General features: G+C 45.7%; 6 protein-coding genes across 6 annotated transcripts; 5 read left to right on the top strand and 1 right to left on the bottom strand.

Moving 5' to 3' along the window:
* Positions 1 to 443: 443 nt before the first annotated feature.
* Positions 444 to 9,756, top strand: cfi (complement factor I). Its single transcript, XM_004079546.4, has 17 exons — positions 444 to 820; positions 2,309 to 2,496; positions 2,685 to 2,838; positions 2,913 to 2,976; positions 3,055 to 3,226; positions 4,130 to 4,323; positions 4,639 to 4,740; positions 4,814 to 4,936; positions 5,026 to 5,058; positions 5,143 to 5,163; positions 6,242 to 6,384; positions 6,590 to 6,693; positions 7,084 to 7,188; positions 7,264 to 7,439; positions 8,165 to 8,266; positions 8,344 to 8,492; positions 9,356 to 9,756. The coding sequence occupies exons 1-17, from the start codon at positions 755 to 757 to the stop codon at positions 9,422 to 9,424; spliced, it is 1,965 nt and encodes a 654-aa protein (XP_004079594.1). The 5' UTR covers positions 444 to 754; the 3' UTR covers positions 9,425 to 9,756.
* Positions 9,757 to 9,839: 83 nt separating this feature from the next.
* LOC101160267 (calcium uniporter protein, mitochondrial-like) lies at positions 9,840 to 21,371 on the bottom strand. The gene is made up of 9 exons (XM_023966233.1): positions 20,934 to 21,371; positions 20,210 to 20,264; positions 18,615 to 18,782; positions 12,603 to 12,707; positions 12,312 to 12,469; positions 12,132 to 12,238; positions 11,961 to 12,057; positions 10,471 to 10,587; positions 9,840 to 10,131 (listed from the first exon to the last, which is right to left on the bottom strand). Exons 1-9 carry the CDS (start codon positions 20,997 to 20,999, stop codon positions 10,051 to 10,053), a joined length of 954 nt encoding a protein of 317 aa, XP_023822001.1. The 5' UTR covers positions 21,000 to 21,371; the 3' UTR covers positions 9,840 to 10,050.
* Positions 21,372 to 33,446: 12,075 nt separating this feature from the next.
* On the top strand, positions 33,447 to 35,129 carry LOC105356307 (high affinity immunoglobulin gamma Fc receptor I-like). Its single transcript, XM_023966234.1, has 6 exons — positions 33,447 to 33,896; positions 34,008 to 34,043; positions 34,143 to 34,403; positions 34,478 to 34,723; positions 34,799 to 34,951; positions 35,017 to 35,129. The coding sequence occupies exons 1-6, from the start codon at positions 33,848 to 33,850 to the stop codon at positions 35,127 to 35,129; spliced, it is 858 nt and encodes a 285-aa protein (XP_023822002.1). The 5' UTR covers positions 33,447 to 33,847.
* Positions 35,130 to 39,898: 4,769 nt separating this feature from the next.
* On the top strand, positions 39,899 to 41,537 carry LOC105356306. Its single transcript, XM_023966236.1, has 6 exons — positions 39,899 to 40,174; positions 40,286 to 40,321; positions 40,421 to 40,684; positions 40,759 to 41,004; positions 41,080 to 41,214; positions 41,280 to 41,537. The coding sequence occupies exons 1-6, from the start codon at positions 40,126 to 40,128 to the stop codon at positions 41,390 to 41,392; spliced, it is 843 nt and encodes a 280-aa protein (XP_023822004.1). The 5' UTR covers positions 39,899 to 40,125; the 3' UTR covers positions 41,393 to 41,537.
* Positions 41,538 to 45,352: 3,815 nt separating this feature from the next.
* Positions 45,353 to 47,697, top strand: LOC111949302 (Fc receptor-like protein 1). The gene is made up of 7 exons (XM_023966237.1): positions 45,353 to 45,428; positions 46,340 to 46,467; positions 46,579 to 46,614; positions 46,714 to 46,977; positions 47,052 to 47,297; positions 47,373 to 47,498; positions 47,564 to 47,697. Exons 2-7 carry the CDS (start codon positions 46,419 to 46,421, stop codon positions 47,674 to 47,676), a joined length of 834 nt encoding a protein of 277 aa, XP_023822005.1. The 5' UTR covers positions 45,353 to 45,428; positions 46,340 to 46,418; the 3' UTR covers positions 47,677 to 47,697.
* An 865-nt stretch (positions 47,698 to 48,562) lies between these two features.
* Positions 48,563 to 51,732, top strand: LOC101159297 (dickkopf-related protein 2-like). Its single transcript, XM_023966238.1, has 4 exons — positions 48,563 to 49,020; positions 50,316 to 50,472; positions 50,556 to 50,684; positions 50,755 to 51,732. Exons 1-4 carry the CDS (start codon positions 48,862 to 48,864, stop codon positions 51,090 to 51,092), a joined length of 783 nt encoding a protein of 260 aa, XP_023822006.1. The 5' UTR covers positions 48,563 to 48,861; the 3' UTR covers positions 51,093 to 51,732.
* The last annotated feature ends 877 nt before the right edge of the window (positions 51,733 to 52,609 follow it).

Genomic DNA, 52,609 nt, shown 5'->3' with positions numbered 1-52,609 from the left:
TCTATCGTTAAGACTTCAATAAACATCAGAACAGAACAGATCAGAAAAAGAACTTAAAACACCAAAACAGTATTTTTCATTCCTTTGGTGTTGGTCCGGATGTTGGTTCTGTGTCTTTAAATCAGCTTTTGCTTGGAGTGAAGTCATGTCGTTCTTGGGTTGACTTTTTCAGCGTTCAGCCGTGTTTGCAGGTGGTGAGCAGAGAGAGTCATGAAGTCTTCGTCTGCTTCACGACAAACCGGAAGGAAACATAGAATATCAACCTCAGAGACGTTAATGTTGATAGTGTTGATTGACGGTCTGACATAAACAAACAGAAAGATGAAGGTCCAAACGGGTCAATGTTCAGGACTCAGTCAATACAGCATTGGAACATCACTGTGCTGCACTTTGACCATCAGTCAAGAAAACATCTCTGGACATGGTCTATATACAACCATAGTCACAACCACCTGGACGGGGGAAGACAGGGGGCTGAAGATCAGAAAAACCCAGATTTCTGCAATTTTCTGCTCCCAGACCAAAAAACAACCAATCCTCCCCCTTTTCCTGCTTACTGTTGTGGGAGGATGTGGTCACTGCGACGGATCAATGGCGGTCAGAAACTCTGTTCCCGTTGTTACATAAGCTATTGATTGAGGATGGAGGTGCAGGTTTGACAGTGGAGCAGACCCTCAGAGTGAAGCAGCCGTTCTGATCTGTGAGGAGCTTTAGGTCTTAGTGTGTCCAGACTCCAGGTCTCTGAGCAGGAGACATGTCGACCAGGAGGATATCATCCTCTCTTCTTCTCCTCTTTCTTCTCATTCTTTGCTCCGGAGCGGTGAGTTAGGATGACTTGTCCTTTTTTAACGTTCCAACCAGGATTTTAGGTTTATGCTTCTACATTTAGTCCTGCAGGAGGAGATCTGTCACAGAAATTCAGACGAGTTCTAGGATTATTATAACAAGGAGACCCTCCTGTAAAGGTTTGGCCTGATGGTCTCCACACCTGTCACCTGCTACTGAAATCACAGCAGAACATCAGAGTTCCTGATGACATCATCACAGGTCTTAATCACAAAAAGCACCTGAGGAACTCCTTTAGTAGCCCACAGATAACTTTTGAATGGGCCGATTGACAGATTTAATGGTAAAAGTGGGAAAACCTGTGAAACACACAGTTCTGTAAATAATTCCTTCATTCATTTATTAATGTCATAAATACAAAGACAGTAACTTTGATAGATCCCAGTTGAGGTTTAACCCATTGAAGATCATTAGTTATCCAGATTGTTGGTAGTTTGATCAAAATGAATCATCTGTTCCTTCAAACTCAAATCTTTCCATGACCTCCATCACTTACTGGTAGAACTGCAGGATTGTTGACTTTAGATCTGCAAACACAGAAGGTCGTGTTTATCCAGGTTAACCCAGACTTTGATTTATCCTCAGTCTAGTTTAGCTCTGCTGATAGGTGATAACTCTCTTCTTATTCGTCCACTTCTAGTGGGTTTTCCTCCACAGTCGCTCAGCTTCCTGCTCCACACAGTCAACAGACAAACAACCAAATCATGACTTTGTGGATTGTTTATTTACACTAAGAAGCAACACAAAATCCTTTTGACTTTTTGAAAAAAATGTGATGATTTGCTTCATTTGTAGAGGATTTTCATTCAGTTTGTCTGTGAAGATCCGGGTTGGTTCCATCAAGTAAAAATAAGTGAACTGGACTTGGTTTAGTTTAATTACTGAAGACATTTCATCCATTGACTGTATCTGAGACCTGGACTGAGAGAGTGTCATGTCATTCAAAGAAAACTTCTGGCTCCAACACACTGAAGTCCATTCAGACGCCTTTTTTTGTGATACGGATGCCGCCATGTTAGAGCCAGACGAAGTAAAAACACAGTGATTGGTCCAGGCCGGTCTAAGTCATCGTTTCCATGGCAACCGTTCTCACCAATCGGGAGTGAGGTTATTGGAAGGCCACACCCCTACCACTTGATAGCGGGTTACACCAAATCTGTCAAAAGGTATCAGAGCCAGAATGGCTCTTCTGACCAACAGCTGATTATGTCTCTATAGAAGTCTGTGAGTCACTTCCTGTTTGGAATGACAGGGGGGAGGAGTCATGCAGTCCTGTTGTCAGATACAGTCAACAGTTTCACCTCTTCTCCAGAATTGAGAAAAGGTGAAACTGATAAACCAAGTTCACTTAACTGATTTTTACTTGTTTTTTTTTTATTCTTTTAAAACTTTTCTTTTATTTATGAAAACTGAATTTTGTGATGATTCCATCCACCTTCATTCTTGCATTTTGTGTAATTAGTCTAATCCTGCTGACAAAGAGGAGCCGTCATCCATTGGACAGCAGATGAACCAGGAACACCTGAAACCGCGCCTTCCAAAACCAAGACCCTCCCCGGTGACCACTTCCCCCGCCCCCGCAGCCCCTGCAACCCCTGCCCCGCCTCAGACGGATGAATTCCTGGGCCCGCTGGAGTGTCTGGACAAAAAGTCTGAACTCTTTGATTTTAAATGTTACTTTCAAATGCACTAGTTCTCATGGAAACCAGTAGAATTATGGGGGTTTGGGGTTTTCAGGCTTTTGATGACCTCTGACCTCTGCAGCCGGAGGTCTGGGTTCCTCTTGAGCGTTGAGCCTCTCAGATTCAGTGGTTTTCTCTGTCGCTTGTGTTCCTCAGGTTGACCCGTGCTTCCTGTGGGCGGGTCTTTTGCTCCCCGTGGCAGCGTTGCATCGACGGTGTGTGTTCCTGTAAACCCCCCTACATGTGTCCCAGAGACGGCGTGAAGGCAGTTTGTACGAGGAACCACAAGAGATACTTGTCCTACTGCCAGGTAACGCATGCCGTCCGGACACAGGGCTGGTTTCACTGCGACATCATTGACCGATTCTTGGTCTGTGCGACCAGGCGATGGCGATGTCGTGCACGACCAAGAAGGCCGTCCTGTCCCACTTTGGGGAAGTCTGCGGGGGTTCGTCTGCACCGACAGGCTCATTCTTCTGACCCTTTGTGCTGTCAGTCAGAGTTCATGCTTCTTCTTTTATTGCAGAAAGCGTTAAAAAGTTCTCAAGCTCAATAGACAAACAAACCGGCGTGGTCAAGCTCTTCCTTCCTGACGACGGTGTAGGGGAGGAGCTACTGGTGTGCCACGGTCAGTGGAACATGGCGGCGGCAAACGTGGCCTGCAGGGAGGAGCATAACCATCCAGGGCTGGAGAGCATGTAAGGTCAACGGCGTCAGTCCCCCTCATGAAAGCAAACATTTGGAAGTAGAACAGAATTTGGTTCTAGAAGTAAAAAACAAACAAACAATGTAGCAGTTCTAGAAAAGACCACTAGAGGCAGGTTTCTCATGTTTCTCATGTCTTTACACTAAAAAAAAACATGTTTACATCCTGGTGCCTTTTTTCTAATAATGGCAGCCATGAGTTCAAATCAACTGTTGTAATATTTCTAAAACTGGCGACCTGTCCAGGGGGAACCCTGCCTTTGCCCAACCCTAGCGAGGATAGGCTCCAGGAACCCCGTGACCCTGAGCGACTTCAACAAATGGATGGACGGGTTGAACCTGAGCATTATTGGGCTTAAATTACATACAGTACAGAGCAAACGTTTGGACACACCTTCTCATTCAAAAGAATGGGAAGGTATCCAAACCCTTGGTCTGTACTGTATATATATTTTTTCATTGACAGACTGGTGGACTTATTAAAACCCACGTTTTTCTTTGTCCCACCCACTGCCGATTTGTCAGAGCGCGGTTGTGGTGGGCGGAGTAAACCACAGTCAACTTAAGGTTTGCTGTTCAGTTTCTTGGGAGACATGTAAGCGATAATGCCCGACACGGTGTTCATTATCAGAGATTAATAATTTCTGACAATGAACATGCACGTGTCAGTGGGAGGGACTTGAGCTTTAGTCTGACCCTAGGCCCCACCCCCTGGGTGTCATCTTACCTCAGAAGCAGTTTAAGATCTTACTGATTCATGAGGTTTAGAATTTTGTCTTTTTTCTGTTTGTATTCATCTTTTTCCTAAAGTGCAGTTTTTTTTCCAAACACACATTTTCCAGCAGACGTTCATTCTCTTGATTGACGGGTACACTGACCTTCAGTTTCACCTGCAGGGGTGCAGCATCTGCGTTTGCTGTGAACTACTCCCAGATCAGCGGCGGAGCCGAGCCGCTCCCCCGGCGGTGCGTCAACGTCCGCTGCCAGGGCTTCGAGTTCTCTCTGGCTGAGTGTGAGATCTACAACAGGGTGGACATCGGGGACGGGGCGGTTGCTGCAGCTCGCTGTTACGACTCACGACCTCCTGAGGGTCAGTGCAGCAGTTTTCTGAGGTTCGCCTTGGTGGAGAGGACCACAGCTGTCCCAACCGTACCGTTCTGACCTTGAAGAAGAAACGCTTTAAAAGGTTTAACAGAGGGAAGAAAGAATAAGACAAACTGAAATCGGTTCTCAATAGATTTCCCTTCAACAGAGGAGACTTTTGAAAACAGGAGTTCCTTCATGAACGGCTGTGAAAAAACAAGAACCATCAAGCAGGAGTTGTTTCAATCAAAACAACCTTCTTGTTGTAGTTTGTCTCGTCTGAACTCTCTCAGCTGGTGACCTCCTGATGTTCCTCCTGCAGACTGCGGCTTCACCTGTGCAAACGACAAATGTGTGTCTCTGAACCAGACCTGCGACGGCGTGGACGACTGCGGCGACCGCAGCGATGAAATGTGCTGCAAAAGTAACAGAAACACAGACGGAACAAGAGGAAGAGGTTTGAAAAGCGGCGGCTTTGAGCGCTTTGTCTCTGTCAGAATGCAGGAACAGAGCATTTCGCTGCAACACGGGGGTGTGCGTGCATCCAGACGCCGTCGGCGACCACCAGCTGGACTGTCTGGGTGGTGAAGATGAGACGCCCAAACACTTGAATACCATCGGTAAACCTTTTCTGGCTTTGGCCAGTATCAGTTCTTGAGTTCCTCTAAAGTCCTGGAGTCTAAACCCGATTCTTTGCTTTCGGCTGCAGCCAGAACCACCAAACAAGAAGCAGAACCTCCAGGTAACTCCTGTTTGCAGATGACTGTCTGACCTTTACCGCTGCGGTGAGCAGAAACGGTACGATCATTTCTGTTCTTTGTTTCAGAATACGTCTCCCGCAGAAACGGTGAGTTTTTGAGGCTTTTAGCTTCATGCTAATGCTACAACAGCTTAAGTTCTGCCCACGAAATCAATCTTTGTTAAGTTTTAATGACCAAATAACTAACTGATTGGTGTTAAAAGTTTTAGAAAATGAATATTTTTGAAGCACTGATTTCAAACCCTTTAGAGACTAGAAAGCAACAATAAACATAATTCCTATGTGGAAGTGCAAACATTTCCTTTTAAAATGCTAACAATGTTTAATTTTACAACACTCTAAAAACATTAATACATTTGGATTTGTTTTCTTTGAAGATTTTCTTAACTTTATGGATAAAAACAAATCAATTTTGCTTAAACATTTAATTTATTATTAATTATGTCGTTTTGACCTTTTTTACAGGAAAACTGAAAATGTGTTCAATGACTTTGGGTTCTTCCAAGAATCTTTAGGTTCCTTAACAAACGTTTATGACTCAAAAGTTCGTGTGGTTTTTTGTAAAATTGGCTGCGACCATTGACTGTATCAGAGACCTGGACTGAGTGACGTCACCCACACAAAATGGTTCACTTCTAGCTCCAACCAAAGGAAATCAATTCAGTCAGCGCCGTGTTGGAGTCTGTCTGAACCAATGTTTCTATGGCAACCACTCTCACCGATCAGGAGTGATCATGTTGGAAGGCCACACCCCTATCACTTGAAAGCAGGCTACACAAAATCTGTCAAAAGTTTTGAACGTTGAAAGTGGGGGCAGCAGGCTCCACCTACTTTTATTGAGACATCTGATTGGTCAGTTTATAAAAAGAGGATTATCAAGAACATGTTAAGAAAAAGGTATCAGATCCAGAACGGTTCTTCTGACCACTAGAATGATTGAGTAGTAGCTGTTTATTTCTCTGTAGAAGTCTGTGGGGTTTTGGCTTCTTGGAGCCACTTCCTGTTTGTAACACCAGGGGGGAGGAGCCACTCGGTCCAGTTCTGAGATACAGTCACTGGGTGTGGCACGTTGAAGCTTAACGGATCGTTCAGATGAAAGAATCAGAAAAGTCCATGTTTAAAGACTTACCGATGAACTGGAGCTCAAACTGAGTTTCTGCCTCAGAGACTAAAACCACCAGACATCTGCTGGAGTCCAACCTGGTCTGTGGGATTCCCAACATGGACCTGGTGGATGAAACGGAGGAGCACGTGCGTGGAAGGATCAGCAGAAAAAAAAGGGTGGTTGGAGGAGTTGAAGCCAAGCCTGTGAGTTGAAGACCATCTGGAGCAGATGGGGTTTTCTGTGAAGTAGAATGATGAATGTTATATGTTCACGGATTTGAAGCACCATCATTGGAAGATAGACGTCAGTGCTCTGATTTAGTCTGACTTGCAAACTGAAGTCATTGCTCCTCCTTCCGTTCATTCTGAGCATCAAGAACTGGTGGCGGTCTGGTTGCTTTGACTGCAGACCCAGATCCAGTGGCAGGTGGCGCTGCAGGAGCACGGCCGGATCGACTGTGGAGGAGCTTACGTGGGCGGGTGCTGGGTCATCACTGCAGCTCACTGCGTCAGGTAGGACCTACCACGGATCTGAACTTAGTCATTGCCATTGTTGGTGAGTTTGCGGAAACAGCTGCAAGCTTTAGAGAGACAGAAACATCAAGAATAAACGAAGAAATAAGGGCTAATTGGGTGAAACTAGAAACTAAACAAAAAATCTTGGTGGTATTTTGTGTTTTTGCTGTGTGTCACTGTTGAAATGAAACAGAAGGCGGCGAAATAAAGAAATACTTTCACACACATGTAGAAGTCTAAAACTGTGTCAGGTTTATTGGTTCACACAGTCTTTGCATGAAACACCTTTCTGCTTTTATAGGTTCTAAAGGTCAAAATAAAGACAAAGATAAAGAGGCTAAACTAGCTCTCATATTGCTAATGTTTTGTCATCTTTGTCTTTGCCAGGCGGAATCCTGCTGCCTTCAAAGTCAAGTTCTCTCTGTGGAAAAAGTATGCACCTCAAGGAAGCACCGACATCGTTCCTGTCGAGGAAATTATCATCCATCCAAAGTAGGAAAATCCTTTTGAGTTTTAACTGCAGCTGCTGTGTTGGCAGACAGTTGAAGGTGAAGTGCTTCTGTGCAGCTACAACCCCGCCACCTACGAAAACGACATCGCTCTGGTCAAACTGAAGAAGTATCCCTACAGAGACTACTGCGTGGAGGAGAACCCGGCCATCAGAGCCGTCTGTGTGCCGTGGTCCATAGAGCTCTTCCAGCCCAACTACACCTGCAGCATCTCAGGGTGGGGTCGCACCAAAAGTGAGGCCACCAACATGGAAACTGCTCTTTGACCCTTTAACCCTAAAGAACTAGCTCCAATGTTGATGTTCTTTGAGCTGCCGTAACTCTTCAACCACTTACACAATTAAAGTCATTCCTACTGATTCTAAAAGATGAGAAGCGCAGCTTTAAACTGATATGCTACACTTAACCAATGTAACCATCTGATTCTGATGTGACGATGAGTCCCTTTTCTCAGGGTCGAAATCCGCTGGAACATGCTAGCTGTACTGTAACTATGGTCACAGTGGTTCCCAGAATCTTAACATTGGTGCTAAAGCTCTGGTGTTTAACGGTTAAGGTGAGACAAAGATGACCTTTAACCCTTTGCTCTTTGAATTACCAAAACTTTGCGCATACTATTATGATAATTCTGAAAGATGAGTAAAGCAACTGTCTTGATATGCAACACTTTACACAGTCAACCGTCCGAGCTGCGCGGGTGATTTACCTGTTTCAGTGATCTTCTGTGAGGACACCATGAGGGTATCGTCACCTCACGTTTGGAATCAGTTTGTCTCAGCAGCAGCTGATCAGAAGGTCAAGGCAGTAAAAAAGTTGCAGTTTTACATCCAGACTGCAGATGGCGCTCTCATTGTAGGCAGATTATTGTACTAATAACAGACGCTGTTTCACACCTAGATACAGTAAACAACAGTAACGTTTGAGTCACTGTTGACCTGAAACAAAAATTCTGTCCACAGCCGGAAAGTCCGCTGAAGTGCTGCTCTGGGCCAACGTGTCGCTCATCGAGGGCTGCCAATCATCCTACAAGCACCGCTTCAAAGCCGGCATGATGTGCGCAGGTGAGTGCGCACGACGACTAACCTTCAAGCTGTCAGACTGCTGCAGAAAGAACAGGTGTAACTGTGTTTGTGTTCAGGTGATCTGGACGGCAATGTGGACTCCTGTCAGGGGGACAGTGGGGGTCCTCTGGTTTGCCAGGACCAGCTGGGAGTCTCCTACCTGTGGGGCATCGTCAGCTGGGGGGATAAGTGTGGAAAGCGTGGGTACCCTGGAGTTTACACTCAGGTAAAGAAAACTGATAGAAGAGAAAACAGGAAGACGAGCGGAATCTGTTCCACATTTCATCAGGTTAGAACAGGGGTACTCCATCAAGGGCCATATTCCTGCTTGTTTTCCAACATACCCTGTTCTGCCATGTCCTAATTGGGCGGACACACCTAGTCCAGCTAATTAGACAGTCATTGACGGATCATTACCAAACTTTCTTTAGCCTCTGAAGGTTGGTCAGCTCGGTGCTCTTAGGACAAACATCAGCGATGGTCTAACCTGAAGCTGTGTCTAAAGGCTGCTTCCAACAATTCCTTCATCAGAAGAAGGTCACTGCGGATGAAGATCCTCTTCACCGCCATTATGAGGATGAACAGTGAGAATAATGGAGGCCAAACACAGCGGTGTTGTTCAGCAGACGTTGAGGTGAACGTTCCTGTTCTTTGGTGGAGTTGTAGTGATCACTGCTCCTCATCTCTTTTGCTGCCGTTTCTTCTGATTCAGAAAGTCTAATGACACTGAACCCCACATTATTCCCGGTAGTTATAGGTTAGCCCCAGTGTGTGTTCATTATGGGCCTGGTACTATGTAGGAATACACCATTTACCATGTTTCTCATGACTGGATAGTGTAGGAGTGCCACGCAGGAAACCTGGATTCCTTTCCAAGGGCGTGCAATGAGCCAACAATCTTGAAAATACAGGGTTGTATCAGGAAGGGCATCTGTCTCTGCCGAAATAGCGAAAGCGGATTCACCGTGGCGACCCCTAACAGCATTAGCCAAAAAGTGAACAGCATGAAATCACCCAACAGTTGTGTCATGGCCGCCGCAGTGACGTCTCCAGTATCAAAGGGTTAACACGGCTCTCTCTCTCTGGCAGGTTGCCTATTTCTTCGAATGGATCCGGAGTCACACCGGTTGGCCTGCAGTCACCAAATTCAACTCCTAATGAGAAGAACCTCCGCCGTATCCACCAGTCCAGTCTGGGTTGAAGGCCGTTTAGTGGAAACCAAATGGTTGTCATGGTTTCGTTGAGTTTGCAGACGCCATCCTGACCATCATCATTCCAGCAAACTCTGTTCCTGCTTTGATGGAAAACGTTTTCCTTCTTAGCCCAATGCAACTCTGGTTTTCAAAATGTTGCAACACATACAAACAGAAATATTTCAACTAATGGATTTCAGGTTTTAATATTAATAAAGAATTAAAGAGGAACATGTTTTATTTTCCACTTCCAGGTGTGAAAAAGTTAAACATGATGGAATAAATTAGTTTTTGTCATAACGTTCTCCTTTGATTGGGTAAAAAGAAAATTCCTAAAACACGTAGAAAAACGATCAAAATCAATTGGAACCAAATAAAGATTTTGTTATAGTTTAATATTGTTTATTATGTTAATTTACACATTTTATGTCAACTTTTACATTTGAATACGAATAGATAAGAGTGTTTGTGCTAAAATCAGAGAGAAACTTCGATAAAAGTTTTTTCGTGGTTTTTGAACCGAGGCAGACCAACCAGGAGACAGACTTAAAAAGTGCAGACGTGATGTTGGACGTCGTGGAGGTAAAACTCTCAGTTCCTGTCCTTCTGGATCTGGTCCACTGGCAGCTGCAGCTGGATGGCCCTCCGGAGCCTCCTGAGATCCGTCTCCACCTGAACACACCACCACACACAGAGGGGCCTTAAGTCCTGGTTCTACCTCTGACCTATGTGAAGGTCTAATTCACCAAATGTCTTCCTCTTGAGGGTTAAACCCTTGTGCTATCTTAGATGACCCCCCTTCCATTGAGGTGTTCTCCCTACCATGACAAAGGTGGATAAAGGTGGAAAGATTTCATGTAATCCATGGACACCAGTGAAGATCACAAATCTTTGAAGACAAAAGGTTCAGAGCCCTGTCTTGTGGGTCTAGAGGACCCAACTCCCAATGTTAAAGTGCCTAGGATAGCACAAGGGTTACAGACGGCTCACAGTCATGTAGGGGGAAACCACCTTTGCCAGCTCGTCCTTCAACATGTTGTACTTTAGAACATCAAACTTCTGGAGTGCAGCTTTCTTGTGGAAGTAGAACAGGAAGTGGCGGTCTCTGATGTCTGGAAAGATGATGTCCTGTAGAAGACGAAACCGGCGTTACTTTAACCTGTGCCCCCATGCTAACTATACCAATATTGCTAAAAATGCTAACATTGCGCCCAGCATCATCAACTGTCTCAGGAAAACATTGCTAAGAATGCTAATTGTGCTAACTATGCTAATGTTGCTAAACGTGCTAGCTTTGCGTTTTAACGGTATAAACTATCTCAGAAAAACACATTGTTACAGATGCCAATTGTGCTGGCTATGCTAGCAGTCAATACCACACGGTAGCGCTATTATGGTGTTGCTAAAACATGTCCAGCAGTCAATAACTGTCCACACCCTGATATACATCTATGAGGCTGAGAAGACTCACTGACTCCACCACCACCACCCCCCAGCAGCCTGGTCAGAGCTGCATGAGACAAACATGTTTTTCTAACCCTCGTGCTATCTTAAATGACCCCCCCCCTCCCCTTCCCTTGACGTGTTCTCCCTACCATGACAAAGGTGGAAAAAGGTGGAAAGATTTCATGTAATCCATGGACACCAGTGAAGATCACAAATCATTGAAGAAAAAAGGTTCAGAGCACTGTCTAGTGGGTCTAGATGACCCAACTCCCAACGTTAAAGTGCCTAGGATTACATGGCACCTTTCTGTTGGTTTTATCTCCATAGCAACCATTTTACATCTCGGTCACCAGGTGTTAATGAACCGGTCTGTGTAACTTTTAGGAGAATAACCAAAAGTAAGCTTTTGGATTTCCTTGGCAACAAAGGTTCTTTGTTAAACCACGTCCACATGCCTTATATGGTCATATTGTGTGCTACATTGTTTTGTTCGACTTGAGCCAACGATTCATGTATTTAATTTTTACAATATTCTGGTCAAAATGTGTGAGACACAAGGGAACGTCACTTTTGCAATCTCCCCACACTAACGCCGGGAAAAATCTATAATTTCTAATTCCTGTTCCAGTCCTGAAGGAGGGAAATTTTGCGAGGAAGCTCAAACAAATGTTTTCTGTTTCTATACTGTGCATAATGTGAAAATAACCAAACTCGTATGAGATTTTTACAGCTTGGCCATAAAAATCTCATAACAGTTTTAAAACTCCCTTCAGTAATCCTGACACGTGTTTCACTTTTTTTAAGTAGATTGTGACTTTTTTTTCTGGCTCCATAAGAGGATCATGAAAGGAGCAACGCAGTGAGACTCAAACCGATCCAGTTACAGACCTGACTTGCAGAGTCATTGGGTTGCTAGAGCCTATCCCAGGTTACTGAATAGGTCGCCAGTGTGTCTCTGGGCCACACACTCACACCTTAGGGACAATTTGGAATCACCAATGAACCTATGAACCATGATTTTGGGTTGTGGCAGGACAGCAGAGTGTGGGTCTCACCTGCTTGGTGAGGATGTAGTACGCAAAGAAGATCATGCTTGTCGTGCAGGAAATGAAAAAGGTGACGGGTTCCATCACGTCCCAGGCAAACACATACCTGAAAGGCAAAAACAGCAGGTTTCCAGAACGCGGGACGCTTCCGGGTCCATCTGCTCGTGTGCTGGTCCTTACCAGGTGAGGTATCCCAGGAACCCCCCCTGCAGGGACAGGTAGGCCAGGCCCATCCACCCCAACATGGAGGCTCTCACCTCTGCCTTCTCTGCTATCTGGACTCTTACCTAAGTTCAGAATATCTTTCAGTGCAACCAAACCATTTAAGATTCGCCTTCAAAGCAGACGTGGACCTCTGACCTTCTCCAGAGGTTCCAGCTGCTGCCGGAGCTGTTCCTGCTTGACCAGCAGCTGTGAGTGTTGGATGTGCAGCTGCTGAGGAAGAGTCAAGGCCGTGTGAAGAAGGTGGACCAGGTACTTCATGTCATCCAGACCCAGAATGTGTTCACGAGACATGCCTGAAGGGAAGGAATGTCGAGGTGAACATTGGTATCTCCGTATGCTTCACCTCACCTTCAGTCCTTTTCAGAAGTTACACTCAAATATGCATCTATTGATAATCAAATCCCCCCCCAGACGGAGACGGAGTACCTCTTCCAAGTGAGCGGATGTTGTAGATGGTGTCATTGAGGACCAGCTGGAAGTCCTTGTTGAGAACCGTTTCCATGGACGTGCAGAGGGAGATTCTCTGACCATCTGAACCAATTTCACAGAGCAAAGACTTCAGAGGAGATGATTCACACATCTCACAGTTCATTCTGTCAAACGCTGTGTTCACACCAGGCAACTACTTTCAATAAAAAGTCGATGTAAATGCGCGTTTCAGGCTTTGCATTCAAAACACTTTTGTTCACTTTTAGCTACCTTAGTTTCTATAACCGTTTTTGGTCTCTACTACAAAACGCTCGTCTATTGAACGCTAAACCAATTGAACTTTGACCAATCACGGACTTGGATTTGGTTGTGACGTATGGATGCCATCCTTATCAATTCATGAAAATTGATCACGAAGGAGAAATTAATAACTGCAGGATGTGCCCGACTGGAATCATCATCTTTCTCTTTCGGCTTTTCCCATCAGGGGTCGCCACAGCGAATCATCCTTTTCCACCTCACTCTATCATGGACATCTTCTACCCTAACATTAGCCAACTTCATGTCCTCTGTTAAGACATCCATATATCTCCTCTTTGGCCGTCCTCTTGCCCTCCTGCCAGGCAGCTCCATCTCCAACATCCTTCTACCAATATATCCACTATCCCTCCTCTGAACATGTCCAAACCATCTCAGTCTGGCTTCTCTGACTTTGTCGCTAACACAGGCAACATGAGCCGTCCCTCTGATGTACTCGTTCCTTATCCTGTCTAACCTGGTCACTCCTAAGGAGAACCTCAACATCTTCATCTCCGCTACCTCCATCTCAGCCTCTTGTCTCTGTCTCACTGCTACCGTCTCTAACCCATAGAGCAGAGCTGGTCTCACCACTGTCTTGTACACCTTTCCTTTGAGTCTTGCTGGCACTCTTCTGTCACACAACACTCCTGACACTTTCCTCCACCCGCTCCAACCTGCCTGCACTCGCCTCTTCACCTCTTTTCCACAATCCCCATCACACTGAACTGTTGACCCCAAGTACTTAAACTCCTGCACCTTCTTCACCTCAGCCCCCTGTAACCTAACGCTTCTACTTTGATCCCTCTCGTTCAGACACATGTATTCTGTCTTACTACGACTGACCTTCATGCCTCTTCTTTCAAGAGCAAACCTCCACCTCTCTAGCTGTTCCTCCACCTGCTCTCTACTCTCACTGCAAATTACAATGTCATCCGCAAACATCATTGTCCAGGGAGATTCCTGTCTTACCTCGTCTGTCAGCCTGTCCATCAGCATAGCAAACAAAAAGGGACTCAAAGCTGATCCTTGGTGTAGTCCCACCTCCACCTTGAACTCCTCTGTCTGACCTACAGCACATCTCACCACCGTCATACTTCTCTCATACATGTCCTGAACTACTCTGACATACTTCTCTGCCACTCCAGACGACCTCATACAGTACCACAGCTCCTCCCTCGGCACCCTGTCATACGCCTTCTCTAAATCTACCAACACACAATGCAGCTCCTTCTGACCATCTCTGTACTTTTCCATCAACATTCTCAAAGCAAAAATGGCATCAGTGGTGCTCTTACGGGGCATGAAACCATACTGCTGCTCACAAATCTCCACCTTCTTCCTAAGCCTGGCTTCCACTACTCTTTCCCACAGCTTCATTGTGTGGCTCATCAACTTTATTCCTCTATAGTTGCTGCAGTTCTGCGTGTCACCCTTGTTCTTAAAGATCGGGACCAGAACGCTTCTCTTCCATTCCTCAGGCATCTTCTCACTCTCTAAAATCCTATTGAACAACCTCGTTAGAAATTCCACTGCTGTCTCTCCTAAGCACTTCCATACCTCCACAGGTAGGTCATCAGGACCAATGGCCTTTCCGCTCTTCATCCTTTTCAGAGCCTTCCTAACCTCATCCTTTCCAATCTCTGCTTCTTCCTGCTCCACAACAACCACATCTTCCTCCCTTCTTTCCCTGTCATTTTCCACGTTCATCAGCTCCTCAAAATACTCCTTCCATCTTTTCTGTACACTCTCCTGGGTTGTTAGCACCTTTCCATCTCTGTCCTTAATCACCCTTATCTGTTGCACGTCCTTCCCATCTCTGTCTCTCTGTCTGGCTAGCCTGTACAAGTCCTTCTCTCCTTCCTTTGTGTCTAACCTGTCATATAGCTCATCGTAAGCTTTCTGTTTGGCCTTTGCCACCTCTCTCTTCACTCTACGCTGCGCTTCCTTGTACTCCTGTCTACCTTCCTCAGTCCTTTCTACATTCCACTTCCTTTTAGCCAACCTCTTCCTCTGGACGCATTCCTGTACTTCCTTATTCCACCACCAAGTGTCTTTACCGTCCTTCCTCTTTCCAGATGACACACCTAGCACCTTCCTACCTGTTTCCCTGATTATCTCTGCTGTAGTTTCCCAGTCATCTGGAAGCTCATCCTGACCACCCAGGACCTGTCTCAACTTCTGCCTAAGTTCCTCACAAGTTTCTTCATTCTGTAGCTTCCACCACTTGGTCTTCTTTTCGGTTTTCCCTCTCTTCTTCTTCCTGACCTCCAGAGTCATCTTTTTTTTTTTTTTTACTTGTTCTGTCCAACAGCTGGGCAGACAGATGAGAGCTGAGGGCCTCTTGTGTTGGACATATTTTACTTTAACAAGAGGGGTTATTAATCTTCAGACAAACCAAAGGTGTGGCTGAACAAACCCCTTTTGTGATTGAGGCCAAACTTTATTCATTTCAACCATGATTGAAAATCTTTGGTGTTGGACCGGACGGAAAAGGAAAGAAGGGAAGAAGAGGGAGGGATGTCAGAGGGGGGGGGGGCGGGGGTGATAGTGAGAGGGGGGGTAAGACCATGAAGCAGCATAGAGCAGACAGGTTTACTGGTTGTTTATCGTTACGGTACAGTTCAAATGTAGTACAAAAAGGGCGGGGCCTGTTCACACACACTCAAATATTATCAACACACCTGCTAGCTGCAAGAAATGTCCACATGTCAACATGTACACAAAACAGATAGTGTTCACACACGCATACTTATGCCTTTAAACCAACTAGTGTGAAATCTTTCATTCATTCAATCATGCAAACTATAAGTGCAAAGGTGAGCTAACACCTGTGCTCAGGTGAGTGTTTATGTTCTTCTAAAATGGATGGTGGAACGTGAAAAGAAGGAGGAGGAGCGCCCAGCCATCCCCACACCCAGACCCCGCCGCAGCAGCAGCGGCAGCCGGAATTCCCCCAACGCCACACGGGAACAGGCAGGGAACAACCGCACCCCGGGCGACCAAGACCGCCACCCAGGCCAGGGCCAGCAGGACCGCCGCGAGGCCCCCAGAGCCAGAGAGCAGGGAGGCGCGGAGGGAAAGAGAGCGCCGCCCCAGCCCAGCCAGGAAAGCAGCCCCCCCTCCGCGCCGGAAGAGCCCAACGCAGGGCCCCACCGGAGAAGGACGCCCACAGCCCCAGACGAGCACCCCACCACCACCCAGGAGTTCCGGGCATCCCCCCGCCCCAACCCCGGGTACGAGCCAGGACCCCCCAAGGGAGACCCGCTCCGCACTCCAGGCAGCCACCCACCCGGCCCACGGTTGGTCCAGGGAGGAGCAAGGCAGGGGCCCGCCGCCCCCGCCCAGTAGGGGGGAACCCCGGGGAAAAAAGGGTGGCCCACAAGGGGTGTTATAAATATGGCCCGACCAGGCTCGGCCATGTTGGAAGTTTGGCGGGGCCCAGCACTCAGGGGCAAGGACCAGGACCCACCCCCTAGGGACACGAACACCCCCGGCTCAGGTGTAATATGAACCCCCCACCGTGCGGAGAGAGCACCGCCGGGCCCAGGGAGCCGGCACCCAAGGGACACGGCCGCCATCGCCAAGGGGCCCGCACCCCCCACCAGGGAAGGGGTAGGGGACAGATGGACCCAGGTCCCCCCCTTCCTTGCAAAATGTGTGTGCGTGTATGTGTGTTTGAGAGGGTGTGTGTGTGCATGTGTGTGTGTTTATGTTGGAATGTATATGTTGAAGGGGGAGGGGTGTGTGTACTAAGAGGGGTGCAGTTAAAATTGGCGAGTAGGGCACTAAGGGGACATCTCCTGATTACTCACAGTGATGTCCCCCCACCCTCCCCACCAAGGGGCCCTAAATGTCTAAGGTGCGGTTAAAATTGGCGGGTAGGGTGCCAGGAGGACATCTGCTGCTTGCTTGCAGTGATGTCCAAGCACCCCCCCTACCATGGACCCTACATGTCTAAGGTGCAAATAAAACCGAAAGAGGGGGGGCCCACTCCATACGGCAACCATAGGAGGGGGGTCATCTCACACACCACCATGCGGTGCTGTCTGGCTACACTCTCTCCTACCACCACTTTGCAGTCATTAACCTCTCTCAAATGACCTCGTCTACATAGGATGTAGTCCACCTGAGTACTCCTACCTCCACTTCTGTATGTCACTCTATGTTCCTCTCTCTTCTGGAAGTAAGTGTTGACTACAGCCATTTCCATCCTCTTCGCAAAGTCCACCACCATCTGTCCCTCCAGATTCCTTTCCTTCACACCAAACCTGCCCATCACCTCCTCATCACCTCTGTTGCCCTCACCAACATGCCCATTAAAGTCTGCTCCAATAACAACTCTCTCTCCTCTGGGAAAACTCTCTATGACCTCATCCAACTCACTCCAGAATCTCTCCTTCACTTCTAACTCACAGCCAACCTGTGGCGCATACCCACTGACTACATTCACCATCACCCCTTCGATTTCTAACTTTAGGCTCATCATCCTGTCTGAGACTCTTTTCACCTCTAGAACACTGTTTACAAACTCCCCCTTCAGAATCACACCTACCCCGTTTCTCTTCCTATCAACACCATGATAGAACAGTTTGTATCCTCCTCCAATACTACGTGCCTTGCTGCCCTTCCACCTTGTCTCCTGCACACACAGTACATCTACCTTCCTTCTCTCCATCATGTCTGCCAGCTCCCTGCCTTTCCCTGTCATTGTGCCAACGTTAAGAGTCCCTATTCTCAAACCTATGTTCCTGCCTTTTCCCTTCTCTCTCTGGCCATGGACCCTTCTGCCTCCCCTCTTTCTTCGACCAACAGTAGTAGTAGTAGTAGTGCCCGACTGGAATCATACGACACCAATTCTTTCATTTATTGGAATGGAGCTTCCTCCAGCAGAAGTCTGGAGGAAGAATCACCAGATATTATTCCGCTTTGACATTTGACACCAAAACTCTTTTAACTGTGAGAACAGGCACTAGCATTGGGTAGCGACGGTCCAGTGGGAACACCGTATGCTAAATGTGGGATCAAAAAAGTGCTTTTTGTGCGTATACGAATCACATGGCGGTGTGAACGTCGCTTTAGTGTCTCACTGAGCAGATGCAGTTTGGACCAGCGGTCTGGCCTCTACAAATTGTCTGAGATTCCTCTTAGTATGTGCCGAATGTCTGAACAATTTTAAAAATAACTAAGAACAAATTTTGTCAAAAATACAGCGTTGATCTTGAACCATCAGCGGAAAAGGAAGACCAAGTCCGCCGTCGTTCTGGGACAGCGGGGAAGTCAGACATTATTGTTGAACGAACCTGCATGACTGTCAGTGAAAATCCTTTCTGTTTTTGCCTACAACTCTGTGGGCCGGAAAAAACCCAAAACTCTGTAGCACCTGTACAGGTCAACCCCCCCGGCACAGGTACATTTGACTAAGGCTTTAGACTCAAGGTTTTTTTTTACACTTGTGAAGATCACAAATCCTTGAAGAAAAAAGGTTCAGAGCACCCTCTAGTGGGTCCAGATGACCCAACTCCCAATGTTAAAGTGCCTAGGATGGCACAAAGGGTAAAGGTGCAACAAGGGGTTCTAATCTGTTAATTCAAAGAGAAAAAGTTGATCAAAGCGGCTTCAGTTCAGTAGGAATGTTGGTTTGGTGTTTGTGTTTTGTCTCAGGGGTGTGTCAGGTCCCTGCGGCGTCCTTGTGTGAGCACCAGTGCGTACCGTCACTGAGCAGTGCAGCTGTGTGAATCCCAGGGTCTTTGGCGCGGATGTCCTTGAGCAGGTCGTCCACTGTGGTCAGCATCGGTGTCAGAGTGAAGCGGCCCTCGTGACCTGCAGGGAGCCGCAGAGACAGGACGGGCCGCCCAAAGCTGTGGCGAACAATCCCATCTGAGGAAGAAAACGTCGTGAATATGAAGCTGTGAAGATGTGGCTCACAGGTGAACAGCTGTGGAAGCTCCAATGTGTCTGAGGTTTCAGAAGAACCTGAGGAAAGACCATGAGAGAACATGAGGACAATTCAGAACTGTAAACATCTGAAGGGTTTTAGTGATGACTAATAGTCTCAGCCCAACTCTACAACCTCTTTGTCTGCACGTCTTTAGAGCGCGGATGAGACATTTTTTCATTTTGGTCTGCCACAAGGCTTTACTGTGGGACACCTCTCTTTACATGTTCGTGTTAGCTTCCTCTAGACAGGTGCTGATTCTGTCAGATCAATGGGTTTATGACACAACAAGGACTGTGTCAAACAGAGCTTCTGTCTTCAGACGTTATAGGAGTTTAACCCTTGTGCTATCTTAGATGACCCCACCCTTGCATTGACGTGTTCTCCCTACCTTTGTCATGGTAGGAAGAATATGTCAAAGTAAGGGTGGGGTCATCTAAGATAGCAAAGGGTTACAGTATTCAAACTAAAATAGACGGATTCCTAATTCTACTTCTCATCTTTCACCTGTCTTCTCATTGCCCCGACCCTTTGGCCTTCAGGAGAAATAAGACACTGCTTCAACTGTAAGGATCACAGGATGGAATTGGGATTCATCTCAGGTTCTGTAGCAGGCTGTATATAGAGTTATAACTGGACCAAACCAGGGATGATCTCAGGAAGGTTTGGTTAAACTTAAGAACCGAATTCATTGACTAAAATCATCTTTTTCATCTACGATGGAGGAAATGACATTGGGACTTCTGTCGCCTCCTCTGTGTTGGTCTGGACCAGTTCAAACTTTTGCTCCAAGGTTTTCCTGCAGGTCTGCTGGGAGGAGCTAAAGCAACAGAAACAGTAACCTGTCACCTGGATCTGGATCCAGTCTTCATGACTGTCTGAGCCGCTTCCAGAATGTGAAAAACCAAAACATCTGTAATTTGTTAGAACCCATAGAAATGAGCAGAGATGAATGTCTCAGCAAACATTTACTCGTTTTCGCTCTAAATTCATATCGTCTCTATGATATTTCTGTCTGTTGATCACATATGGAGTCACAACAACAACTGACTCTTATGGTGAGAAAACCTGAACTTCTGGCTCAACAAGAGGCGGCCGACGCTCATAAGTCTGTTTTCTTCTGAATAGTCAGAAAGATAACAAAAACACTTTGAAGGACATGAGGGGGGGGGGGGGGGGGGGGGGGGCAAAAACAAAGGAAGGAGAAAATCTGCATCTTTAGATGTTCCTCCAACAGGATCCAGCTGAGCAGGTCAGAAAACTCTCCCCATGTCCCCTCCCTTAACAAACCATTGTCAGACAGAAGCCCCTCCCACAGCCAAACACCAATGCTGATATGTGTGTGTGTGTGTGGGGGGGGGGGGGGTACCTCTGACCAGGTCGCTGTAGTGGGAGACAAAGCAGGAGGACCAGATGGGACTTCTCTGAAAGACAAGAGCGTCAAGTTCGTCTGAAACGGCTTACATCAGCGTTTCCGATTCCTGTCAGTCACCTGCGAGTTACCCCCCCCCACCCCCCAAAAGAAGGAAGCTTCCCCCAGATTCCATCCAGAACTCCACGATCTATCAAAATGTAGGTGAGGGCCCTCACCATGAAACATACACGCTGTGCTGCTGTTGAGACCTTCTGCAGTTTGAGGTCTTAACCTTCACAAAACGTCAGAAAGTTTCCGCATGACAGATTGATTTAAATGCAGCGAATAATGACAAAAATGTACATTTCTGTTCTATTGATTAATAGAAAATGAAACAGAAAAATGTGTTTTGCTCAAATGAAGAGTCGTTTTCCTTCAGGTTTCAGGTTTCCCACTCTGTGGACTGAAGTACCCCTCCCCCCACAGGTAACACACATGCACATGCATGTCTACACATGCATGTACACACAGTCACACGGACACGCCTGCCAATCCCAGAAGAACACATCCAGAAACATGAAGGCCTCACACACAGAAACCAGCAGAGAATCTGCTGTTTGAATCTGCTGCTCTGGATCTGAGGACAAAGCAGACGTTTGAATGAAGGTTCAGACACCTCCCTTTGGAGGGACCCACACAGCGCCACCCACAGGATCAGCTCCTCCCCCTCAGAACTCACCACACAAAGCCGGAACCTTCGGCTGTGGATCACGGCTGACCTGCAGAAGCGTCCGGAGGAGAACATGACCCTGAGCTCAGAGGATGGCAGACTCCCTCAGACAGATCTTCCTTCATGTGTTGAAACAGACACGTTCCCAAACAGGTTCCAGCCCGAGCGCCGCGAGGCGGGGCGGCGGTGGGGGGGTTAACCCTTCACTGACAGAGTCAGGTTTCCATCCACTTCCTATTCAGGTTCTCAGGGTTCTGGAGTCTGTCTCTGCTTCTCTTTAAGGAGGGGCTCACTCTCAATGGGTCACCTGGACTTAGAGTCACCTGAAGGTCAGAGGCCTGACTGTTTGATCCTGAAGGAAAATAAAGTCTGCGTCCGGTTTAAAACATCATGAGAGAACTCCTGTATCTTCCTCCATCACTGCTGGATCTGCACTGACGCCCCCCCAGTCTGTTCTGCAGACACGCCTCTGAAAAAGTCCTCCATACTCTGAGACAAGATGATTTAATGGGTTCAGTAAGGGGAGATGTTTTAAAAGAACGCAGATTCACAGCTTAAACAAGTCCTTTATGTTATCTAAACCCTGAACTTTTGCTGGTTTCTGTTTCCTCTGACGCTTTCATGGAGGAAATGATGCTGCTCCGAGCATGTGCAGCTATGAGGACCGGAAACAACGCTGGTGTTTCAAAGTAAAACTGATGTTAGGGTCAGAAAAACTGATGTTAGGGTCACCTATCAGACGTCTTTGAAAGCTTTACCGAAACGGAGAAGAAAACCTCCAGCAGCATCAAAACCATGAGTGGAAGGATCAATCGTGACCCAGATTCTGAACTTCTGAAGTTCTCGGTTTGACTCAGACGAAAAATAAAACTGTTATAGTTTTGACTCTCCCAGAAATCACCTCTTTAGTTTCTTCTCTTCAAAAACTTCTGTCTGATGTTGTTAAACTGAAGGAAGTTGAATAGTTAAGCTGCTCTGAGCAGCAGCAGTCTGATGGAGTGTTGGTGGCAGAGCTGCATAGAGCAGAGTGTCGTCTGCATAGCTGTGAAGCTACAGAAAAACCAGGCATTTGACGCCTTCAAATAGGCGCATTCTTTAGCATTTGGTGCTCACGCAGGACAAGCAGGGAGGGGCTTCTTCTGCTGTTCACATGTCCACCACCTACAGTTGGAAGATTCTTGGTGTGAAATCTCAAAGCGGTGTGAATCTAGCGAATCTTGTTCCAGGCTGACGACTCTATTCCGATTTATATGAAAGACTTGGTGTCATAAAATTCCAGCTGGACACAAACTGCCAAATAAATGTATCCTTCATGATCAATTTTCAAACAGTTGGGACTTGTGTGAACTAAGAAGGATGTCATCCATATGTCAGAAATGCAAGACCCTGACTGGTCAAAGTTTAACTGGTTTAACTTTCAAGATGCATCCGCGTGTTTTGAACGTAGAGCCTGAAAACAGTCTCCTAAATGTGGGCAGCTACATGCAAATGTGAGAGTTTTGAACACGGAAGCCCAAACACACGTACACGCATGTTTACATAGAGTTTGCATTAAAAGTAACAGGTTGAACGTGCACTTCTGACCCTGGTGTGCATGTGGTTTAAGATGGAACATTAGTGTTGTGATCTGACCCACAGGGGGGATTTCCTCCGTCCAGGTTCTCAGGTGCATCACTTGTAGTGCAGTGTTCCCTCATTTATTGTGGAGTTATGTTCTAAAAGTAACCCGCATATCTTTCTGCTCATATGAGCAGATTGTTCTAGATGTCTAGTCAGAAACTCCTGTAGGTTTTTTTATAATCCAGCCTGTCGGCTCATTTGAAGATGAGAGACTTTGAGAGTTGGAGAAACTATAGAGGAATAAAACTGATGAGTCACAATGAGGTTATGGGAAAGAGGAGAGGAAGCCCAAAAGAGGTCAGAGGTCAGCGTTTGTGGTTTGATGCAGAGAAAGAGAACCTCAGATGTTTGCTGGAGAAGAGCAGAGAAGGTCAGACGGAGCTCTTTGTAGATCTAGAGAAAGCTGATGACAGGATCCAGAGAGAGGAGCTGTGGTTTGAGAGAGGAAGTCTGGAGGAGCAGAGAAGAACATTGGATACAGTGAGAGTAAAAAGTATTTGATCCCATTAACAAGTTCATTTGAGTGCCTATCTCCTAATGCTTACTCGGGGATCAAACACTTGTTTCCTTCAATGAAATACACATAAATTAATATAAGTTCCTTAAAGTTATATTCTGGATTTTCGTTTTGATTGTCTGTCTCTCCATGCTAGAATACATCTACCATTAAAAGTATAGAAGGATCATGTCTTTTTTAGTGGGTAAACCAACTAAATCAGCAAGGAATCAAATACTTTTTACGCTCACTGTTTGTTCAGAGAGTTCAGAGGGCTGGAAGACAGCGGGGGGATGTTCTGAAAGTGTAAAAGAGGAGGTAAAGGTGGAGGTGGGGTTGACCAAGGATCACCTTTGAGCTCCTTCTTGTTTCTGTAGTGATGGACAGACTGACAGATGAGGTTAGACAGGAATCTGTGGGGATCATGATGTTTGCAGATGACATTGTGATCTGTAGTGAGAGCAGGGAGCAGGTGGAGGAACATCTGGAGAGGTGGAGGAACATCTGGAGAAGTGGAGGAACATCTGGAGAGGTGGAGGAACATCTGGAGAAGTGGAGGAACATCTGTAGAGGTGGAGGAACATCTGGAGAGGCGGAGGAACATCTTGTAATGCTTTGTATTTGGACCCCAATGAACTCAGGCTTGGAAGGAGGTTAGAATGATTTATTGAGCTTAGGCAGATCAAGGAATCTGACGAGGTCAGTAGTAACAGTCTCTGGCCAGCAGGAAGTACGTAGGGGGTGACTCTGTGGGACCATAGACTGTAAAAACAATGTTATGAGGTGTGACATGACCCATGGAAAATGCTGTACCACCGGCTCTCGCAAAATGAGGCTAAATCCCACACCGTTGCTTCCTGATACGGGCGCCGCCATGTGGAAACCAGTCAACAGGGATTGGTCCAAGTTGCTCTGAGTCATCGTATCTACGGCAATGGTGACAGTAGTTGTCATAGATACAATGTCTCCTATGTAGGAGAGACAATTAGGAAGTTGGGGGGACTTGAGATGAGACAGAAATGTCATTGGGGCACAAGTTCTGACACAGGTTTGTTGATTTTTGCTAACCAAAATGAAAAGACCTCTGGAAAACATAGATATTAGATCAGATGATGATCAGAGTCGGGCTTTAACCCTTGTGCTATTCTATGCACTTTAACATTGGGAGTTGGGTCATCTAGACCCACTAGACAGTGCTCTGAACTTTCTTTCTTCAATGATTTGTGATCTTCACTGGTGTCCATGGATTACATGAAATCTTTCCACCTTTATCCACCTTTGTCATGGTAGGGAGAACACCTCAATGGAAGGGGGGGGGGGTCATCTAAGATAGAACAAGGGTTAAAGTGTTGCAGCTCAAAGCAACTTTTCTCTGCATTCAGAATATAGTTACGACGGTTCAAAGAGCGTGTTTTTGTGGTTCCTGGCAGCTTTTACAGTTTTTTCAAATTGCTTACAGATAATTTAATAAACTGTGCTAGTTTCATCAAAATACTTGACACAATTCTTAATACCACAAACCCCAAATACCTCATATATCCTCTAAAATGTTACAACCAAAACTACTTACAGCATTTTATCAAATCAAACTTTTGCACCAAACAGCACACTTCATTCACATTACCAGACTGTTGGGCACAATGAAAAGCACTCGTCTCTTTACTCTGCTTTACCATAACACCAAAATACCTCAAAAACTAGAAAATCCTCCAGAAATCCTTCAGCTTGTTCACATGCGCAGAAATAGTTGTTTGTTTACCAAACAAGTCCCTGCAACACGTGCACAGCAGATATATTTCTATTGGAGTGAACAAAAGTATGCTAACTGAAAAAAAGAGGCAAGACAAATATGTGGGCAGCTTCCTGCCACACAGCTGGGTGTGGCTAAAGCACATCATCCACATCATCTTCCTCTTCCTCTCTCTCCACCAGCTTCCATTGCGATCATAACTTATAGTGCTGACTTCTTGATTGAGGTGATAACAGTAAACAATTCAGCACATGTGGTGTCATTTTGAAACAGCAAACGTGGGACATTCCGTCAGATTATTGCCTCCAACGCAGGGAAGCGTAAAAGTTTCACTCTGAATGACAAAATGTGTGTCAAGCTGAAAATATGTTTCAAGTTTTGGGGGCTTCAGAAGAGGCTTCACTCTCTGTGTGTCAGTTTGAATATTTGTGCTATGCAGGTCCTTTTAGTCTGTTAGCAGTTACAAAAATAACGGTAGAAGGTTAAAGCAGTCAGGTGGTCTGACTAGTCACCACTGAATCAGAGCATCACTAGTTAGGGGCAGCTATGGCGCAGTGGTAGACCGGTTCACCCCTGATTAGAACCAATTGTGAAGGAACTGAGGGATCAGAACCGTCCTTCATGAACAGAATCCTCCGGATTGTCTCCAAACGCTCATTTGGTGGTGTTTTCAGAAGAGCAGCTGCTGCCTGCTGGACCTGAAGATTCTTCCTGTAATAAGAAACTTTCACAGAAAGTTTCATGGGGGGGGTTCAGAAACCCCATTCTCAACCAAAAAACATGTGAATGACCAAAAATTAACCTGAGACCTCCGGGATACAAACATTGTCATAACAAACACACCATGGTCCGGGTGAACACTCGATTCTGATTGGCTGCTGGGTATGCGTTAAAACCTGATAACCGCACGGTGAAAAAAGAAAATCCGGTCAGCTAGCTTAAATGTTTCGTATTACTGTGCCGGCTTCTTTAAAACAACCTTTAGCTTCATCATTTGGACCAAAACAAGCGGTAAGAGATAAACTTTCTCCCTGAACTGATGCTTTATTCAACCCATCGGAAAAATCAGCATATATATATATATCTCTGAATCTTGCAGCGGTGGTGCGGCGCGGACTATATCCGCTTATTGTGATAAACGCGATCCAAATCCGAAAAAAAGCACGAATTAAGGACTAAAACTGGTTACTATGTTTTGCTTTTGTAAGTGACCATGGTATAAGCGGGTTAATGGCCTTCAAAGTGCGCATTATTACTTTTTAACGCACTTTGCGGAACACACTTCAGGCTTCCACGGCGTGCGTTAAAAAGTAATAATGCACACTTTGTCAGCCATCAACCCTTACGTATGGAACCCAAAAACCCCTCAAGATGACTTCAACACTTCCTTCAAAACACTTCTTTTTTTCAACAGAAAAAACCCAACAAAGTTTTTTTTTTTTTTTGTCTTACAACGTTTGATGTTGGAATTCTTCTTTTCCAACATCAGGGCTGAATCCAAATTCATCCCTGACTTTTTCATGTTGCTCCAGTGGTGGGCATTTGAAACTGTAGTGGTGTCCAGAAGTGCTTTTTTAAAGACGGCTGGGTATCCGTCCGCCTGCAGGGTTCTTCACGTGACATGGAGGAGAAACGCATTTCTTCACGTGTGTGTGCTCTGAAGCCAGACGTTTACATTTAAATGTAAGTAATGACTTTTTATAGTTATAAAACCGATGGTGTAATCTATTCTTAGACCACTGGCAGCTAGGTGCTAGATGATGGTTGATGACGTCATCGAGCGGTAGTGTTGTCCAAATTTGAAGACGCTTTTTTCCCCATAACTCTTCACTTGGAGGGATAAATGTAAGGGTGAAGCCAAAGGGGTTCAGCTTTACCCCTCTGGTGTTCTGTGGGGGGAAAAAACAAAATTTCTTTCTTCTGATTTTCACAGTTCCAATCCAAGAATTTACCAGCTTTTGTGAGTCTGCTCTTTGGCTTCAGAATCCAGAAGAAACTCCATCGATGTTCTGGAAGGTCCATGCAGATGTTTGCCGAGTTTGGCAAGGCTCACAGAAGAGGGGGGGTGTCCTCTGGTTTGTTAAGAAATCTGCCGTTATGCAAGATCTAAAGAGACAGATGGTGAAGTTGGACTTGAGAGGCTCTGAGTTTCACCTAAAACTTCAAAACCTGCAGACAGTCGAGGAACGGAAGTCACATCCAAGGGAGGGTGCAGTCTTGAGTTTTGGGCTCTGCAGCAGACAGCAGATCCCCCCCACCCCCACCCCATCCTCCACCACCACCAACCAATGTTTCACAGTCCCAGTCGCACCAGGTGGGAGGGGTTTAAGTCTACAACCGAGTGAAGAACGGAAGCCAGAGCAGGAAGCTGAACAGCTTGATCCCCCGTCAGGCTCGTCTTTCACGACAGCTGTATCTGCCTGAAGCCTCCTGCGTTTCACTTTCAGGTCTTGACCTCAAACTGAAAAGCTCAGAGCGAAGAAGAGATGAGCTGCAGTGAGACTCAACAGTAGCACCTTCTTTCCTTCTGTTTGCTCATCAATCAGGGCAGATTCTGATGAAGAAGATGTGAGCATTTCATCCTTTCGGGGATGTTGATGCTGAAAATCGACTGATGAGTTTCTTTAAATGCAAATAGTTTAGTTCAGAAGAAGAGAAGAAACAATACGGATCTGCAAAACTGGATCCATGTTTAGTTCCAACTAAAACAAAAACGGTAAAAATCTACAGAACTTTGGAGAAAAGAAATGATCAAAACCCAAAAAGAGAATTCAGGAAAGCAGAGAGAATGTGGAGAAAAATCAACTGTTCATCAAGAACGTTTAACACCAGAGATGTCACCAGCATCCCTCAGTGAACACACCGTCTGTGACGTACCGGAACTCTTTAACTCTTTATGCATGAATGCCAGAGTTTTGACACAAAAGCCTGAAACGCGCAGACACACGTTTTCACCGAAAGTGGTCGCTTGAACGCAGGATTCTGACCCTGGCGTGAACATAGCAGCAGGTTTGCAGATCAGCCTAAATCTGCTTTTCTCTGCTTCAGAATCCACTGGAATGATGTTAAAAGCATAAATTGAGTTACAAAAGTTGAAAGACTGTAGTTAGGAACACGGTTGAGGACATTTTGTTTTATCCTTTTAATGTGTTGATGTTTTAAGTTTAAAAGATGTTTTTACTCTGTAAAGTGTTTTGAGCTACAAATGCATGAAATGTGCCTATAAATAGTCTGATTTTATTTTGGTTAGAATTTAAACTATGGTCCAAATGCGTGTAGCTGTTCTTCACCACGAGTCATTGGCTTCAAACTACAGTGATTTTATTTTTTGGGAAAACTTTTCTAAAATCTTATATCAGAACTTTAATTTGTTTTGGAAAAAGCACAAAAAAAACAAAATGCATCTTTTTCTTGTCAGATCAAAGGTTGAATCCCTCCATCCCCCCCACCCCCGTCCCAGCAGACAGCAGAGTAACCTTCAGGGGTTCACAGACTTCAATGTGTGGAGCGTTCTTGTCTCTGTGGTATTGATGAGTGAAAGTGTGCAGTTTTGGTTTCACTTATTTACTGAATGCTCTGGTTGACCGGACTGAGCTGGAACATGACTCCACCTTATGGACCCAGAATGTAGTCAATCCTGATCAGAGACTGATCATTGATCAAAGTATATGGAGAGAAATGCATTACAATCACAAAACACAACAGTGCAAAGATTAAAAACATACATAATCATTATAAAATTTACTTTTAAAGAAAGGAAAGAGAAAAGAACATGAACAGATGTGTGGATAAGGACCCTTCAGTTGTCTACACGGCTAAACATGAATGTTTTGAGTCTGGATTTGAACCTTAACACAGTAGAGGCCTTTCTCACAGCCTCAGGGAGACGGTTCCAGCTTTTAGCTGCATAGAACTGAAAAGTCTATTCTTTGAGCTACAGGAAGCTAGTGCAGAGACCTGCGCTGATGTAATGGTACTTCCTGGTTCTAGTCAGGACTCAAGCAGCAGCGTTCTGGATGTACTGAAGCTGTTTTACAGCTGGTTTGGGGAGGCCAGTGAGCAGTAATCTAACCTACTGGAGACAAATGTGTAACTAAGTATCTCCAGGTCTGGTTTTGACACTACGTTTTTGATTTTGGGAGTGTTTTTAGATGGTAAAATGCTGTTGATGTTGCTGACTTGATATGACTGTTGAAGTTCAGGTCAGAGTCCAGGATGACCGCTAGGTTTCTGACTTCATTTGAAGCTTGTAGAGACAGAGAATGAAGGGAGCTGCTGATACTTTCTCTTTTTTTGTGTGGACCAAAGACGATGACTTCTGTCTTGTCTGAGTTTAGCTGGAGATGTTTGGACACATTAAGAGGAGGAACAAAAATGAAATTGGTGACAGGATGGTGAGGTCGGAGCCTCCAGGAAAGAAGGGGAAGACCAAATAGGAAGTTCATGGATGTAAAGGAGGACATGAGGGAGGTTGGTGTGAACGAGGAGGAAGCAGAAGATGAGTTAAACAAAAGTGTCTCGATGCTGAACAGACTCTACTCCATCAACAGAACATCTGCCTGGGTTCTCCGTTGGTGAAGGAACATGAATCCAGTTTCTCTTACAAGCTAAATTTCCGGCTAATTATCGGCTCTGTTTGAGACGCAGTTTCTGTCAAAAGAAAAACAAATCAGCCAACAACAGACCGGTACAGAGCGGTACAGGTGTAGAACTGAACTCTATAAACAGATCAACCACTTCGTTTTATTCACATTTAATTAAATAATGTATAAAATTTCATGTAAAGCACAAATGTGTTTGTTCCTACAACAAAGTACAGAAAAGTGACTTTCCTCTGCCCTGCATGTCAGTCTGACTGCAGATAAGGCTCTGTCAGAGGTCTGTGGGAGGGGCTGAGTTACTGGCTGCTGCCTCTGCTTTACGTTGGAGGTTCTATGATCCTCCCAAACGTTTTCAGTTGTGTAGCTACTCATTGAAAAAAACTCACTGCAGTTGTTGTGTGTAGCTATTTTGAAACACAGCGACAAAATCGCTCGGTTCACAAGAAATCTTAAGCGGAAAGTTAACAGAGAGTCAAAGGTAGTGGGAGGAGCTTAAGGAGAGGGTTGATCCGGCGAAGATTTAGCTCATTAAAGTGTAGCGCCGCACGAGGAGCAGCTTGTTAGCATGTGAACTGATGCGTATGAAATCAACTCTTCCGAGTGTTTTTGGTTACATGTCTCCAGAAATAAAACCAATCTGAAGTTGTAGAATTGGTCGGTAAAAGCTCCGGTTTTTGGTCAAAATCACAGCAGATTCTGACGGATTCTTTGGAGAACAGAAGCTTTGAATGTAAAAGAACATCCATCCAGTAGAAGAAAACCAGAACAAAGTTTGAGCCTCAGTCTTAGCTTAAACAAGTTTTTACAACAAATCATCTACATAGTTTCATTTGGAATTGTGTTAAACTGTCTGACCATGACACAAAACGGTGACCATATTTCTACCACCAAAACCCTGAAATCTACCTGATCCAGAATTCCCAGAACCGATAATCCTGTTTTTTCTTCAGCCTCTCCCCTCAGATGTCTCTGGGTCTCCCAGCACCATCATGAGAACCTCCAGTCTCCACAGAAGTCGCCATTTCTGCCAGAAACCCGTCAGACGCTGAAGCCTGCAGATGTGGTGGCGGCAGGTTTTCAGCCGACAGGAAGTCAGAGAGGTCTTGGCTCTTACTGTGCAAGTGATTTCTACTTTGGGCTTCCTGTGAACTGTACCGCAACTTCCTGCCCCCCCCCATCAGCGAGGTGCTGTTTGCTCTGAGGTTACAGAGTCTGAACTGACCAGAGGTGCTAGACCACGTGCTATACCGGGTCGACAACAGTCAGACTGAGAAGAAAACACAAAAATCTGATGCTGGCTCAGATTACCCATCAGCCTCTTGCTCAGGAATGTCTGCTGGTCGTCTCTGAGGAGGAACAAACAGCTGCATAAAAACCTCTGAAACTCAGACAGGAAGCACAAAGCGGGTCAGAGCTCCTCCTTGGTGCCTTCTGTTCGTGGTTTTTATTTGTGTTAAGACATCTTGACGAAGTTTGATGTTAGCTTAGAGGTCAGCACCGTTCAGATGGACCTCCAACATTCCTGCAGGAGCTCCTCAGCCTGCTGATGAACCGCACAGATTCCATAGAACCGTTCAGAACCAGAACAAGTTTGACCCAACGACTAACTAATGAACAGCTTCAGAATCGACCAATCAGAGGCTGACTTCACTCTTTTTAGTCTTTTGTTTTGTTCTCCCTTCATCGTGATGCTGCACTGCTAAAGTCACAGACAACAGCTACACGTCTAACATTGACGTCCTGTTGAAGGTAGGACTGCAGACGGAGCGGCTCTTCAGTCATCTGACGGTCTGAGGAAGGAAACTGCTGGTCCTGACGCCTCCTACAGGAGCACAAGCAGATGCTGAGATGGTTGAGAGGAGTCTGTTTTCTGCTGAAGGCTTCACTGAAGCATCTCCACCAAAACGCCTCTGATTCGGTCACAAAGCTCAGACTGCGATGGATCTGCGGATCTCTGACTGCATGAAGCCCAGAGGTTCTGAGGAGGAGGAGAAGATGAAGCTCCTGAGGGGTTTCAGCAGTCCAGGTCAGAACGTCTCCAGACTCCTGAACCTTTTATTCCAGTCTCACGTGTGAAAACCCCCAAATACTAGAAAGCAGAACTTCCTGCTCCACTCAGTGGATCCCAGAGGTCGGTTTCTTTTTCAGCTGGTTCTGCAGATTTCTGATCAAAACAAAGAAAATGAAAATGTTTTTCTGCTTTTTGTCTCACTGTGGATGAAGATGGATGTTTATAACTGAAGGTAGAGAGTTGTCAGTACTTTCACACAGTGCAGTACATTCCTGTAGATTCGGCTGCAGGGATAAGAACTACAGCTGGACAACAGCGCCACTCTGGGGAATATTTGTGTAACTGCAGCAGCAAACAGAAGAACTTAGAACAATCCAACAGTTTATGTAAATATATGTTTGTTCGTGTATTATCTTTATATGTGAGCATCGCTGGACCAACTTAATTACCTTAAGTTGAATGGAAGTAAAATAACTATGTCTGATAACTACGTGTTACTTTAAAGTTGATTAAACTCAAAAAGATGATTTATCTTCACCAAATATTTCAGTTAGATCAGATTAAAAAAGTTTATCTTTACAACTGCAGTCTAAAACTCTTTTTAGAGTGTAGATCTTATTACAGGCACATCAGATTTTGCATTTTTTGTTAAGTTTTCTGTGTAAATTGTCCAAATAGACATTGGAACACAGAAAAATGAGGTCACCAAGGTGAAAACTGGTTTAATCTACTCCCTTGGTGGGGACGTTTATTGTCAAGCACCAAAACGCCAGAGAGATGGAGGAAAAAAAGGTCAAAGCCATCTGAAGAAGAGGAGAAGTGAGAGAAAGAAAAGGGTTTGTCCTCGTAGGGATGAAGGTTTTCTGCTTCCTGAAACAACAACGTCAACAATTCTTTTGTGACTAAAACTTGGGTAGACCTAAATGTTTGATATCAATGTTTACTTGTTACCGTTTCGTTTTCTTCTGAACCTTTGGCTCTACCTTTACGTGTAACATTAGTGGTAACCTTAAGACGTCATGACTGGTGTGTCTGCTGTAAAATGTATAGGATGGAAAACAGCAACTATGAGCTGAGTTGTCATCTATCCAGTAGAGCTCCATATATTTTATATTATACAGTCTTAGACGTCTTTTGAATCGGGCTGACATGGATGAACAAGGGGGGTCTGGGAAGGAGTTTAGTGTAGAACCGCCTCTGGTCGAGCCTCAGATCCAGGAACAACAGTAGAACAGTAGACCAGGTCTACACCCTCTATAGGGGGATGGGGGGTTCATGGGAGTTCTCTTGTCCAGTCTAAAAGGGTTTTGTGGATTTGAAGAAGGCATTTGATGGCATCTCCCATGGTCTCCTGTAGAGGGGGCTCTGTGAGTGTTGGGTCTGCGTCTGGTCTAACTAAGGCCTGTCCTGTTTCTGTATGACAGGAGGCGGAGCTTGGTTAGATTAGCTGGCAGGAAGTCAGACCTGTTGATGGTGTATGTTGGACTCTGGCAGGACTGATCTCTGATTTCCAGTTTGGTTTGGTTGTTGCAGACAGTTATTGTCTTGATGATGGTTTTCTGTACCGTACACTCCAATGGATTACCCAGAAGCCCCATGTCCAGTTCAGCTAACATGCTGACATCAGCAGAGTTTTACATGGAACACTTTAGAAATCTAGTGGGTAACACATCAAGACAGCATGTAAATGAACAAAGAAAGGTGATGATCTCTTAGACAGTTTTGTCAGTTACAGGTACAAAGTGAGTCATCTTAGAAGGACCAGGTGGCTGATGGGTAATAATTTGTGTTGTGGAGTTCATGGCTTTTTTAATGCCCTGAACCTTGTCATTGAAAAAAACAGGAAACTCATTACATCTAGACGTGCAAACCAGTTCCAATAGCAGCTGAGCTGGAGGGATTGTTCATTTGCTTACTGTTACGAAGAAGACACAAGAGTTGCTGCTGCAACTTCCAATGTTTTCTGAATAGTACCTTTCCCCTTGTTGTAGGTGTACAACCCCCCCCCATGTACATTTCATGATGAACCTGGAGTTTTGATTTGCGCCAAAATCGCTAAGACAGTTGTAGACAGTTATTGTCTTGATGATGGTTTTCTGTACCGTACACTCCAATGGATTACCCAGAAGCCCCATGTCCAGTTCATCTAACATGCTGACATCAGCAGAGTTTTACTGGAACACGTCCCAGTCTGCATTTTCTAACGTCAAAAGGACCAATGACAGCCAACCTCAGAGGTGCCATCAGAGTTCTGACACTTCCTGAAAACTCTTTCATGTGAAGACAACAGTTTTTTTCTCCTGTGACCTCTGTGTTTGTGGTTTGTCACGTCTCTTCCTGTCTGAGTTTCCTGGTTGATGCTTCAGAGAAAAGTGAACCGTCACACAGACGATCATCCTAACAGAAGAATCAGACTTTGGTGTCTGTCCAACTGCTGTTGGTCTGATGTCCTGCAGCTGCAGAATGGAGGGAACATCTGTCCAGATGCTGCTGGGTGAGTCCCGTCTGCTGGATGTGTGTTGGTGTGGAAACGTTGACAGATGCTGCTTCCCACAGCAGAGCCTTCATCAAAGCTCCAACTAAGCTGAGTGTCATTTCTCTGCAGCTCTGAGCTCCCTGCTGTGCTGCACAACCAACCAAAGTTAGTCCACTTCCTCAGTCAGTCCCACTCTCTGTCTTTGTGTCCAAGAAAGCCTCTGACAGCAGCAACACTCTGTGTGTCTTTACTTTGTTGTTGCAGTTGGTCTGACTGTGAGTCCCAGCAGATCTCAGTTCTTTGAAGGAGAATCAGTGACTCTGAAGTGTGAGGACCACAGCTCTGCAGGATGGACTCTGAGGAGAAACTCCTCCCAAAAGAAGACCACTCAGTGTGAGGAGTGGGGAGAATCCTCAGGCCCCTCCTGCTTCATCAGCTACATGTATCCATTGGACAGTGGTGTGTACTGGTGTGAGTCCAGAGGGGGAGGAGCCTCCAGCATCAGCGTGAACATCAGTGTCTCTGGTAAGATCAGACTGTGGAGTTAGTGTTGCTGCAGCTGTGTGCAGATGGATGAAATGCTTTGTCTCTGTGTTGAGGTGGATCAGTGATCCTGCAGAGTCCTGTCCTCCCTGTGATGGAGGGTCATGACCTCACTCTGAGCTGTCAATCACAGACCCCTCCCTCCAAGCCCTCAGCTGCTTTCTATAAAGATGGCTCCCTCATCAGGACTGAGCCTACAGGTCACATGACCCTCCAGCATGTTTCCAGGTCTGATGAAGGTCTCTACAAGTGTCACATCAGCGCTCATGGAGAGTCTCCATCCAGCTGGATCTCTGTCTCAGGTGAGGAGCTTCACTGTCATCTCACCATGGATTTGCTCCATGCAGTCACCTGACCAGGTGGGATTCTGTCTGCAGAGAGACCCACGACCACAGGAGCCCCGCCCACAACAGGAGCCCCGCCCCCTGCATTAGGTCTTGAATTGAGAGTCCTGCTCCACCTGCTGGTGATCAGTCCGTTCTTCATCTCCACTCTCTTTCTGGTGTCTTTATGTCCACAAAGAGCCTCAGGTAACAGAAATCAATCAATCACATTTGATCAATCATCTTCAGTTTCTAAACTGTTCTGTCTGCAGGAAGTGACCCGTCTGTCTCCATGGTGATGACCCAGCACTCACATGCTGAGCAGGGATTGGCTGAAGACGATGATGACATCATCACATCTGGAACCACAGAGCATCAGTTCTGAACAGAGAGTCTCTTTTGGTTTAGAAACTTTAAACAATTTTGTTTTTTAATTCATTATTTTCTTTTTTTTTTTATAACTTCCAATCTTTCTTTAAGTAAAATGTTTTGTTTTGATACTTAAAATTTAATTTGTCTCTTTTTTCTAATAAAGCATCAACAACATGGATCAGGTCAGAACCAGAACTTTCAATTCATCTCACAAGAACTGCTAATTGCAAACAAAGAACTGAACTGCATAGAGTGACTATGTCTTTACAAGTGGAGACAGACATAATATCTGTGACCCGTCCATCCAATCAATGATTCTATTGACCGTCTTCCACCTAAATGTTCAGAAGTCCAGTTCCATGAAATCCACATGAGTCAAGTTTAAGGAAATAATCCAGTCAGGATTCCACCAAACCAGTTTATGGAGGTGTGTTTGCCTCCTACCACCCAGTCCGGGTTGTTGGCTCCTAATTCTACAACTGGAGTTGGGCCTCAAGTCAAGGATGAGCAGAACCTCATCCATAGGAATCTGGTCTACACAAAACATGACTAAAGAGGAACTCAGGACTACGTTAAATGGATCCGTGTTTTCAGTTCATGTGTTCTGATCATTCTAACAAATATCAAACTACATAAAAAAGGTTGTGTTCCCTAAATGCATGCGAGCTCTAGTCCTACTGCTAGCACTAGCAAGTTTCTGAGCACTGTGTTTCCACTTCCAAACCAGTTTCTCTCCATTAACAACAATACAAACGGTGTAAGCAGAGTTTGAATAAAGTAACTTTGTAGTTCTAGCTTTACTTTACATTTCAGGTGGAGCTTTTTCCCTCCAAACTAGCGAGAGCAAAGCCTGCTGCTTAGCTCTCATCCGCAGTCCTCGTGGAGACTGAGGGCAATGCCACGAAATAACAGGAAGAAGCAGCGCGACCATCAAAATAAAAGTCTCCACCCACAACATATATCTTCTTTCTCTTTCAGCTTTTCCCATCAGAGGTCGCCACAGCCAATCATCCTTTTCCACCTCACTCTATCATGGACATCTTCTACCCTAACATTAGCCAACTTCATGTCCTCTGTTAAGACATCCATATATCTCCTCTTTGGCCGTCCTCTTGCCCTCCTGCCAGGCAGCTCCATCTCCAACATCCTTCTACCAATATATCCACTATCCCTCCTCTGAAAATGTCCAAACCATCTCAGTCTGGCTTCTCTGACTTTGTCGCTAACACAGGCAACATGAGCCGTCCCTCTGATGTACTCGTTCCTTATCCTGTCTAACCTGGTCACTCCTAAGGAGAACCTCAACATCTTCATCTCCGCTACCTCCATCTCAGCCTCTTGTCTCTGTCTCACTGCTACCGTCTCTAACCCATAGAGCAGAGCTGGTCTCACCACTGTCTTGTACACCTTTCCTTTGAGTCTTGCTGACACTCTTCTGTCACACAACACTCCTGACACTTACCTCCAACTGCTCCAACCTGCCTGCACTCGCCTCTTCACCTCTTTTCCACACTCCCCATCACACTGAACTGTTGCCCCCAAGTACTTAAACTCCTGCACCTTCTTCACCTCAGTCCCCTGTAACCTAACGCTTCTACCTTGATCCCTCTCGTTCAGACACATGTATTCTGTCTTACTACGACTGACCTTCATGCCTCTTCTTTCCAGAGCAAACCTCCACCTCTCTAGCTGTTCCTCCACCTGCTCTCTACTCTCACTGCAAATTACAATGTCATCCGCAAACATCATTGTCCAGGGAGATTCCTGTCTTACCTCGTCTGTCAGCCTGTCCATCAGCATAGCAAACAAAAAGGGACTCAAAGCTGATCCTTGGTGTAGTCCCACCTCCACCTTGAACTGCTCTGTCTGACCTACAGCACATCTCACCACCGTCATACTTCTCTCATACATGTCCTGAACTACTCTGACATACTTTTCTGCCACTCCAGACGACCTCATACAGTACCACAGCTCCTCCCTCGGCACCCTGTCATACGCCTTCTCTAAATCTACGAACACACAATGCAGCTCCTTCTGACCTTCTCTGTACTTTTCCATCAACATTCTCAAAGCAAAAATGGCATCAGTGGTGCTCTTACGGGGCATGAAACCATACTGCTGCTCACAGATCTCCACCTTCTTCCTAAGCCTGGCTTCCACTACTCTTTCCCACAGCTTCATTGTGTGGCTCATCAACTTTATTCCTCTATAGTTGCTGCAGTTCTGCATGTCACCCTTGTTCTTAAAGATCGGGACCAGGACGATTCTCCTCCATTCCTCAGGCATCTTCTCACTCTCTAGAATCCTATTGAAAAAACTCGTTAGAAATTCCACTGCTGTCTCTCCTAAGCACTTCCATACCTCCACAGGTAGGTCATCAGGACCAACGGCCTTTCCACTCTTCATCCTTTTCAGAGCCTTCCTAACCTCATCTTTTCCAATCTCTGCTACTTCCTGCTCCACAACAACCACATCTTCCTCCCTTCTTTCCCTGTCATTTTCCTCGTTCATCAGCTCCTCAAAATACTCCTTCCATCTTTTCTGTACACTCTCCTGGGTTGTTAGCACCTTTCCATCTCTGTCCTTAATCACCCTTATCTGTTGCACGTCCTTCCCATCTCTGTCTCTCTGTCTGGCTAGCCTGTACAAGTCCTTCTCTCCTTCCTTTGTGTCTAACCTGTCATAAAGCTCATCGTAAGCTTTCTGTTTGGCCTTTGCCACCTCTCTCTTCACTCTATGCTGCGCTTCCTTGTACTCCTGTCTACCTTCCTCAGTCCTTTCTACATCCCACTTCCTTTTAGCCAACCTCTTCCTCTGGACGCATTCCTGTACTTCCTCATTCCACCACCAAGTCTCTTTACCGTCTTTTCTCTTTCCAGATGACACACCTAGCACCTTCCTACCTGTTTCCCTGATAATCTCTGCTGTAGTTTCCCAGTCATCTGGAAGCTCATCCTGACCACCCAGGACCTGTCTCAACTTCTGCCTAAATTCCTCACAAGTTTCTTCATTCTGTAGCTTCCACCACTTGGTCTTCTTTTCTGTTTTCCCTCTCTTCTTCTTCCTGACCTCCAGAGTCATCTTACACACCACCATGCGGTGCTGTCTGGCTACACTCTCTCCTACCACCACTTTGCAGTCATTAACCTCTCTCAAATGACCTCGTCTACATAGGATGTAGTCCACCTGAGTACTCCTACCTCCACTTCTGTATGTCACTCTATGCTCCTCTCTCTTCTGGAAGTAAGTGTTGACTACAGCCATTTCCATCCTCTTCGCAAAGTCCACCACCATCTGTCCCTCCAGATTCCTTTCCTTCACACCAAACCTGCCCATCACCTCCTCATCACCTCTATTGCCCTCACCAACATGCCCATTAAAGTCTGCTCCAATAACAACTCTCTCTCCTCTGGGGAAACTCTCTATGACCTCATCCAACTCACTCCAGAATCTCTCCTTCACTTCTAACTCACAGCCAACCTGTGGCGCATACCCACTGACTACATTCACCATCACCCCTTCAATTTCTAACTTTAGGCTCATCATCCTGTCTGAGACTCTTTTCACCTCTAGAACACTGTTTACAAACTCCCCCTTCAGAATCACACCTACCCCGTTTCTCTTCCTATCAACACCATGATAGAACAGTTTGTATCCTCCTCCAATACTACGTGCCTTGCTGCCCTTCCACCTTGTCTCCTGCACACACAGTACATCTACCTTCCTTCTCTCCATCATGTCTGCCAGCTCTCTGCCTTTCCCTGTCATTGTGCCAACGTTAAGAGTCCCTATTCTCAAACCTATGTTCCTGCCTTTTCCCTTCTCTCTCTGGCCACGGACCCTTCTGCCTCCCCTCTTTCTTCCACCAACAGTAGTCAAATTTCCACCGACACCCTGTAGGTTAACAGCATCGGTGGCGGTCGTTGTTAACCCGGGCCTCGACCGATCCGGTATGTCTAAACTGTGTTGTGGATGATTCGCATGGTTATTTTGGCAATTTTTACGCCGGATGCCCTTCCTGACGCAACCCGCTCTATTTTTCCGGGCTTGGGACCGGCACAGAAGTAACTGGCTTGCAACCCCTGTGGCTAGATTTCCACCCACAACATATATAACAAAATAAAAACGACAAAGCAGCTATTGGTGAAATTAACAAAACATAAAGACCACATGGGATACATGTGACTATTCAACATGTTAACATAACAAAGGTGAGTTTTTAGAAAATAGATCTTGGAAGAAACAAACAGTAGAAGAATTTAAAAAAATCAACATTACTGTCAAAACTCGGATGTTAAAATATAAAAATGAAAGAAACAAGATATGTGCACAAAATGTGGAACTCCTCAAGCAGCTGACAAGAACCATCTGCCGCCCCGTGGGGGCAGTTTTCTGTTTTAATGCAGTTAGTGAACTGTTGATTTCTACTAAGGATATTGTCGGCAGTGGAAGGAATATTTCGAAGATCTCCTCAACCCTGCTTACACACCTCCTCTTGGAAAAGCAGAGGCTGAGGCCTTTGGAGTGGGGCTGTCCATCACCCAGGCTGAGGTCACTGCGGTAGTTGATGATATCCTCTGTGGCAAGGCACCGCTCTGAGTACCTCAAGTCTCTGGATGCTGTGGGAGTGTCTTGGCTGACACGTCCTGGAAGGAATTAAGAGTAGACCCACCACTGGTTGAGCTCAGATCCAAGAACAACAGGGTTTTCTGTACCTTATTCTCCAATGGATTACCCAGAAGCCCCATGTCCAGTCTGCATTTTCTAACGTCAAAAGGACCAATGACAGCCAACCTCAGAGGTGCCATCAGAGTTCTAACACTTCCTGAAAACTCTTTCATGTGAAGACAACAGTTGTTTTCTCCTGTGACCACTGTGTTTGTGGTTTGTCAGGTCTCTTCCTGTCTGAGTTTCCTGGTTGATGCTTCAGAGAAAAGTGAACCGTCACACAGACGATCATCCTAACAGAAGAATCAGACTTTGGTGTCTGTCCAACTGCTGTTGGTCTGATGTCCTGCAGCTGCAGAATGGAGGGAACATCTGTCCAGATGCTGCTGGGTGAGTCCCGTCTGCTGGATGTGTGTTGGTGTGGAAACGTTGACAGATGCTGCTTCCCACAGCAGAGCCTTCATCAAAGCTCCAACTAAGCTGAGTGTCATTTCTCTGCAGCTCTGAGCTCCCTGCTGTGCTGCACAACCAACCAAAGTTAGTCCACTTCCTCAGTCAGTCCCACTCTCTGTCTTTGTGTCCAAGAAAGCCTCTGACAGCAGCAACACTCTGTGTGTCTTTACTTTGTTGTTGCAGTTGGTCTGACTGTGAGTCCCAGCAGATCTCAGTTCTTCAGAGGAGAATCAGTGACTCTGAAGTGTGAGGACCACAGCTCTGCAGGATGGACTCTGAGGAGAAACACCTCACATGAAACCAGGACTCTGTGTGGATCTGAGTGGGGATCAGGAGATGGTTTGTCCTGCAGGATCAGCTACATGTATCCAGCAGAAAGTGGCGTGTACTGGTGTGAGTCCAGAGGGGGAGGAGCCTCCAGCATCAGCGTGAACATCAGTGTCTCTGGTAAGATCAGACTGTGGAGTTAGTGTTGCTGCAGCTGTGTGCAGATGGATGAAATGCTTTGTCTCTGTGTTGAGGTGGATCAGTGATCCTGCAGAGTCCTGTCCTCCCTGTGATGGAGGGTCATGACCTCACTCTGAGCTGTCAATCACAGACCCCTCCCTCCAAGCCCTCAGCTGCTTTCTATAAAGATGGCTCCCTCATCAGGACTGAGCCTACAGGTCACATGACCCTCCAGCATGTTTCCAGGTCTGATGAAGGTCTCTACAAGTGTCACATCAGCGCTCATGGAGAGTCTCCATCCAGCTGGATCTCTGTCTCAGGTGAGGAGCTTCACTGTCATCTCACCATGGATTTGCTCCATGCAGTCACCTGACCAGGTGGGATTCTGTCTGCAGAGAAACCCAGGACCACAGAAGCCCCGCCCCCTGCATTAGGTCTTGAATTGAGAGTCCTGCTCCACCTGCTGGTGATCAGTCCGTTCTTCATCTCCACTCTCCTTCTGGTGTCTTTATGTCCACAAAGAGCCTCAGGTAACAGAAATCAATCAATCACATTTGATCAATCATCTTCAGTTTCTAAACTGTTCTGTCTGCAGGAAGTGACCCGTCTGTCTCCATGGTGATGACCCAGCACTCACATGCTGAGCAGGGATTGGCTGAAGACTATGATGACATCATCACATCTGAAACCACAGAGCATCAGTTCTGAACAGAGAGTCTCTTTTGGTTTTACCCTCATGGAACTGGTCTAACAGAACCACATCATGAAATACATCAAGCAGGACCAGAACTGGACATTCGTCTTACTGGAAGTGTTGTTCTCAATAAATCAAAGAACTGAGATTCCTGTAGTGAATGTGTCATTACAACTGGAAATGAACAGAATATCAGTGACCAGTTCATCAAAGGAAGGATTCTTTAATACATCATTCATTTCAATGTTCATAAGTTCAATCCCATCCGGTTTGGGTGGAGCATTTGTTAACTGGATTAAACTCCTTTACTCTTCCCCTAAAGCATCTGCTTGCACTAATGCAGGGGTCGGCAACCCGTGGCTCAGGAGCCGCATGCAGCTCTTTAGCGCTGCCCTATTGGCTTCCTGGAGCATTTTCAAAAATGTTTGAACATGTAAAAAGATGGGGGAGAGAAATATATTTTTATTTTAATATGGTTTCTGTAGGAGGAGAAACAAGATACCAACATTATTAAAGTTTTCCAATCCTGTAAGAATGCGTAGAAAAAACTTTATAATGTCAAGCAGGTACGTCACTTGCAGAGGGCAAGACGGGAGCCATGCTATCAAAAAGTAGAGCTGTCAATCTATTGGCTGCGCTGGAGAAAGATCCGTGACCCATGAACGCCATGTCTCCGGACAATTCCACAGAGGAGCAGGCAGCAAGCTTAGCTTAGTGCATAGACTCGTTTCTGGCATTACAAGCCTGTTTACTTAAAACACGCGCCACAATGAACATTGCACAGAAGTCATCAACCATCTCCCCCTTCCACACTTACGGTGCAACATAAAGAAACGACATAAGAGGAAGAATAAACTAAGGTGGAACAACAAAATTGCCATATGAAAAGAAACGAGGGCAAACAGAAATGCTCCTGCTGAGCCCTAATTAGATCAGGAGACCGCGTCCCACAATCCCCAGCTGCTAACAGACCCAAAATGCACAAAACGAAAGTACAATACAAAACACAAATTTACAAATTAAATTTCAGATATGCCAGGGGAGCATTCTTTTGTTCAAATCCTCAAAATAAAAGTGACATCAAAAATCAGATTTCTTTATTACATTTCTTTAATTTTATCAAAGCAATGAAACATAATTCATTGATATTGTAGCGACTGGGGGTTAGCCCCACCTTCAGCCCCTTAGGCTCATGGGAAGTGGGGAGTTTCGGGGTAAAACCTTGAGTGGGAGTGTTGTGAATTGAAGTCACTACCATGCTGTTTCTGCTGTTTATGTACTTGGATAAATGGGCTTATTGCTGAAAAGGCATTCTGCCACGCCTCCTGTTTATTGTAGTTAAAGACTATCCGGGGTCGTGCAGTGCTTGGGATGCGGATAGCTTTTCAATGAAGCCACTATGCTAGCAGTCTGGCGCTGTATTCGCTGCTAAAGAGATGTCCTGGCTGGGTCGTTCCAATATCAGTGTATCGAAGTTTAACTTGAACAACAGAGCAGTCACGTGACGCGCTGTTCTCCGTTGAATGCATTGCAGGGCAAATAAACATTTAAACGTTAATAATGCTCATTATGTATTTGTAGCAACTTAGTCAATTTGATAGTAGGCTAATATAGATACATGTTGCATGTGTTGCCTTCATTATAAGGCCTAAATAGGGCTTTTAATATTTTGCAGCTCCACACATGTTTGTTTTTTGTTTTGTTTGTCCAATTTGGCTCTTTCCCCCTCCTTTTTCCTGTGTCGTGGCACCAGACAACTTGGCACCACAACCACAGTGAGTAATCACAGTGATTGTGATTACTCACAATCACTGTGAGTAATATCCTGATTTGACCACCGGGGGAGAGCTGGTAGACTGTCCCCCGGTGGTCAAACAGCTGTCCCCCAGCCCCCCCCCCAGCATAGGGGCCAGGTCCACCCAGCCCATGGGCCCCATCCCAGGCCCAGCACCACCCACCCCACACAGAGAGAGAGGAGCCAGAAAGTGTCACACACACACACACACCCCCGAGCTGGAGTTCTTTGTGAGCGGCGTAGCTGCAGACCTTGAGAGAGTGAATTCCTCAGTGGATTCAGGAGGATAGCTGTTGCTCGAGGTAGCGTCTGACTCAGGTGACTCTCGTGGCATGAAGTTCCTGAGGCAAGAACAAAACAAGGTTAGCGAGAGAACAAGCAAGGGGCGAGACGTGAGTCTTAGAATGACTAGTATGGAGAGAAATTAGACTCAGTCGGATTTGTGCGTGCGTAATTGTTGATTTGTGCGTAAAGTAGGACTTGTGTATGCATATTCTTGCTTTGTGCGTGCGTAAATTAGGATTTGTGCATAAATTTGGATTTGTGCATGATTTGTTACTCACATAATACGTTTTGTGTATAAGTTAAAAAAATATAAAATGAAAAAATACAAAATGCAATTTACGTATGCACAAATTAAGATTACAACAGCTTGAAACTACTTACACACACACATCTTTAAAAAAACACGCACGAACCCCTTGTTACGCACACACGAAGCCAAAGTTACGCACGGATCTACCGTGAGACTGTTTTCACTTCTCACAAATTCGTCCGTAAGTGCTGCGTTTAAAAACCAGTGGAATGCTCGGTCATTAGAATTTTCCTATCAGCCTTCCCTTCTAAACGTATTTCCTTCAGTGGGTGTAGCAGGGCTTAAAAAACTTTAAAGGAAAATAAAAATTATTATCTGAGAATGTGACGTTCACTTTTAAACGCTAATATATATATTTCTTCCACTTTCGGCTTCTCCCATCAGGGGTCGCCACAGCGAACAAGTCGCATGGTAAATTTGGCAATGTTTTACGCCGGATGCCCTTCCTGACGCAACCTTCTCAAACCGGGCTTGGAACCGGCAGAGGTAGAGAAGGGAACAGGGAGCAGCCTGGAGTCGAACCCAGGTTTCACAGACGGAAGGCGCCGCAAACCAGCACGAGCTAAACTGGCTCCCTAAACGCTAATATATATATTTAAAGTATATTATTCTCCGAGACACCGAATTGATACAAAATGCGTAACAGGAACGACCAGTAGGGGGCACTGTTTTTTTTCTTCCGGAAAAATCAAAGGCAGTCAGACTGAGAGAGTCACGGGAAGAATGGCGGCCCATCTCGGTGGTCAGCGCCCCGAAGTAAGTGGCCTCTATGTTCAACCCTAACATCTGCTGTCTTCATGTATTGATTGAGTCATTGTCTGGATACGTTTAGAAGGGAAGGCTGATAGGAAAATTCTAATGACCGAGCATTCCACTGGTATTTAAACGCAGCACTTACGGACGAATTTGTGAGACGTGAAAACAGTCTCACGGTAGATCCGTGCGTAACTTTGGCTTTGTGTGTGTGTAACAAGGGGTTCGTGCGTGTTTTTTAAAGATGTGTGTGTAAGTAGTTTCAAGCTATTGTAATCTTAATTTGAGCATACATAAATTACATTTTGTATTTTTTTCATTTTATATAGTTTTAACTTATACACAAAACGTATTACGTGAGTAACAAATCACGCACAAATCCAAATTTATGCACAAATCCTAATTTACGCACGCACAAAGCAAGAATATGCATACACAAATCCTACTTTACGCACAAATCAAGAATTACGCACGCACAAATCCGACTGAGTCTAATTTCTCTCCATAGACTAGGCACCACCGAGGTTAACGAACTGGCGAAGAATGCTGGAGCAGGGTCTCCTTAAGTAGAGCAGGTGATTAATGAGATGAGTAATCACAGCTGGTGGATCAGGAGCAGAGCAGAGCTGGGAGGGGGAGGAAAACTGACAAAGGCACCATGACAAAATTGGCCAAATAAAAGTGGGGAACACAGAATAAGGAGGTCACCAAGGTGAAAACTGGTTTAGTCTACTCCTTTGGTGGGGAAGTTTATTGTAAAACGCCAGAGAGATGGAGGAAAAAAAGGTCAAAGCCATCTGAAGAAGAGGAGAAGTGAGATGAAGAAAAGGGTTTGTCCTCGTAGGGATGAAGGTTTTCTGCTTCCTGAAACAACAACGTCAACAATTCTTTTCTGACTAAAACTTGGGTAGGCCTAAATGTCTGATATCAATATTTATTTGTTACCATTTTGTCTTCTTCTAAACCTTTGGCTCTACCTTTACGTGTAACATTAGTGGTAACCTTTAGACGTCATGACTGGTGTGTCTGCTGTAAAATGTATAGGATGGAAAACAGCAACTATGAGCTGAGTTTTCATCTATCAATCCATGATATATTACATAGTTTTAGACGTCTTTTGTATCGGGTTGACATGGATGAAAAAGGGGGGGGGGAGTCTGGGAAGGAGTTTAGTGTAGAACCGCCTCTGGTTGAGCCACAGATCCAGGAACAACAGTAGAACAGTAGACCAGGTCTACACCCTCCATAGGGGGATGGGGGGTTCATGGGAGTTCTCTTGTCCAGTCCAAAAGGGTTTTGTGGATTTGGAGAAGGCATTTGATGGCATCTCCCTTGGTGTCCTGTAGAGGGGGCTCTGTGAGTGTTGGGTCTGGGTCTGGTCTAACTAAGGCCTGTTCAGTCTCTGTATGACAGGAGGCGGAGCTTGGTTAGATTAGCTGGCAGAAGTCAGACCTGTTGGAGTTGTATGTTGGACTCTGGCAGGACTGATCTCTGATTTCCAGTTTGGTTTGGTTGTTGTAGACAGTTATTGTCTTGATGATGGTTTTCTGTACCGTACACTCCAATGGATTACCCAGAAGCCCCATGTCCAGTTCATCTAACATGCTGACATCAGGAGAGTTTTACTGGAACACGTCCCAGTCTGCATTTTCTAACGTCAAAAGGACCAATGACAGCCAACCTCAGAGGTGCCATCAGAGTTCTGACACTTCCTGAAAACTCTTTCATGTGAAGACAACAGTTGTTTTTCTCCTGTGACCACTGTGTTTGTGGTTTGTCACGTCTCTTCCTGTCTGAGTTTCCTGGTTGATGCTTCAGAGAAAAGTGAACCGTCACACAGACGATCATCCTAACAGAAGAATCAGACTTTGGTGTCTGTCCAACTGCTGTTGGTCTGATGTCCTGCAGCTGCAGAATGGAGGGAACATCTGTCCAGATGCTGCTGGGTGAGTCCCGTCTGCTGGATGTGTGTTGGTGTGGAAACGTTGACAGATGCTGCTTCCCACAGCAGAGCCTTCATCAAAGCTCCAACTAAGCTGAGTGTCATTTCTCTGCAGCTCTGAGCTCCCTGCTGTGCTGCACAACCAACCAAAGTTAGTCCACTTCCTCAGTCAGTCCCACTCTCTGTCTTTGTGTCCAAGAAAGCCTCTGACAGCAGCAACACTCTGTGTGTCTTTACTTTGTTGTTGCAGTTGGTCTGACTGTGAGTCCCAGCAGATCTCAGTTCTTTAGAGGAGAATCAGTGACTCTGAAGTGTGAGGACCACAGCTCTGCAGGATGGACTCTGAGGAGAAACACCACAGAAGAAACCAGGACTCTGTGTGGATCTGAGTGGGGATCAGCAGATGGTTCATCCTGCAGGATCAGTTATCTTCTTCCATCAGACAGTGGTGTGTACTGGTGTGAGTCCAGAGGGGGAGGAGCCTCCAGCATCAGCGTGAACATCAGTGTCTCTGGTAAGATCAGACTGTGGAGTTAGTGTTGCTGCAGCTGTGTGCAGATGGATGAAATGCTTTGTCTCTGTGTTGAGGTGGATCAGTGATCCTGCAGAGTCCTGTCCTCCCTGTGATGGAGGGTCATGACCTCACTCTGAGCTGTCAATCACAGACCCCTCCCTCCAAGCCCTCAGCTGCTTTCTATAAAGATGGCTCCCTCATCAGGACTGAGCCTACAGGTCACATGACCCTCCAGCATGTTTCCAGGTCTGATGAAGGTCTCTACAAGTGTCACATCAGCGCTCATGGAGAGTCTCCATCCAGCTGGATCTCTGTCTCAGGTGAGGAGCTTCACTGTCATCTCACCATGGATTTCCTCCATGCAGTCACCTGACCAGGTGGGATTCTGTCTGCAGAGAGACCCAGGACCACAGAAGCCCCGCCCCCTGCATTATTCAGAGTCCTGCTCCACCTGCTGGTGATCAGTCCGTTCTTCATCTCCACTCTCCTTCTGGTGTCTTTATGTCCACAAAGAGCCTCAGGTAACAGAAATCAATCAATCACATTTGATCAATCATCTTCAGTTTCTAAACTGTTCTGTCTGCAGCAAGTGACCCGTCTGTCTCCATGGTGATGACCCAGCACTCACATGCTGAGCAGGGATTGGCTGATGACCATGATGACATCATCACATCTGGAACCACAGAGCATCAGTTCTGAACAGAGAATCTCTTTTGTGTTTTAGAAACTTCAAATATTTTTGTTTTTTTATTCATTCTTTTCTTTACTTTTTTCCTTAATATTTTTTTATCTCTCCTTTAATATTTTTTGGGTTTTGATGCATTCAATTTTTTCGTCTCTTTTTTTGGTAAAAAGAACATCAACAACATAAAGAGTGATGATAAAGGGGTGGAGCCTCTAGTTGTTTTCTTCTTGTTCTGATCCGTTCTTTGGTTCGTCACCTGTAAAGACCCCTCCAGGGCGTTGGCTCCTGGGATCACCTGATGTCTCCAACCCTCCCTCCATGGTGAAGTGGAGACGTTCACAGCGGGGTCATTTCCTCTGCATTACAGATGTCCCTCATGACGTCATTGTGATGAAAATAAATGAAAATGATTTTTAAAGACACAGATTGTCAGATAGAATATTAAATTATAAACTGAAAAAATCAACAGTATTAAAGTTCTGAACTTCATCAGGTTTCATCTTTTTTTGCGTGAACTTTACTTAAATTTATCTATTTGTTTGGCGCCTTTCATACCAGTTTACAACACAAAGTGCTTCACATCAAAGCAAATAAATAATAGTCATCAAATATGAAAATAATTGAAATAAAGTGACGCTGTTTTCCTTCTAGAATCTCAAAGTTCAGGAGAAACATCTCAGATCAGGAGGATGGATGTTATTTCCTCCTCCTCCTCTTCCTCTCTGTATCGGTGGAGGGGTGAAGGTATCGATGCTCCGGCGACGCCGTGCGCGCGGGCGCGTGCTCGCAGTGAGCTCATAAAACGCCGCGCGCCTCACCTGTCCGCGCGGCAGCAGCGGTCAGAGCGCAGCGTCGTACCTTCGGTCTGCAGGTGAGTTCCTCCGAGGTTCAAACAGCTGTTCGGCTCCACCGTCGGTCCGGTCCGGACGGGTTCGGCCGCACGTCCTGCAGGCAGGTGGAGGTCAGGTGTGGAGATGTGAGGGATCTGGGTCGGCCTGAGTCTCCGGTCCATCAGAAACTACAGATTTTCACCAAATCTGGGAGTAAAAACCTGATCTGGGATGAAGTTCTGATACCTGATCCGGTCCAGAATCAGAGTCTGACTCAGCAAATGTGGGTTTTCCCTTCCACAGGTGTTCCGTTCAGGAGAAAGCTGCAGGTGAGGTCTACAGGTGAGGTTCTACCGCTCCACCACAGCCATGGAGGGTCTGATGCTGAGTCTGGGGCTCATGGTCCTGGCGTGTTCCCCACGCGTGGAACCGCGCGTCCGGCTCAACTCCATCAGAACCGTGGTCCTCCGGGACGGTCCAGCCGTGCCGGCCAACGGGAGCTCGTGGGAGACCAGCGAGGACCTGAAGGTGAGAGATCCACGTCTACATCTAAACGGATCAGAACGCGTGAGCGGACCAGAACGAAGACAGAAAGTTCTAAACGTTCAGACGGAGATTCATGTTAGAGTCTGAGATGAAAACTTTAAATGTTAGAGATGATTAAAAAAACATTTTTTATGAGACTTGGAACCATCATTTAGAGAAAAATGACCATTAAATGAGATTAAATAGGATTCAGATTATAATCTGGGAAAAACACCTGATGGTTTCTTATTTGGAAAGAAATGCCTCTTCTGAGGAATTTTATGACACTTTTCATGTAAAGGTTTTTTCTAAACTTTCAGCAGAAAAATAAGTTTCAAACTGGACAGCAGGAATTCCCCTGAGGCTTCAAAATGTTTCAAACTTTATTGGAATTTTGACCAAAGACAATTTCCTTCATTGATCATCATCTCAGTCAGAGCATCAGAAAACTCAGCATCTGCTTTTCCAAAATCCAGTTCGCTTGAAATTTCCCAGAAGTCTCTGGGAAAAACCAGATGCTCTGTAGATGGGTGAATATAGACCACAATGCATTGTGTTTGAATAATTTTTATTAGAAAAAAAATGCATTTATTTATAAATAAATGGAGTTTTCATCATCAGAACATGGTTGATTCATAAATAGTCTTCGTAAATGTTCCTTTTTTTCAATATCTTTTTACTATGGGGATCATATTTGCCATTAGAAATATATTAAGTAGTGAACATGATCTTTGAATTCCTTTAACCTTTCACTCCGGTGTTTTAGCTTCAGTAGCGACACAGAGAAAAGTCTTTACGCTAAAATTGGAAAAAGCTGTTTATCTCGTGTCAGAATCAGCTGATTCGTGTTGATAAACAGTGGAAGAGTTACGGATGTCTGAATGTTTGTTTTGTAGGCGTCGCCGGAGACGGCTCTGGTGTTAAAGGGTTAAAACTGCTTTGTCCTTCACTGAAAAAAAACGATTTTCCACACAATAAAACCTATAAAATCCTATTTTTAGAAGAAAACACACATGGATTCATTCTGGCCGAGTTTGCTGATGTGGAACACGGTCCTTCGGCAGAATGTTTGGCCGGCTGTTACTGCGATTAAGCTAACGTGTGTTTTTATCCGTGTTACGATAATGGTTAGGAGTTACAGTTATTGTGAACACGCTAATGCGGCTAATGTGTAGCCTGTCAGACCTTTTTATCCGTGTTACAATAATGGTTAGGAGTTACAGTTATTGTGAACACGCTAGCGTGGCTAACGCTAATGTTTCGTGGTCGGCGTTCTGGAATCTGGCGTTTTCCTGCAGCTCCACCAATGCATGAGCGACCTGGAGTGCTCTGAGGGAAGCTACTGCCACCTCCCTGCCGAAGGCCCCGCCCACTCCCGCTGCAGGACCTGCCGCAGGAGCAGCAAGCGTTGCCTGAGAGACGGCATGTGTTGCCATGACAACCACTGCATCCACAGTAAGGTCGCGTCTTTTAACCTTCTGGTCTTTTGTTGTGACGGCGACGTTCTGATTTCCTGTTTTTTGGTGATATTTTGTCAGACGTTTGCGTTCCGGATGCGGACGCTTCTCTCGCCCAGAGGATCCCAAACGCTGACGGAGAGGCGGAGCCAAAGATGAAAGGATGGAGGAAGAGGAAGAGGATGAACATCAAAGGAGCTTCCAGCAAAGGTGGAACTTCTTCAGGTTTCTGTGAAGTTTAGATCAAAACACTAAACTTGGAGCTTGTTGTGTGTTGCAGGTCAGGTGGGGGACCCCTGCCTGCGCTCCTCCGACTGCTCGGGGGGGCTGTGCTGCGCCCGGCACTTCTGGACCCGCATCTGCAAGCCGCTGCTGCGGGAGGGGCAGGTCTGCACGCGGCAGCGCCGGAAGGGCCACGCCGGCCTGGAGCTGTTCCAGCGCTGCTCCTGCGGCGCCGGACTCCACTGCCGGGGGAAGCAGGACTCCACCCTCCAGACCCCGCCCTCCTCTCTGCTGCTCGCCGAGGCATCTCGCTCCAAATTCACGGCGCCCTCCTCCGCCTCCCCCTTCAGGTCAAAGGCAGCGAACACGAGACTCCACATGTGCCAGAAGATCTGAGCGTTTAAAAGGAGAATTTCTCCATTAATGACCCGGTCCAGAGGAACCGCAGCAGCAACCAAAGAGGTTGAAACCCTCGTCTGCCCCTCCCCCCCCACAGACCCAGTTTCTGATGCTAATGAGTTTCCTGTCAGGCAGCTCTGATACACAAACAGAGCTGGGAGTCTCTGAGGTTCAGGTCGAGGCGTCTAGACACAGAAACTGGTTTAAATCCAGTTTGACTCCATTTCCTCCTGACTGTTGTGACCCTCACAGAAACCACGACCTCACTGTGACTCTTATTTTGAAAAACCCTCTAAAGCATTCCTGAATCTACACTGTTTCTGTCAATAAACAGATTTAAGTAAATGAGTTACTTTAAACAAATGTGATAAAAATTCAAAATAATAATTTATGTTAACCTGAAGCATCCAGAAGGTTCTGTCTTTGCTCTTTTCTTCATTTTCTTTTAAATTAAATCTATTTTTGCTGAAAGTTATTTTGAAAATCCATTTATTTGTTAATAAATCTGTCAGTTTTTTCCACTTCCTCTCTTATTCGTGTATTTATGAGGAATCACTGATGTTTGATCATTAAACACATTGAAACTACTGTGTAACCAAGAATTTGTATTTCAATAAACTTTATTTAAAAAGTTATGTAACCAAATGAACAAACTGACTGAAGTGGTTTTGTCTTTGTAGAAAGTTTTGCCTCAGAAGTGCAGAACAGGGAACGTGTGTCTGGAATAATAGATCACGCTAACTCCAAAAAGCGTGTTGAAAAACACCAATGACTGTGTAAGAGATCTGGACTGAGTGGCCCCGCCCCCTGGCGTTCCAAACAGGAAGTACCTGCTGGGTGCAAGAAGCCAAAATCCCATTCAAACTTTAATTTGACCAATCAGACGCCTCAGTAAAAGTAGGTGGAGCCTGCTGGCCCCAACCTCCAACATTCAAAAAGTTTGATTGACAGATTTCAAGCTGTAGGGGTGTGGCCTTCTAAAAAGCTCACTGCTGATGGTGAAATTGGTTGCCATAGTAACGTTGACTCAATTGTTTCTGACCAATCAGTGCTTACTGATGACGTCTGGTTCCAACATGGCGGCGTCCCTATTGTGACAAAAGGTAACTGAAGTAAACGCCGTTCTCAGTCCAGTCGATGGAAAACAGGAACACGAGGATCTAAACCGAACCGTTCCAGTCCAACCTGAGAGAAACTGGACCAATCATTTGTCAGAGGAACTCCATGGAGGGAACGGTGGCTCATAGATGGAGGAGTGATCTGAGATGAAGGGTCACAGATTCACAGGTAGCCCCGCCCTCTCCTTCTCCCTTTCGCTGCTTCCTTTAGGGGGCGCCACAGAGAATCACCTGCCTGTCTCCAACCCTCCACTCTGCATCCTCCACCTTCAGGTCCTCCGTTTGGTCCCTCTCTTTCCTGGTAGATCCATTCTCAGCATCCTTTCACCGTCATCATCATCACTGTTCTTCCTCTCAAACGTCTCCATCTGCTCTCCTGCATGGATCTCCTGAATA

The sequence above is a fragment of the Oryzias latipes genome, chromosome 18, assembly GCF_002234675.1.
Source record: "Oryzias latipes chromosome 18, ASM223467v1".
Classification (NCBI taxonomy): Eukaryota; Metazoa; Chordata; class Actinopteri; order Beloniformes; family Adrianichthyidae; genus Oryzias; species Oryzias latipes.
This window is presented reverse-complemented; position numbering and strand designations above follow the sequence as displayed.

Excerpts from the sequence above, each read along its gene's own strand:
- LOC101160267 (XM_023966233.1), bottom strand. The coding sequence starts at position 20,999 with ATGTTCTCCTCCGGACGCTTCTGCAGGTCAGCCGTGATCCACAGCCGA. Across the intron at positions 20,265-20,933 it reads GAAGGTTCCGGCTTTGTGTG|AGAAGTCCCATCTGGTCCTC; the intron begins GTGAGTTCTGAG and ends CTTGTCTTTCAG. Across the intron at positions 10,588-11,960 it reads ACTACATCCTCACCAAGCAG|GACATCATCTTTCCAGACAT; the intron begins GTGAGACCCACA and ends CGTCTTCTACAG.
- LOC111949302 (XM_023966237.1), top strand. The coding sequence starts at position 46,419 with ATGTCCTGCAGCTGCAGAATGGAGGGAACATCTGTCCAGATGCTGCTG. Across the intron at positions 47,298-47,372 it reads CAGCTGGATCTCTGTCTCAG|AGAGACCCAGGACCACAGAA; the intron begins GTGAGGAGCTTC and ends TTCTGTCTGCAG. Across the intron at positions 47,499-47,563 it reads ATGTCCACAAAGAGCCTCAG|CAAGTGACCCGTCTGTCTCC; the intron begins GTAACAGAAATC and ends TTCTGTCTGCAG.
- LOC105356306 (XM_023966236.1), top strand. The coding sequence starts at position 40,126 with ATGTCCTGCAGCTGCAGAATGGAGGGAACATCTGTCCAGATGCTGCTG. Across the intron at positions 40,322-40,420 it reads GTGCTGCACAACCAACCAAA|TTGGTCTGACTGTGAGTCCC; the intron begins GTTAGTCCACTT and ends TTGTTGTTGCAG. Across the intron at positions 40,685-40,758 it reads CGTGAACATCAGTGTCTCTG|GTGGATCAGTGATCCTGCAG; the intron begins GTAAGATCAGAC and ends CTCTGTGTTGAG.
- LOC101159297 (XM_023966238.1), top strand. The coding sequence starts at position 48,862 with ATGGAGGGTCTGATGCTGAGTCTGGGGCTCATGGTCCTGGCGTGTTCC. Across the intron at positions 50,473-50,555 it reads TGACAACCACTGCATCCACA|ACGTTTGCGTTCCGGATGCG; the intron begins GTAAGGTCGCGT and ends ATATTTTGTCAG. Across the intron at positions 50,685-50,754 it reads CAAAGGAGCTTCCAGCAAAG|GTCAGGTGGGGGACCCCTGC; the intron begins GTGGAACTTCTT and ends TGTGTGTTGCAG.
- cfi (XM_004079546.4), top strand. The coding sequence starts at position 755 with ATGTCGACCAGGAGGATATCATCCTCTCTTCTTCTCCTCTTTCTTCTC. Across the intron at positions 4,324-4,638 it reads CGACTCACGACCTCCTGAGG|ACTGCGGCTTCACCTGTGCA; the intron begins GTCAGTGCAGCA and ends TTCCTCCTGCAG. Across the intron at positions 8,493-9,355 it reads ACCCTGGAGTTTACACTCAG|GTTGCCTATTTCTTCGAATG; the intron begins GTAAAGAAAACT and ends TCTCTCTGGCAG.
- LOC105356307 (XM_023966234.1), top strand. The coding sequence starts at position 33,848 with ATGTCCTGCAGCTGCAGAATGGAGGGAACATCTGTCCAGATGCTGCTG. Across the intron at positions 34,044-34,142 it reads GTGCTGCACAACCAACCAAA|TTGGTCTGACTGTGAGTCCC; the intron begins GTTAGTCCACTT and ends TTGTTGTTGCAG. Across the intron at positions 34,404-34,477 it reads CGTGAACATCAGTGTCTCTG|GTGGATCAGTGATCCTGCAG; the intron begins GTAAGATCAGAC and ends CTCTGTGTTGAG.